The sequence below is a fragment of the Hibiscus syriacus genome, unplaced genomic scaffold, assembly GCF_006381635.1.
Source record: "Hibiscus syriacus cultivar Baekdansim isolate YM2019G1 unplaced genomic scaffold, ASM638163v2 tig00005856_pilon, whole genome shotgun sequence".
Classification (NCBI taxonomy): domain Eukaryota; kingdom Viridiplantae; phylum Streptophyta; class Magnoliopsida; order Malvales; family Malvaceae; genus Hibiscus; species Hibiscus syriacus.
This window is the reverse complement of record NW_024062067.1, coordinates 793,133-865,221: the sequence shown is the minus strand read 5'-3', so window position 1 is coordinate 865,221 and position 72,089 is coordinate 793,133. Positions and strand designations below refer to the sequence as shown.

At 34.6% G+C, this 72,089-nt stretch overlaps 2 protein-coding genes across 3 annotated transcripts; one reads left to right on the top strand and one right to left on the bottom strand.

Moving 5' to 3' along the window:
• Window positions 1–1,125: 1,125 nt before the first annotated feature.
• On the top strand, window positions 1,126–4,917 carry LOC120199981 (transcription initiation factor TFIID subunit 8-like). 2 transcript variants are annotated; one of them, XM_039200936.1, is made up of 2 exons: window positions 1,126–2,457; window positions 4,457–4,917. In XM_039200936.1, exons 1-2 carry the CDS (start codon window positions 1,305–1,307, stop codon window positions 4,468–4,470), a joined length of 1,167 nt encoding a protein of 388 aa, XP_039056867.1. In that variant the 5' UTR covers window positions 1,126–1,304; the 3' UTR covers window positions 4,471–4,917. The 2 variants fall into 2 exon arrangements, with proteins under 2 accessions (XP_039056867.1, XP_039056866.1); XM_039200935.1 differs by having other exon boundaries at window positions 4,452–4,917.
• A 35,681-nt stretch (window positions 4,918–40,598) lies between these two features.
• LOC120199948 (expansin-A25-like) lies at window positions 40,599–41,520 on the bottom strand. The gene is made up of 2 exons (XM_039200911.1): window positions 41,349–41,520; window positions 40,599–41,247 (listed from the first exon to the last, which is right to left on the bottom strand). Exons 1-2 carry the CDS (start codon window positions 41,512–41,514, stop codon window positions 40,625–40,627), a joined length of 789 nt encoding a protein of 262 aa, XP_039056842.1. The 5' UTR covers window positions 41,515–41,520; the 3' UTR covers window positions 40,599–40,624.
• Window positions 41,521–72,089: the final 30,569 nt, after the last annotated feature.

Sequence of the window (72,089 nt, the reverse complement as noted above, 5' to 3'; positions counted from 1 at the left end):
TGATATTTTTTAGATAAATTGATAACACATATAATCAAAATATAGCTTTTAAAAGTTGAGTAGTCAAAATCAGAAACAAAATGAAAAATAAAGCTACCACTAGTGTAATTGACCAAAAGTAAAAGTATTTCTACCTAGTTCGGGACGTCAGGAACTACTACGTGGCCAATAAATCTTTAGTCTGTCACATTTTAATTTCACTGTCAATTCAGCACGTGTCGCTGAAATAAAGGACAACTATGAAAAGGGTAAATTAAATGCTACTTCTCCTATTTCACTCTTTATACTTTCAATATTTTCAATTTGCTCACTATATTTTAGACATTGAACTTTTTTTATCACTCATTCAATGACATGGATTATTTTATTATTTTCTCATATGACATGTCATATTTTTATTAATATTTTAAGATTATAATTAAAAAATAAATTTAAAATATTAAAATATACATCCAAATCCTAAAATTAAAATTTTCACCCCATATTCAAGTTTCAACGGTAGCTTAGGTTAGCGCCGCCGGTGGCCACGATCGTGGTGGCTGCCACGGTGGTCTTTGGTGGATTTTTTTTGTGTTGAATCATTGATTAAGTCTAGTTAATTTCTTTTTCCCCTTTAATGTTGAATCAATGATTTCTTTGTTAGAATTTTTGGAATTTTTGTTGTGTTTGGAGTTTGGTTTTGAACTAAAATCAACAAAGGGCTAATTTCATGGTTGTATTGATTGATTTGGTTGAGGGCCATAAGAGATGTACAAGAGAGCGAGGGATAGAGGTGAGGTTGATCGTTCGTCGGTGTGAGGTTGATCGTCGGTGAAAGGGTGAACTTGTCAAGGGTTATGATAGGTGTGGTTGTAATTTGGGGTTAGGGTTTGGCATATAATTAATTTTAATTTTTAAATTTATTTTTATTTTAATTATATTTTGTATTAAAATATTAATAAAATATGACATGTCATGTGAGAAAGTAATAAAATAATCCATGTCATCAAATGAGTTATAAAAAAAGTTCAATATCTAAAGTTTGATGAGTAAATTGAAACAATTGAAAGTGCAATGAATAAATAAAAGAGAGTAAAATTTAATGAGTAAACGTGTAATTTACCCATAAAAAAGGCTATGGTCTCCGTTTCTATTGAAGGTTTAATGGAGAACATCTTAGAATCCTCAATTCTCAAATTTCTCCAAATCTTTGAACCCTAATTCTCTTATTTCTTCCCCAAATGCCTGTCTCCATCCTTCAACCGTAATAATAACCAGGTAAGGGCACTTTCATTTTCCTTTTCCGATTTGTTCCCTTATTGAACATGAAAGATGGTGGCTTGGAGAACAAAAAGGAGCTAGAAAATTCAAAAAAACAATCCAAGTCTTCAAAATTTCGTAGCAAAAATGATGATTTCTCCCTTGCAATTGCCAAGGTTGCCGTTGCACAAGTATGCGAAAGCGTAGGTTTTCAGAGTTTCCAAGACTCTGCTTTAGAAACATTGTCCGACGTTACTGCTCGATACATTTATACCCTAGGGAAAAGTGCGACTCTTAGTGCTAATTTGACCGGGAGGCTGGAATCGAATGTCTTCGATGTGATTCAAGGGCTGGAAGAGCTAGAATCAGGTTTAGGGTTTGCCGATGCATCCGATGTTAATCGATGTCTTGCTAATTCGGGGGTCATTAGGGATATTGTTCACTTTGTTGGCGATGCGGCGGATGTCCCGTTTGCTTATGATGTTCCACGGTTTCCGGTTGTTAAAGAGCGGGAGGGAATGGGGAGCTTTTGGGAAAAAGGAGAAGAGCCTCATGGGGAGCATCTACCTAGTTGGTTGCCGGCCTTTCCCGATCCCGAGAGTTGTGCTACTCAATCGACTGTAGGGAATGGAACGATGAGTGGCTCCAATGGAGTGAAGACTGGATTAGTGGGGGTTGAAAGGAAGATAGAGAGGCCGTTGCTGAACTGTCAGAAGCAGTTTGCTCGTAATGGGAATTTAAGAGATTCTTCTTGTGGTGCTGGAGATTCTGCTAAAGCCAGGGAAGCTTCTAATAGCAATCCTTATCTCGCTGCACCTCTACAGTTTAGGGAAAAAGAAGTGGATGTATCACCTGTTGTTCTTCCAACTAAGCTTTCAAATGAAGTGGTTTTGAGAGATTCGGTTCCAGAAAATCATTCCGGGGAAGATCAAGTCTCAGTTCTAGAGACATTTGCTCCTGCTATTGAAGCAATGAAGAGTGGGCTATGTGAATACGACGGCAGCAGACAGAAAAATGTCCTCTATAACCAGAGACCTACGGTTCATTTTAAGATTGGAATAGGGAAGAAGTCTTTAAACACTGCACCATATTTCGTTTCCAAGAACAAGGATATCCATAAGATTGCATACTGGTTTGAAAATAGCAATGAGAAAGACGACAGGAAAAGAAGAGCAGAGATTTTTTCGGAAGAATCTATGGAATGTTCTCACGAACCAGGTCAGTTGTAACATAGGGTTGTTACCATTTTTATGGATTTTTCTAAGGTGGTCCCTAGAAATGGACAATGAAAAGCACCGGATAGAAGTCTTCTACTTTGACATCTTTCTTAGGGCATGATTCTTTTTAATTGAAATTATTGTTTCTTCTTTGGTGGTCTTAAACTGATAATGGATTCATCAGCTCCTGTTTCAGCCTGAACTCTATTTGTACACTACGTGGAAGCTTTACACGATATTGTATTAGCATTTGTTATTAGTGAATGCAGTTCAATTTAACATCACTTGCATTCTAATTTTAAAGGTGGATAATAGGTTTGTATAACAGATTATTCAGATACCAAAAGCTAGTGGAACTCATCATATTAATGACCCAAAATTCTAATATTTGTGAACGGCTTTGCTGATTTGAATTTCCTCAACAATTTATCTTCCAGAGTTAGGGTATTGCTTCTTTTGTTCCAAAGATCTCTACTTTTATCTTGTAATTAATTTTGGTTCTTCTGAAACTAGAGTTTGTTATGTTCAACTTCATTGTTTAATTAGTAAATCCTCAAAGAAGAAAGGTATTTAATTTGAATTTTATACAATCAAAATAGAGTTTTAGAAATAGAGATGGGATTCCTTATAGAAATCATGGATAAAGCCAAGCGACTCTTTCTTAAAGTCGAGCAATCTTTTAGTAAGCGGTTGCCCTCGATCCAGATCGAGGGATCGAATTGATTACAGAAACATGAGTTTAATAGCGATTTATTAGTGAATAAGGAAAAAATATTATCTAGACGAGTAAAAAATACTTTAAAAAAATGATTAATTACTATTGCTATTAAACAAGTTCATATTTTATCTTTTTTAACCTTTCTTAATAATGAGAAACAATTTGAAAGAAATGAGTCTACCGTTGGAACTACTGCTCTTAGAACCAGATATAAATTGGCTTACCCCTTCAATATCATCAAACTTAGACTGATGCTTTATTCAACAAAATCTTATAATATATATATATAGGGTTAGGATCTAATTACACTGTGTAAAACTCTTTTAGTTTTACACCCTTTTATGACCATTGGATGAAAGAAATTAAAGGTTAAGATTAACAGTAAAAATGAAAAGATATTCACTGGGCGGCAAAAAACAATGAGTTAATCTCAGCGTTTGATTTCTCTCAATCCAATAGTCCAAAAAAGGTGTAAAACTACTTTTAGTTTTACACTGGGTGTAAGTGGATCCTAACCCATATATATATATGTATATATTCAAAGGATAAAGTTAGATAAATGACGTAAACTTCTCCAGGCTGAGGCTGACTGGTTCCCTGAATGTACTCAACACTCTTAAAAGCGTGAGGGACAATCTTGCGAATGAAATTGTTACCATCAACAATACAAGCCTTGAACATCCTGGCTGGTGGGATTGCAGTAATAGTCTCAGATTCATAAGTGAAAACTCCCATGATTATATTTGAGTCATTTTGAGAAGTGTTTAAAGAGGTTTTTCAGATCTGGACATGTAAATCGGAAGATGGTGTATTTATAGACTTTCAGAATAACGAAGAGAGCTTGCAACTTCGATCCTTGTTTGCGTAAGGACCTTGCGGCCTCCTCGAACTTAAGCTGATAAGCATACAATAATGGACAAAATCAAGGTTCTTGAATGCAGTCAATATCAGAAGAAAGATGATAAAGAAAGATCTCTAATATTTTAAATGCAAATGCAAGACCTTGAATTCAAATGCTTGGACTATTACTCTATTAGGAATGTGATAAATTCTAAATATAGGTTTGTATGTTAGATAAGTTACTGCTATCATTCTGGTTTCACCCTTGTATGTCAGTAGGCCCTCTCTCCTTGGTGGTGGTTCTTTTATTGATGATTAAACATGCAATGCAACAAAGAGTAACTTGCTAGATATTCTTGTTTTGTATGATTACCACCTTTATGCAATCCTTAAATTTGTATATGTTCTGCTTTTCACATGTATCTTGTGATTACTAGTAAAGAACGAATGAAGTGATAATGCCGAGTCCATCAATAACTTCGCAACAAAGTTTTGCCCTTCAAAGATTCAAAAGATTTGCCCACCATATCGTTGTTAGAACTGATCAAGGCTCTCTATGCACGAAAGTAGTAAAGACGAAGCAAAGAAGAAGAAATGACAGCAGGTGCTTTTCAAGCCAAGAACAAAGAATACTGGTTGCATACATCAAGTGGTTGAATCCGATATTGACCCTTACTCTTGTACATATTTGGGGTCCCCTAGTCCCTATAATGGTGATTACTAGATCAGACTGAGTGGGTGAGTATTATGTTGTACCAGAGTAGGAGGACAAGGATTTTTATTTAGGCTTTAAATGTTTGAATATTATGTTAAAATCAGCTAAATGCTTGGTGTTGGGTTTGTTTAGGCTTTGTATATATATATATATATATATATATATAAGATGATTTTTTTTAGGAACAAGATTAAATTTATAGAATTTGTAAATATTGAGGGTTAAATCTATTGAATTATTTAAATATTTAAAATTAGGATCAAATTGATAAAATATATAAATGTCAAAGACTAAATATGTTATTAAAAACACGATGTCAACAACTCCATTAACTAGTTAATTGGCGATGACCAAATTAATAAATTTTTGTAACGTTAGTGGTTAAATCAAAAACTTTTAGGTGACCAAAATAGAGACACCCTAATAGTTGGATAACTAATAGGATAGTGTAGACACTAATTTTCGTTCAACTTCATATATTATTTATATTTTTATTATTTTATTATTTTATAGTATAATACATATATTTATAGTATATTTATTTTATGTTTATTTTTTATTAGGCCAAAAAATAATTATAGCTATCCCAGCACTCCAGTTACAAGCAGACCAGACCCAGGCCAGGGGACCTGAACCGGCCCAAAGAGACGACTCAAATCGGCCCAACATAGGAAGCCCACCAGCGAGATTAGGTTTTCCTCCTCTTCTCACTTCAGCAACGCACAGTCCACTTGCCAAGGGGAACCGCCGATCAAACTTTGGATAATCTTTTCCTGATTTCCCGGTGCAACCAACTACCACAACTCAAGTTCATGTATTTTAGTCATAGTAAAACACTAAAACCTAACGAAAAATGGGGAATTCTCTAGGCCTATTAATTCATATGAAATGTAAAAGGAAAAGGACAGAAAATAGGATACAAGAAATCAAAGCTAAAAAAATCACGTGTAAAGTTTTGAAAAAGAAATAAAAAGGTAAAGTTTCTCACCTTCCTTTTTTCGTTTATTTTGTTTTTTTTTTTCTTTTTGTTTTTAACTAAAAAACCCAAAAAAAGTGAAGCCGATGAAAAGGGGGAGGTTTTCAAGATCTTGTTTCTCAAATCTAGCCCTCCCGAGGTTATTTTGCAAAAACTATTTGGATTTTTGGAAAGAGGAAAATGTGGGCTTTCAATTGATATAAAAAAATTAATGTTGCCGCCAATGAACGGCGATCAAGGGCGGCTGGGGAGGCTACGGTGGTCGGATTTTGGGTTCGCTATGAACCCAGGTGACCGTGTTCTTCGTTCATGAAGAACACTTGAGAGAAAAACGGGGGGATGGATTTGGTAACAAAAACACCGAACAAAAACGGAGAGGAAATCGAGGGATCCATAGGAGAAAATAGAGAGATTCGGTGGGGGTACTCGGACGAAAAAAATTACAGAGAAAATTCGGGTTTGATAAAAAATAGAAAGAAGAAGGAAAGAATCTCACCGAAGCCGGAGACAAAGAAAGTCGAAACTTTTGTTCGTAGATCTATGTTGATAGACACATTTTCAGGCGAAACTAACCTTGGATTTATAACTATAATAAGAAAGCGCTTCGAGTGGACTATTTTTCTCATTCCTCCGGCGCCGACGAACGGCGGTGGCCGCCGCTGATCGGTGGTCGACATGGCGGAGGTTTGCCGGTTTCTGAGAGCCTTTGAGCTTCGGTTGAGAGCTCTCTCTCTCTCTTTCTCTCTCCTTCACTCAAGTATATATGAAGCAAATGAGGTAATTTGTTATTTTAACCATGGGTTTCGACTTATATTCTCCACACGAAACGACGTAGTTTCGATGAGGATTGATCTGTAATTTTGTGAATAGGTTAATATCATATTAGATCCTTGCTTTTGAGTAATTTCGTGCATCATTAACTTTGTTTATTTATTTATGATATTTGAAGCTAGCTTAAATATTTGTGTTCATGTTTCGACTTAATCTAATTTTCCTAGATTTGTGTTTTGATGTTTAGTAAACATACTTTATATCAATTTCATCTTGACCCATAATTTTGTTTCCCTCATTATAATTTATTATTTCTTTAATTTAGGCATCAACTTGCTTGACTTTTTGGTGTAATTTGTTTGACATGATATGTTTGTCTCATGTGTATGTTCACTCTATAGCTTATATATATATATATATATATATATGCGCGCGTGCATGTATTATGCCATAAATCTAGCTAATAATTTTCAATTAGTTAGTTGCATATGGTTAATGTGTTTTATACCTTTATTTATTTCCTTTAAATTGTTTTAATTATTCTTTCTGTTAATATGATTTTATTTATTTATCTATTTTTAACCTTTTTTTGAAACTTTTTCCCCTTTTTTTATTTAATATTTATTTTTTTATTTTTCAATTTAACATTCTTTTTTACTTTTTCAATAGTAATTTCAATCGGTCAAAGGTGAGCAATTCGAATTGAATATTTAAATTTTAATCTAAATTTTAATTTTTGCGATTAAGACAACCGACAAATTAATTAGTACCGAATGAACAATAAAAGGGTTTTAATCCTTCATTGACTGTAACCGACTCCCGAACCTGACACGTTTCTGGTAAAACACAGATCAGGTAAGATGGTTTCCGATCCACCTAAATGTTTTTAAAATGATCGGTGGTGACTCTAACCATTCTATTCAAGTTGAAACCTAATTTTTGGCCCACCCGAAAGACGGTCACGATAGCTTGGCGACTTTGCTGGGGACAAGTAAGTGAGTCAGGACAGAATTAATTTCGATTGTCTTTTTTAGCGAAAATTATAAGTTTAAATTCTAATTTATTTATTCGATTCTTATTATTATCTTTGATTTTTTTTTTTCAAATAAATAGTTGTACTGATGCTTTCTTTCAATGATTTCAGATTTTTGAAAAAATTTCATCTCTGCTCTTTACCCGAGTTCCAAACCCTTTTAAGTGGGGGTAAAAGCGACGCCTTCGTGGGAATTTATTCTCCGTATGGGCCTAGCAAGTAACCTTCGGGATTCATATACCTTATGTCTTCGTGTGAATTTGTTCTCCGTATAGACATAAGGGAATGTATCCTCTCGAGTTTAACTTAGTCCACATAAGCTTGTAATGGGCTTAGGACTAAGGGTATGGCAAGCCCAAGGGGGCACCAGTAAGGAGAACTCGGGTACCTTTCTTTAGAACCTATACCAGGAGACTATAGGGAATTAGAGCCAACCCCAAAACCTCGTTTCAAACCCTAGGCTATTTTTAGATTATTTCATGCTTTATTTTCTATTCAATGCATGTGAACTATAAATTTATGCGGTTAGGACTGGTTCAAAATTAACATGTGGGATAGAGATCATGTTCGGGTAAGAATAATAAGCATATAGGGTAGATATCAAGTGGGGTTGGACTTTTTATTTTCATTATCATTTTGATTATTATCTTTATCTCACTAACTTTTTCCTTTCATTTTGTCCTTTTTTATTTTATTTTTTTCACTCACATCATTCAAAAGAGGTTTTGATCCACAAAAACATGTTCGCTAAACATAAATAATTTGCATTAATGGACAAAAGGGTTATAATACAAGAGATGAAAAACGCAAGTGGCAATCTGCAAGGCAACTATGTGTCACATTCAATTAAGAAGACGTGGTGTCCACCATCAAGTACATCAAAAGTCTACTTTTTAAAAAATGGGTTGGCAAAGGTTGCAGGGGCAAGACGAGAAAAAGGTTACTGACCTGGAGAGTCCATTCAAAGACAACAAGAACAAGATGGCAAATCATTAGCTGAAATTGGAGGCCATTGTGGATGAATTCAAGAAACAAGCAGATAAACTTCAGATAGTTCCTTTCGATAGAGGGCTCAAATGGTGTTTTCGTTAGGGAATAGACTCAGCAGAGAGTTAAAACCAGAGATGCAACCATTCTAGACTTCTTGGGACAAGTACAAAAAGTAGCTCAGAGAGGTCGGGATGGTTCGATAGGGTATTCAACCGGTGGCAGAAGAAGGCGGAAGATGAATCAACCTGTCAGAAGTTGTTCGGGGTCTAGAAGAATATACCTTTAAAATGTTTTTATCTTTTAAGAAATAATACTTTTTTCCCCAATAAGGATTATTTATAGTAACAAACAAATTTTTGGATCAATACCTCAAACATTTCATGCATCATGCATTTAGACATATTTTGTATTTTTTTATTTTCATTTATTTACATTCGCATTAACTAATAGAAGAATATATCATCAAACGAGGAAAAAAATACTGGATATACCACCTCAAGCATTGGATACACCCCATCCACATAACACCCGCTTAAAAAAGAAGAAGAAAAGAATAACCAGAGTAATCAAAGTACTCTGGATACAATCACGAAGAACCAAGAGTCATTGGTTGATCAGATTGTGGCCAAGTTATCTGGCCTACATCAAGCAAGTGCACCTAGGGCAGGTTCATCGGAAGGAGTAGCTATGCCACCTACCCCGCAGATGGTTATCTCACCTGGAATCTTACCTGAACTTTAAGGGGACTCATCTACTACAAAGGTGAAAACCCCATCTACTGCAAAGATACAGACTATTGTATTTAACCCTGAGAATAATATGGGTTATTACCATATATAGGATTTAGACGAAGAGAACGACATGGAAAAGAAGATGGAGGAGAAAATCAAACAATTAGAGCACTATATGAAGGTGGTTAAAGGAGACAATGACTACTACGGAGTCGATGCCGCAGAACTCAGTCTAGTCCTAGACTTGGTTCTTCCTCTGAAATTCAAGTCCTCAGAATATGATAAGTTCGATGGGAACAATTGCCCATCTGTCCACATCACCATTTTCTGCCGAAAGTTGATAGGATATGTAAGAAACGATCAACTCCTTCTCTATTGCTTCTAGGAGAGTCTGTCGGGCTAAGCCATTAGGTGGTACAATCAGCTAAGCCGGTCCCATATCAAGACTAGGAAGGATTTAGCCAAGTCATTTATGGAACAATACAAACACGTTAATGACATGAGGCCAGATCGAGTTATGCTACAAAGCATGGAAAAGAAGTATAACGAGAATTTCAGGCAATACACACAGAAATGGAGGGATTTAGCTGTGCAAGTTCATCCACCTTTGGATGAGAAAGAAACTCGAAAGCTCTTCATGCAAACATTGTAGGCTCCTTACTTCGTGCACCTGGTTGCAATCACATCCGATAATTTTTTAACTTAGTAATGGCCGGGGAAATGGTAGAAACGACCATAAAGCAAGGTAAGATTAAGGAAGGGGAGGCAGTAAGAAACCCCTATTATGAAGAGGGATGGAGAGATTAACAACGTCAACACCTACAACACTAATAAAGGTGTTATAATCTCTAACTCAAAATCAACTGCAGCTGTACCGTCAGGTACTTCTAGACAAGATTCCAGGGAACCCAGGAAGGAAAGGGAAAGGGAACATTTTAACCCTATTCCCATGTCTTACAAAGAACTTTACCAACAACTTTTTGACACCCACATAGTGTCACCATATCTGGTGAAACCCATAAAGCCCCCATACCTCAGGTGGTACGATGAGAATGCTCATTGCGAATATCATGGTGGTGTCCCAAGGCATACTATTGAAAATTGTTACGCATTCAAGAGAATTGTGTAGAAGATGAATAACAAGAACTGGATTGACTTCAACAACTCGGGGTCATCCAAGTGAGGAGGAATATCATTTCATCATTTGCAGCATTTTGTTTGATTTTTTTTCACCTTTTCTCAAGTTTTTTTTGTTAGGACATTTAAATAAATTTATGTTACTTTAAAGATAGTGAGCAATGAATTAAATTTGTAAACTTGAAATTATTTGAATCTCAACTAAATTAAAAAAACTCTGTAAATGATTCAGAGTTACAGATCTTTGACAATGTGACATAATTTAAATTTGGTAAAATAACAAAGACCCTGACCTTACCTCAGAAGATACACTCAAACACCGTACACTTCTTTTGCAAGAACTGATATAACCTTCTCCTCTCATAAGGGAATGAACAAGAGGCTTGTTATTTTAAGAATGGACAATATAGGGCATCTTTTGCATATGTCATTGCTATACTTTTGTTTAAGACGTTCAATAATGATGATGATCTTCACAGATGGAATAATCGAGTAGGCGAATCTAGTTTAGGTCTGTTGCTTAGAAATTGAACTGTAAAGATAAAAAATTTTACTTTCAACAAACACCTGCTCGAAAGCCCTGGTTATAGAGGAAACTCGAAAGCCCTGGTTTTATGAATATATTGCATTTAAACCATGACATTGCTCGAACACTTGGTAATTCGGTGTTTGTTCCACTGCAATTATCAGGTCGAAGACTTTGTGATGAGATAAACCCTTCAGTTAACTTGATAAAAGTGATTATATTATTGAGTTGTCCCTCTAGAGCAATTGGTTAAACGCCCCAACTTTATGGATTCAGCTAGCCAGATAATGGCAAATTAAATCAAATTCATTTAAATAAGGAGTTTCGGTAAAGATGGACTAAGGAAGTTAACGGACACCTATTATAGTCAATTTCACACAAATTTCATTTTTAGACCAATATTTATGTACTGTCTTTGTTAGAAGAGCCTACAAAGCTTGAACAAATTGAAGATTTCAAAATCACCTTCAGAAATTCATGATGGTTGCTTAACTCAGTAGCGAGGAGCTACACCTCAACCAATTTGACCTATTGAAAGATCGACAAATCTTGGAATCAAATTCAAACGGGTTCGAGAACCAATTCAGAATGAATCTAGTTTAGCTTAACTCAACGACGAGTGGCCAGTTTTCAGTTAACGTTTTCAAGCCATATTTCAACTCCACGAAGGATGATATCCGGCTAACAGAATTTACCACTTGGCTTTTCTGTGAAGGGGAGTCATCTGAAGAACTATGATCGGCTTAAACTCGCGAAGGGGGGCCATCCTTCATTTAGAGGAAATTTACAACACAACTTAAGTCGAGAAAAGTTGTCCGTCAACAAGGAACTTTCCAATTTCATTCAGAGTCAATTTCAACTTCACAGCGAAAGATATTGAACTCAAGGCAATTTTGGATTTCAACTTCACAATGAATGACATCCAATTCAAAGCTCAACTTCACAACGAATGAGCCATCCATGATTTCAACTTCACGACGAATGATATAGTGCCCAAGTGGATTGACTTAGTTGCACTGTAAATTTGTCATCTATAACAATATGGGGTTATCTCCCAGGCTATTACAGTATAGCTCAAGGCGATGAGGGTTATCTATCAAAAAAACCCTTTGAGTTCGATTTCATTCAACTTAAAGGCATAATTTACAGCATAACTCAAGGTGAGAAGGGTTATCTGTCAACAAAAATCTTCGAGTTCGATTCTATTCAGCTCGATGACATATCAACCGCATTGTAACAGTGATGAACTACTTTTCAGTTGAAGTTTAAATCGAGGTCTTTAAGTCAAGAAGAAGATATGTGTTAGCTATGTTTTAATAATAAGAAACTATCTTCCAACAGCATAACTTAAGTCGAGAAAAGCTATTTGTCAACGAAAACCTTCGATTTCGATTTCATTCAGCTTGAAGGCATATCAACCACATGGTAGCATCAAGGAACTACTGTCCAGTCAAATTTTCAAACCAAGGTCTTTAAAACAAGAAGAAGACCAAGGTTGACTACGATTTGGAAACAAAAAACCACATTCCGATTCAGATTCTGAACTATGGTTTCAATTTCAGGAAGAAGGACATCATTTCAAGACTAATTCGATTTTGCGACGAATGAGTTATCTTTAACATAACAAGAAAAAACTAGTTTCATGTTAAAGTCTTCATGTCAGATTTTAGCTTTACGACGAAGTATATTAGGCTATAAGATGATCCAGGGGAAACTTTCCAATGCTTTGGGCTCGGTTTCAACTTCACCACGAAAGATATTGTGCTCAGAAGTTTTCCAGTTCAACTCAACCTCAAAATGAGAGAGTCATTTCGTGATTCAGTCCAAATTAACAAATCTGTCATAACATCGGATTTCAACTCCACGACAGAGGACATTCGATAAGATGGAGGATGTTAAACTCAGTGATACATTCATAGACGAAAATTGTGTCTTGTAATCTTTGCCCTATTCCTGTTACACGACTATGGGCAAAGAGTAGCAGCTGTAGACACTAAATTTCATCCGACTTCATATATTATTTATATTTTCTATTATTTTATAGTATGATACATATATTTATATTATATTTATTTTATGTTTATTTTTTATCAGGCCAGAAAATAATTACAGCCATCCTAGCAGCCCAGTTACAAGCAGACCAGACCCAGGCCAAGGGACCCAAACCGGCCCAAAGAGACGACTCAAACCGGCCTAATATAGGAAGCCCATCAGCGAGATTAGGGTTTCCTCCTCTTCTCACTTCAGCGTCGCACAATCCACTTACCAGGAGGAATCCCCGATCAAACTTTGGATAATCTTTCCCTGATTTCTCGGTGCAACCAACTACCACAACTCAAGTTCATATATTTTAGTCCTAGTAAAACCCTAAAACCTAACGAAAAATAGGGAATTTTCTAGGTCTATTAATTCATGCGAAATGTAAAAGGAAAAGGACAGAAAATAGGATACAAGAAATCAAAGCAAAAAAAAAAATCAGTGTAAAAGTTTGGAAAAAGAAATAAAAAAGGTAAAGTTTCCCACCTTCCATTTTTGTCCACTTTCATGTGTGGGTATGGTTTATTTTGTTTTTTCTTTCTTTCTTTTTTGAATAAAAAACCCAAAAAAGAAGGCAAGTCGATGAAAAAGGGAGGTTTTCAAGATCTTGTTTCTCAGATCTAGCCCTCCCCGAGCCTATTTTGTAACAAATTATTTGGATTTTCAGAAAGAAGAAAACGTGGCCTTTAGATTGATGTAAAAAAAATTAATTTTACCGCCGATGAATGGTGGCTGGTGTAGATCAACGGTTGCTGGGGAGGCGACGATGGTTGGATTATGGGTACGCTAAAAACCCAGGCGGTCGTGTTCTTCGTTTATTAAGAACACTTGAGTGAAAAATGGGGGGGAAGGATTCGGGAACAAAAACACCAAACAAAAACGGAGAGGAAACCGAGGGATCCGGAGGAAAAAATAGAGAGAATAGGTGGGGGTACTCGGACGAAAAAATTACAGAAAAAATTAAAGTTTGATAAAAAAAATAGAAAGAAGAAGGAAAGAATCTCACCGAAGTCGGAGACAAAGAAAGTCGAAACTTTCTTCGTGGATCTACATTGATAGACACATTTTCAGGCGAAACTGATCGACGGTCGACACGACAGAGGCTTGCGAGTTTCTGGGAGCCTTTAAACTTCGGTTGAGAGCTCTCTCGAGCTCTCTCTCTTTCTTTCTCTCTCCTTCACTCAAGTGTATATGAAGAAAATGAGGTAATTAGTTATTTTGAGAATGGGTTTCGACTTATATACTCCCCACGAAACGACATAGTTTCGATGGGGACTAATCTATAATTTTGTGATGGGTTAATATTATATTAGATACTGTTTTTGTGTAATTTCGTGCATCAGTCACTTTGTTTAATTATTTATGATATTTTAAGCTAGCTTATATATTTGTGTTCATGTTTCAACTTAATCTAATTTTTCTAGATTTGTGTTTTCATGTTTATCAAACATACTTTATGTTAATTTCATCTTGACCCATAATTTTGTTTCCCTCATTATAATTTATTATTTGTTTAATTTAGGCATCAACTTGCTTCATTTTTTGGTGTAATTTATTTGACATGATATGTTTGTCTCATGTGTATGTTCACTTTATAGCTTTATATATATATATATATATATATATATATATATATATATATGCGTGGATGTATTATGCCATAAATCTAGCTGATAATTTTTAATTAGTTAGTTGCATATGGTTAATGTGTTTTATACCTTTATTTATTTCCTTTAATTTTTTTAATTATTCTTTCTATTAATATGATTTTATTTATTTTTTCTATTTTTAACCTTTTTTAAAATCCTTTTTTCCTCTTTTTATTTAATATTTATTTTTTTATTTTTCAATTTAACATTCTTTTTAACTTTTTTAGTAGTAATTTTAATCGGTCAAAGGTGAGCAATTTGAATTGAATATTTAAATTTTAATCTAAATTTTAATTTTAGCTATTAAGACAACTGACAAATTAATTGTTACCGAAAGGGCAGTACAAGGGTGGTAACCTTCCTTGACTGTAACCGACTCCCGAACCAGACACATTTATGATAAAACGCAAATCAGGTAAGATGATGTCAGATCTACCTAAATATTTTTAAAATGATTGATGAGGACTCTAACCATTCTATTCAAATAGAAGCCCAATTATGGGTCCACCCGAAAGATGGTTGCGACAGATAGTTTATTCATTTTTATTATTAATAAAAAAGAATTACTAATTTATCATGTAAGGTTTATAAACGACAAACACCATGCAAGTATGAACTGTGAAGAAGCATGAATAAAATGTGGTGAAGTTTCAATAAATTAATTATTCATTAAGGTGAAGGGCCTACACTATCTGATAATTTGCGTATTTTAACTATATCGCAATCATATTTATTGTAAAAAAACCTATAAATTGAAGAATATCTAAATTTAATAATAAAAATAGAAATTTGGATAATAAGAACCTGTAAGTTGAACTGAGCCAAAATAAATAAATTCGGGATTTTATTAATTAGTAAAATATAAATACATAAAAGTTTTAAACACGAATACCATATGTTTATTTATGGGTTAACTACATGAATAATCACTTATATTTATATTTTGTCAATTTTTGATCATTGATTTCAAAATATAAAAGGTATGGTCACATTCGTTTTTATTTCATTAAGATATGTTCACTTTTGTTTTTATTTATTTAAGATGTGGTCGTCACGGGTTAACTATGGTTAAAAGTTAACAGATTAAGTGACGTGATATTTTGGTATAATCACACATTTGGTCCATATTATTTACATATTCTCTTAATTGAGTTATACTTTCAATAAATTAAAATATATTTAATCCTCCAATCGAATGATGTCACGTTTCATTGGTGTCATGTGTCACCGTTTGGTTGAAGGACTAACTTTATTTTAATTTAATATATTTATTTTTCACAAATTTTTTTGCTTTGTTAAAATAAAATAAAATAAAGTTAGTCTTCTAACCGAACGGTAACACATGACACGACACGTGGTACCAATGACAATGACATCATTCAATTGGAGGATTAAATTTATTTTAATTTATTAAAAGTATGACTACATTGAGAGAATATGTAAATAACATAGACCAAATGTGTGATTATACCAAAATATTTAATGGCAATTAACTCGGGGTGACCACATCTTAATTAAATAAGAACGAAGGTGACTATATCTCATATATTTTGAAATCAGTGACTGAAAGTGGACAAAACAAAAAACATAAGTGATCATCCGTGTAGTTAACCCTTTATTTATTTATACAAATAAAAATATTGGGTTAAATTGAAAAAAAAAAAATTGTTAAGAGAATTGAGGTATTAAAATCGTGTGCTCTTTTTTTTTTTTTATGCTTTGTTCCTTTTGTTTTCTGGTCGGCCAAGTATAGCAACAATATGCATCAGCATGTATGCTTCACCCTTTTTGGTTCCGCAATATGCCATGACCCGCTTGTTGTTTGTCTACCATTCCTACAATTAAGATGTACCGATGGTAACGGATAACAATCATCGTTTTCATAAAATCATGCTTACGTGGTTACCTATAATTCTTGCTTCAACATTTTGTTGTTTTCTTTCCTTTCCTTTTTCTCATTTTCATTGATTCTTTTGTTATATTTTTGGATTTCAATGTACAAATATTAAATATGATATTTGACACCATTACAATATCATACTAAAAACTTAATGTTGTAAATTATTAATTCATCCAAAATGATATAAGTGTAAGGCTTAATTCATAATTTAGCCCCTGAAGTACAACTTTTTGTCCTAATTTACCCTTAAACATGACAAATAAATATAAGAGAAATTATCTTAGGAAGAACAACGACAAAAAGATATATGAGAATAAGAAGATAAATTTTGTCTTATTATCTCAATATGAATTGTGTATATATATTTTTCTTTTAAACTCCATATTTAAAAGTACATCAAAGTCTTATCTAATAAATACAATTTTAAGCATAACATATATATATGTAAATAGATATTCATAACATATAATAAATTTTTATTTTTAAGTGTAAATTATCGGAATGATCACTTACCTTTTATATTTTTACACTTTTACTCACAAAATTCAAAAAAATAAGTTTTGGTCACTTACTTTATCGTTTTATTGAGTTGTAGTCATTAAGATATTGAATGTCGTTAGTTTAATAATGTGACATGTTACTAAAATAGTTTAATTAATATTTTAACCCCTAAAATTTAGATAAAATATTAATTCTGGGATTTATTTGCAAATCTAAAATAGTTTAGGGACAAAATTTAATTTACCCATTTTTAATTTACTTTTCTTTTCGATTCCTAGCTTTCTAACTTGTACCGTGCTTGCCTTTCATTTTCTTCGTCGCCGATTAACTTTGTCTGATAGTTATGAAGGAACGTGGTCGACGATTTTAGTAAACACAAATGAATCAAAAAAAAAAAAAATTGAGTCTCAACCCATTAACATCAAACAAGGGCTCTTGAGGGTGGGCACATGTATATCAACAGCATAAACTTTTATATGGGATGTGTATAAATAAAATTTTAAGGTGAACACATTAGTAAAATAAATAATTAAACGAAAAAATTCAAATTTTAGAGCGGAAATGTGTCTACGTCGGTCAGTGAATAGGGGAGATCTAGGCCTTGCCAAGCTCTACTTTTGAGAGCAAAACACTTTATTTATTAGTTTGTTCATTTTCAAAACCTACATTTAATAATTTCTTATATAGTAGAAAATGCTGGAACGCGCAAGAATAGAGGACGTACAACGTTGAAGGAATTATACCAACTTCCTCCTGGACACCGTGTCAAAGTTTCAAGAAACGATGTCGATCAACCTATTGGCCCAGAAGCACGTCTTCTATCCAGTTACTTAGGCATAGTTGGACGTAATGCTAATCTGTTACCGATCAATTATGAGTCATTGCGCAAAATGCCTAATAGTAACAAAAATCAGGCGTTGGATTTTGTTAAGGTAATAATGTCATTATAATATATACTCTATAACAATTCAATACTAATTTATACTTACGTTGAACACTTATTTGTTGTATAGGAGAAATTTTCTTTAGAGATCTCTGACGATTATGTGAAGAAAGCGTTAGGGAAGAGATAGAGAGACCACAAGAGCTCATTAAAAAAGAAATACTTCAAGAATGATCTCAGCCTTGAAGAGAAGCTACAAACAGTCCCACCTGGAATGCTCAGGTACCAATGGGAAGATGCAGTCAGATTTTGGAGTTCACAAAAAGGACATGTATGATCTATTTTCAAATATAATTTTAACGAATTATAAATCATCATTAAAAGTGGTTGTTTGACATTGTAGGACCGAGAGCATGTTGGTGTTGCTAGCAGGAAACAACAAAAGTTTACGCACACGGCTGGATCGAAGAGCTTTGCTTGTATAGCTAATGAGGAGGTATTATAGATTATTCACATAGTTATTTGTATTCCATGTACATACTAACTCAAAATAATTTTATTATGGTACAATGTAGGAAAATACATCTGGTTCTAAAGTTGGTCGAATCAAACTCTTCGACATGACACATACGAAGAATAATGACACTCCTATGACTGTTGAAGCTGTAGAAATTATGGTACGTTTATTGGATAGAGGTTTTAAATTTACCTGACTTTATTTATATCTGTAGCATGACATTTTTATTTGAATTAATTATTCACTTTATTATTAGGAAAAATTGAGGGAGAAAAGGGAGGAGTATCATGCTACTGCTTCGAGTCAATGTCTTGTTAATGATGATGACATTGAAAACCAAGCTATTAATGATGTTTTGGGTCCTGAAAGATATGGCCGGGTGCGTTGTCAAGGATCATTCGTTACTCCCACCAAATATTTTGGATCAAGTTCATCTCAGTACATGTCATCACAGTCTCAGTCTTCCCAATTAGAAGTTAGTCGTTTAAAACAAAAGTTTGCTGAGATGGATCAAAAAATGGCTAACATGAAAGCCGAAAAATAAAGCAAGGGAAGCATAGAGAGAAGCAGCGACAGCACAGAGAGAAGTAGCGGCAACACAAAGAGAAGCAGCATATCAGCAAAGATGTCAAGAATTTGAAAAATGACTCGATGCTATGATGCATATGTTACAGAAAATGCAACATCAGAATCCACCATCATAGTCTCATTTATGTTATCAATAATCTGTTAATGTTACTGAACTGTGTTTAACTGAACTGATATTACGTTAATGAAAACTTTTATTTATTATATTGGATTTGATGTTGCTTGTTATGGATATAGAGTTTGATGTTATTGATGTCATGTTTGTTGGATAATGGAACAGGTTGAAAAAAACAAATTTGGGGTAATCGATTTTTTTTAAAATTATGTGTTCTTTAGCTGCATTTGTAACAAAAAAGCCGCTATATACCATACATTTTTTGGCGTTTGTATCCTAAAAACGCTACTATATACCAGACGTTTAGCGGCATTTGTATCTAAAAAATGATCCTATATACCAGATCTTTTGTGGCGTTTGTATTCGAAAAACGCCGCGAAATATCTTAACCTTTTGAGGCGTTTAAGAAAACGCCGCTATATACATACGCATTTTACGACGTTTGTGGGAAAAACGCCTTTAAATCTGAACACCTATTGCGGCATTTTTTAGAGAAACGCCGCTAAATCTCAACACCTATTGTGGCGTTTGTGGGAAAAACGCCGCTAAACATCAACACCTATTGTTCTCCCCTTTGGAAGGGGCTCCTGGGGGGCTAATAACGATATGTGACTCAAGTTTTTTCTGAATAGTCAACATTATTCAAAGTAGATTCATCCTAATGATCGGTTCACTGCGCGACAAGGATATCAGATGTGCTCTTCTAAATGTATATGCTCCCAGCGATGCCAGAGAAAGGAGAAACTTCTTAGGAATGCTATTCAATCTACTAGAGCCCTTAAACGTACCAATTATCGCGGGTGGAGATTTTAACCAGGTCATATCAATTGAAGAAACGATTGTGGGGCCAATAAACTCTCAAGCTACTCAAGTTCTAAAGGATTTCCATTCAACAAAATAACTTGGTCGACTTACCTATGTTAGGAAGCCCTTTCACGTGGTTTAGGGGGTGGAAACTCCACCGCCTGTAGATTGGATCGCTTTCTAATTTCACCGCTTCACCTCCGGTTCTTTCCAAATATCATTCTAAGCATTTTGCCATGGAATCTATCAGACCACAATCATGTAATGATAAAAGATGAATGCACTGTGAGGGTGCTCGACCATTCGAGTATTTTAATCACTGCACGGAGGTCCCTGAGTATGGAGTAGTTGTCAAAAATGCTATCGCTGATCATGAGGGTGCAGGTGCAAATAAACTTCTAAGTGCAATTAAATGAGCGTCAAAATCCTGGCACAATAGTTTCAGATCTTCAATCGATGCCTCATTAGTTGATTTGGAACAAAAGATCTCGAAACTAGAATCAGATCTCCTGCAGAGTGAGGATTAGATGCCCACCTTACAGGATTTATTCACCCTAAAAGCATATCTTTGGGCAAAATACAAAAAAGATGAGATCGATTGGTTGTAAAAATCTCGCTTAAAATGATTTAAAGATGAGTATAAAAATACGAAGTTCTTTCACGCGATCGCTATCATGAGGAACAAGGTCAATTACTTTTCTAAGATTCGGGTGGCCAATTAAATCTTCATTGACCCTAAACTTATTCCAGTCTGCTTTGAAAATCATTTCAGCAATCTCTGCAATAACCAAACCACGCTGCCACTAAGGGAGTTTGGGGAGATTTAAGTTCTTGAGTATTGAACGTCTAATGCTTTAGAGAGGTCATTCTCGATCGAGGAAGTGTGGGAAGCAATTAACACAACGGAGGGCCCTGGGGGAAGCAATTAACACAACGGAGGGATCCAGGGCCCTCGGTACCAATGGGTTTAATCTGGAATTCTTTAAGAAATTTTAGAATGAACTCAAAAGTGCAGTGATAGTGTTTTTTTTAGAACTTCTATCACGGAATAATCAATGATAGATTTTAATTATTCTTTCATAACACTCATCCCAAAGGTATCATCTCCGGTGGATATCGAATACTATATGTGGTTGCGCGCGTAGGTGTACTAAATTTGATGCACAAATTGTACAAGTGTACATGTCGAACAAGTAATAAAGTGATGAGTGAGTATCGTTCCCACATGGATTGGAGGAAATTACAAGTTAAGTTATAGCACTAGTATAAATTATCTAAGTATAATTAGTATGATTGCATGAACAAATGATTATGATGTAGCAAGATGAAATGTATGGAGGTAGAATCTCAGTGGTAGTGTGGATGAGTGACAAACAGAAATGTTATGGCAAATTGAGATGTTTGAAGTATAACCAATTAAAAATGTTAAGGCAAAATAGATTAAGAATTCGAGGATAAGTAAGATAATTTGACAATTCTCACACAAACAAGCTACAATGGGAATGATTGGTGGGGTCACTAAGAAATCCTAAGCTTTGTCCTCTAGAATGGTATAAACTTCTATAGCTTTTGCTCGACAGAGTTTACTAAGAGTGTCCTTATGTTATCCCTAGTCATGGAACCTGACAAATAAATATGTCACGGCAATACCTCTCAGCGTGAACAATAGCATAAAACCTATCGCTTAAGTATTATTCCTTTTAGTTGTTGAAATCTTATCTTTATCTCTAAGGTGGATTAGGTCTTAGTTAACAGCAAAAACCCATTGCTCACGTTGATCTTCCCTTAGTTTCTCTCGAACACTAAGGATATTCGCTTAGTTTCTCTTGAATATTAAGTATTGTACCTAAGAAATGGTTACTCTTATAGCTCTTACAATCCTAAGTAATTAAATACAATGAGCAAAACAAATAATAAACATAAAAACTTAAACTATTCATTAAAGCAACAACTTAATCATCCATAATAACCCACACCAAATAAGGTTTAGTTCATTGTAGAGTTCAAATCATCCAAGAAAATAATTTGTTCCAAAACAAACCATAAAATATAAAGGTAAAGAAAGCACAAAAGTGGAGGAAAGACTCCCAACGCGCACTGCCGTGAACTCCCTCGACCACCACGAAGCACCTTAGCGATACTAACTCCTCGTGGATGCTTAGCTCGCCATTCCCTTGAGCTTAAATAGGGAGGTTACCACCAAGAAGATGAAAGGGGAAGAAAAAGGAAGCTTTGTAACCTCCTTTCACTCTTGCTTATCTCCCTTTTTTCTCAAAAGAAATTTCCCCTTATTTTTGTGGCATCATTTTCTATTTATACTAGGAGAATGTCCTAGGACTTTGTGCCAAAATTCCATTTGTACCCTAGGATTCATGCTATTCACATGAAGGGGATGCCAGGTTGTCATGTGGTCCCAAAAAAAAATAGTTGGGTATGACATTCACGTGCAAACTTGGACAGTTGGAAGCTCCCATAAAAATATATTCATCATTTTTATCTTTTTCTGCCCAGAAATACAATCCAAAATGCTACGACATTTTTCTTTAGCTTCACCATTCCAAATTGTTGAGACAATCCTCCTTGCTCACCTTTGGCTCTGTGCACCTGCACAGCGTCAACTAACACAACCTGCCCCATAAAACAACACAAGTTGCAAAGCAAAATCCACGACAAATTGAATCCATCAAATGCAATAATATGCTCTTAAATGCATCTATATGAATCTACATGTGCCTTAGGATGATCAATAACTTAAGTGAAAAAGCTCTAAATATATATCTTTTACGGAGTTATCAATATGCCTATTAGCCTAGTGGGGAGTCTATACAAAATCTTGGATTGAGTTCTATTTAAAAGATTAGCGAGGTGCATTAACGAGGTCGTCAACGAAACTTAGTTCGCCTTTACAGTAGGTAAACAGATTTTTTATTGTGATTTAATTGTTAATGATATTATTGATTTTTTAAGGCGCAATAATAGTGAAGCTGTAATGTTTAGAGCGGATTTCAAAAAGGCTTACGACACGATTGATTGGTCATTCTTGGACTCTTTTCTCCAAAAGATGGGTTTTGGGTCAAAATAGAAAAATTAGATTCAGTTATGTGTTTCCACCACATCAGTTTCTGTTTTAATAAATGGAACACCATCGGGGTTATTTAAAACGATCAGGGGCTTTAGGCAAGGGTGCCCTCTATCTCCATCCCTTTTTAACATAGTTGGCGAAGCTCTATAAGCACTTATCCGTAAAGCAACAAATATGGGCCTATTAAAAAGAGTGAAGGCGGGGTCGATAGGTCTAAAGGTGACACATTTACAGTTCATGGATGATCTCGTTGTATTCCTCTAGGTTACGAAATCCCATTCCATAAACATTAAAAGATTGCTAAGAATTTTCGAGGTTGCTTCTGATCTGAAACTGAATGTAAAAAATACCAAAATGTATGGTATCAATCTGAGCAATGATCTTCTATCAGCATGGGCAGCAGCCATCAAATGTTGAATTGATTCTCTCCCAACCTATTACCTTGGATTGCCTCTAGGTTTTCGGTGAAATTCTAAGGCTATGTGGCAACCCATTGTCAATAAAGTGCAAGGGAGACTAGATGGATGGAAAAGGAATTTCCTGCGGCTATTGCGTCAAAATTGAATAAGTTGGAACTAAATTTTTATTTGGGGTGCATCGAATGGTAAGTCAATTCATTGGATATGTTGGGAGAAGGTTGCTAAGCGTAAAAAATTTGGCAGTCTTGGATTATGCGATGTAAATATTCAGAATCATTCCCTTCTCAGTAAGTGGCTTTAGAGATATGAAACTGAACCATCTAGTCTATGGAGGAGAGTGGTGGATGCTATATATGGTTAAGATTTGAGAAACATGATACCTTCCCCGCCTCTCCTAGGCATAGATCATGGCTGTGGAGAGACATCACAAGTCTATTACTTATCCCCAAAGATAGTTTCTCAAAAAACCTTAATCTTATTCTTGGCGATGAGAAAGCGAACGATTTTTTGTCGGACATATGGGCTGGTCCCCTCCCCCTTAAGATTTCTTTTTCGTGTATGTATGCTCTTCATTTAAAATGGAGGTAAAGTTTGCGAATTCGGAAGCCAACCGAATGGAGCTTGGGTTTGGAAAATCCAACTCTGCAGGCAACTCTTCGATTTGGGATATTGACTATTGGAATAGTTTCATGAATTGTATTACAATTGCAACTGGAAATACAACAGATAAGGATTGCATAAATTTGTTTGGTGCTTCAAATGGAATCTATAGTCCTAAGTCCTATTGCGAATCTATTTAATCTGCTAGAAACATCTCTGTTCATCTTTGAAAGCTGATTTGGTAGGGTCTTGTTCCACTAAAAATGGAATCGTTCTTGTAGAAAGCAGTCCAAAATCGGATTCCGGTCAAGTTTGAACTATCAAAGCGGGGTGTGTGATCCATCGAATGTACGAGTTGTGTCATGTTCATCAACAATGCGGAAACTGTAAGTCATTTATTATGCCATTATGAAGTATCATGGAAAGTTTGGCAAGCATGGAGTCGTATCCGGAATATTCAGTTTATAATCCCAGGGTCATTAAAAAAAATTCTCTTATCATGGGTGAATGTGTTGATTAAACCTTCTCTTAAACCTCTTTGGAGATTGGCGTTTTCGGGTATTATTTGGACCATATGGATAGCTTGTAATGAGGTTGACAAGCAGTTGAATGCATCGTAAATTCTTGACCTCGCTCTTTTAAGGATTGATTTCTGGTGAAAATGCCTATGGACAGAATCCATTCCATTCATCACGAATTTTATACGTTGTCCCCAAGAAGTATACATTCATATCACCCCAATAACAAGGCCGATTGCATGTTCGTGGGAAGCTCTACCCGTGGAGAAAGTGAAGGTCAACGTTGATGCCTCTGTTCAAGGGAGTTTCGGTCATGCAGGTATTGGTGGTTTGTTTCGTGATCATAACGGATACCGTCTAATGCACTTCTCAAAACCTATCGAATGCTCAATTCCTATAGAAGCCGAATTGGTAGCAATATGGGAAGCGTGTGATCTGTTTCCCAGTCGAGGTGGGCAAACCAATTTAAATTGATAATTGAATCAGACTGTTGGTCGGTGGTAGACTGGATTAAAAATGCAAAAACTTCCCTTCCCTATTTAACAGTACTGGCCCAGAAATGCAAAGAGATTTATTCGTCTTTCTCTTGGGATGTATGCTCCGGGTACATAGAAAGGAACCAGGAAGCCCATGTTCCAGCTTAAAAAGGTGCATGTAGAGAACATTTGTCAGTATGGTACGTGAAAAATGGTTATTTTGTTTTAAAGAGTGCATGCTTTGTCTAAATTATTAATTCGGAGGTAGCAAGTGCCGAATGAGATTAGTATACAAGAGTCCATTGGTTGTAGTTTGCGTGTTGGTCACGACTCATGTTTACTCTGCAATTGGTTTATAGCTTCATTGGAAAGTGTGGTGTGGTGTTGTGTCGCTCCCAGGAAGTGTTGTTGATAGTCTTTAGCTTCTGTATTGGTGATGTTGTAGCTGTTTTGGTATCTCGATATGTTTAGTTATGCACTCATTGCATTGGTTTTGTGTCTGCACATTGTTATTCTCACGAGACATGATCTTTGGGTCCAAGACATTGGTGCAAGTATCTGCTAGAGAGGTTCTATACAGAATGAGGGCTTGCCAAGGCCACCAGACTTGGCCCATCACTTAAAGAATGTTGTGGAGCCTGTTCACATTGGCCGTGCAGAAAAAGAAAGTGTCATCAAATCTGAAAATTATCACAGGAGCTTGGTAAATATGACAAGAGATAACAAATCAGGAAGATATTGTGGGGGAATCTTACCATATCCAGTGTGAACACCTATCCAAGGAAAGAATCCTACTAATGGATGTAATTATATAGGATTGGGTTGGAATTCCTTGATTTAGGGGATCTTGTATTAATTGGGTAAATCTTAGACGTTGATGTAAATTGATCTAGGTCATTTATTGAGAGGGAGCTCAACTATAAATAGAGAGTCTCTCCTCCTTATTTGGATTCATCCATTCATCTCATTCTCTTGAGAGAGTGATAAAGTTCTGAGCCATTTACTCTATCTCTTGTGTGCTTTGTTCCCAAGTCTCTTTGTGTTGTTGTCTTTCTCGGTGGCTAGGAGTAGTCACACTTGTGTTTTCACTTCCACACCATAGTCCAACCTTGGTGGCTTGGAGTAGCCACGTTGGTGTTAAAGCTTCCGCATCCTAGAAGCCTTGAGGGCTTGGTTCCAACTTTGGTGAGTTTGCATACTCACTAGGCTTGGGTAAGGCTTACTTAGTCGCAGACAAGACTTAGAAGTGTCAAGAAGCATCTAAGGCCGCACATCCCATCATACCTTAACTCTGATATTATAATAGTTTGGGCTTGAAGGTTTTGAGGGTGTGACAAGTGGTATCAGAGCGAGTCGTTGTGGGCAGACAACAATCGTTTCGTACGTGTTTGATGGAAGTGGTAAACCGGGTAAGTTTGATTTACTTACTGTATTGTCAATTTACTTTGGAAGTTAAGTTGACAAGGATTTGTGTTCAAGCTAGTCAAGGGTGATTTAGCTAGTTCGTGACAAAGAGTGAGGGACGGGGAACAAGAGAAAAAGAGTTTCCACAAAAAAATGCGATGAGAGCCATAGTGGAAAGCAAAAATGGTCAGGACCCATTGAGGATTACATCGAGGATTTGTACGGTCGAGGTAATGACGGTAAATCTTAGATAGATGATCTAAGGGATGTTGGTTCTTCCACAGAAAAAAGGGTCGCTAGTTTGGAAGATTCCATATACTCGATCAAGGACGATGTTCAAGACATTCTTGATCAGCTCAAAGAAAATACGACCAAAGTATGTAATTCTCTTAGGGCCAAGATGTTGGCTCTAAGAAAGGAGAAGGAGGATATCTCAACTTCGTTGGATAGGAGGGTAATGAGACTTGAAAAAGCCAAGGAAGAGGCCAAGGAGAACTAGGGTGTTGTGGAGTTTTACCTTGATAAATTAGAGTCCATGGAGGACAGGTTCAAACCGAGTTCTCAACGAGTTAGAGATGGTTCGAGGGAGTCATGCCCATGAAGCCGAGGTGATGGCTTTGAGAAACGAGTTGGATGAGCTCAAGGGTGAGCTGCTCATATTTAAGGGAGTAATGAGTGAATGGGGTGCACTCAAGACTTTCTTGGAGAGACTCAGACCAGGGGTGATGCTTGGGGGAGAGCAAGGTGATGCCCAGAGATTTTCGGAGGCCATAGCTGTAGCCGAAAAGCTTACTAAGCTTGCGGGATACAAGCCAACTAGCGTTGTGTCGTCCAAGCCCATGCCCAGGGATAGTGGAAATAGTGGGGGAGACCGGGAAGAGGTGCAACTGGGAGATGGTAAAAGAATCTCTTTGAATGGCTAAGGTGAGCCATCGACTGTTTGTAGCTAATGAAAACCATTAGGAAAGAATGGCAAGGCCATGTCCGGTGTAAAGAAGAAGGCGAGCAAGGAAAATTTGAAGTGTTACTTCTGTGATGATCCTAATTTGATTAGAGGATGTCCCAAGAAGAGTCGTCTTGATGCAATCATCAGGGGAATAAACGATTCAAAAGGAGGAGTAGCATGACTTGGCGCGATTGTGAGTGTCAATGCCGTCAAGAAAGGAAATGGTGCAATTTCAAGTGAGAAAACAGCCAAGGCAAGAAAGGGACTTGTATCGATTGTGAGTACCAATACGGCCAAACCCAAAAAGAGACCCGACGCGATTGCAGATATTAATGATGTTAGGCCAGAGAGTGGTTCGACTACAAGTTCCAAAGTAGTCAATCCAAGATCGAGACGTGATGAGACTGTAGGTGTTAAGGTAGTCGAGTACAGGAAATGACCTGGTACGATAGTGAAAGATAAAGCGGTCAAACCGAGGGTACAGGGTGAGCAAGTTCACTCACAATATTTTAGGATGGAGGCATGGTCCAAGTTGAGGCGTCTCAGGCATAAAGGGACAATTAAGGAGTATGTGAGCCATTTCAGAAAGATTATGCTTATAGTCACGAGTTTGACTGAAGAAGATGTGTTCTTTACCTTTATTTTCAGATTAAAACCAGGGGCAAAGAAAGTGTTGGAGCGGAGGGAAGTCAAGAAGTTGTCTAAAACCTTGACAATCGAGTCCATCAAAGAATTTGAAGTCAAGAAGAACAAGACTTCCAAGGCAAAGATAAAAGCTGAGGGTAGTGGAAAGGGAATCCATGATGAAGGCCAGTCAAAGGATAAGGAATGTAATTGCTCGAGTGGTTGAGAAAGTTCACTCAATGATGAACCAAATGGTGAGTCTAGGGAAGATGTGTGCAAACTTGGCATAAGTACAAGTGTCAAAGATGTTAAGCCGAGGGTAATAATTGAGAAAACAAAGGGTTAAATTAAGATGCCAAAGGTGTTACAAGATTACCCGAGGGGAGCCAAATCACCCAAGGTGATGGATGAGCCTAGGATCGAGTTGTCTAGAGAAGATGATGAACCCAGGACCGAAGAGGCGTTAAGACTTGGCTCAATAAGGTTTGTTTCTGCCAAGCCGAGTGGGAGCTAAGTGTAAAAAGGGTTGTCCATGTCCAAGGAGTTTTTCGAGCATGTTCGTGTAGAGAACATGACTTCGGAGACCATCATAAGAAAAAGGTCAAAGGAAGTGCTTCTCGAGGATATTTAAGTAAAGAATAGCCTTTCTGATACTATTATACAAAATTTGAAGAGGGCCAAGACATTGAGGGACAAGGAAACCATGGAGAAACTACTCATTTGCAAAGTGAGAAGTAAGCTCCAACCTTTGAGTTAGAAGGGAGGAGAAAGAAGAAGCATCAGACTTTGCCGTGAGAAAGTGGAGATGCATGGTGATGCAAAGAACTCTAATGAAGAGGGTTCGATACAAGGAGTTTCAGACTTCATGGAAAGGTTGGCGTATGTTTGAGTAAATTCCATGAAATCAGAGGGGAAGGTACATCTCAACATGATTCTAGTGTTCTTTTGAGTTTGATTTGTTGTCTTTAGTGAGCGTAGGCCGAGTAAGACCTAACATTTTTCACGGAGGAAATAAAGTTTGGAGGGGATCCAAGTCTTTGCCGTAAGGCCAGAAGGATCCAAGATGAGACAAATCAAGACTTGTAGGAAAGGGTTCCTATAGTATAGATGTACTTGGGGGAGTGTTAGCCCATTTCGTCACTTAGTGGCAAGAGCCGAAGCAAGCAAAGCCTTTATAGGAGGCTGAGTTTTTATAGGCGGACGTGAGCAAGTGGAGGCGTCGAAAGGCAACCAAGTTGATATGAAGTATGGCGTGAGGGATTGTAAAGTTATATGTAGTAGAAGCCAAAGCAAGCAGTTCGTATGAGAGGACTGCAATAACCCAATGCATTGAGAAGAGTCCAAATTGATGTTGCCCAAGATCGTCGAGTGGAGAGACGAGGGTGTCACTAGGTTCCGTGGGGGGAGAATGTCACGGGCCGTGATTTTTAGGTCTGTTACATTGGTGCAAGTGTCTGCTAGAGAGGTTCTATGCAGAATGTGGGCTTGCCAATGCTACAAGACTTGGCCCATCACTTGGAAAATGCTGTGGAGCCCGTTCACTTTGGTCGTGCAGAAAAGGAAAGTGACATAAAATCCGAAGATGATCACAAGAGCTCAATAAATATGACAAGAGACAACAAATCAGGATATATTGTGAGGGAATCTTACCATATCAAGTGTGAACACCTATCCAAGAAAAGAATACTACTAATGGATGTAATTAGATAGGATTGGGTTCGAATTCCTTGATTTAGAGGATCTTGTATTAATTAGACAGATCTTAGACGTTGATGTAAATCGATTTATGCCATTGATTGAGAGGGTGCTCAACTATATATAGAGATCCTCTCCTCCTCATTTGGATTCATTCATTCATCTCATTCCATTCATTCTCTTGAGAGAGTAATAAAGTTTTGAGGCATTTACTCTTTCTGCTGTGTGCTTCGTTTCTAATTCTCTTGTGTTTACACTTCCAAACCATAGTCCAACCTCGGTGGCTTGGAGTAAACACGTTGGTGTTAAAGCTTCAGGATCCTAGAAGCCTTGAGGGCTTGGTTCCAACCTTGGTGACTTTTCATGCTCACTAGGCTTGGGTAAGGCTTACTTAGTCACAGAGAACACTCAGAAGTGTCAAGAAGCGTCTAAGGCAGCACGTCCCGTCATACCTTAACTATGATATTACGACAGATTGGACTTTAAAGTTCTGAGGGCGTGACATTATGCTCATACAGGTCTCCTTTTGAAGAAGTTTCATCATATTCTTTAGCCCTTAGAATTGGTTTTGCAGATTTGTTTTGGATGTTGGTCTATTGTAGTATAGGAAGCAAGTGCTTATACAAGTGATGGCTTTTAAGTTTCTCATTTGGGGCCAGTGTTTATGGGTGTCTTGGTGCAGTGTTTGATTATTGTTTTTTCTTTGCTGGTTGAACTTAAATCTGCCATTGATATGAACACTCTTTTTCCTCCAAATAGGTCTAGGAAAGATTTTAATGAGGTTCATGTTAATGCTTTTTGTATGATTTTCTTTCTTTAATCGTACATCTACATTTCAAAAAAATGGAGAAAAAATTTACTCAAACATTAGTGACCATTTATGTAATTTATAGTTTTTAAGTTTATAAATTCACTATGCCATGTCAGCAATCTGTTAAAGGTCTAATGAGAGTTAACCTTTAGTGACCACATCTTAATTAAATAAAAACGATAGTGACTAAATCTTAATTAATTGAAAACGAAAGTGATCAAATATTATGTTTTTAAATTTATGAGAAAAATTGTAAAACTTAGATAAATTGACCGATCATGTAGTTTACCCATATTTTTTCATTATAATCAGCAAATATAATGTGTTCTTTTATTTTTACCCGTGCATATTCTATGGCTACCTCATTTGTCGCAACGGTCATTCAGGTGGTCTTGGATTCGCGTTTCGACTTAGAATCGTGTGATGGAGTCACCATCGATCATTCTGAATTAACTATACTGGATACCCTTAACGTACCCATTTACTGGATCTACATCATACCAGTGAATTATTGGATTCGGGAGTCAATTACAATCGGGGAAGGATGACCACCCCCAAATTGCCCTTTCAATACCAACACACGATTACTCGGTTATCTTAATTACGAGAGCTGAAATTTAAATAAAATTTCAAAATATCGATCCGAATTATTTACCTTTAACGATTGATTGTTGTAAAAAAAACCGAGGGTATGGAAAATAAAAGAAAGGTTGGGTCTAATATACAAACATAAAGTGAAAATATCACGGGTACCAATAAAAGAAGAATACATAAAAAAATTAAATTAATATCATAAGTAGATATGAATTCACACAATAAATATGGAGAAGAATATAAACATGATGATTTAGAAAAGTAAGTGAATGAAATTAGTTTAAAATAAAAGAGTATCATATCGAAATAAAAAAGGAAAGAAAATAAAAACAAAATAAAGTGGCGTGCTTCAAGCCAATAAAAGAAAAAAAAAGTAAATTACATAAACGAAATTAAAGGAAAAATATAGATTTTAATTAAAGAAAAAAATGATATGTTCTATAATAGTAGAAATGTAGAAAAAGAAAAGTATAATAAATTTAGAAGCAACTAACGGAAATAAATTAAAAAAGGAAAATACAAATTTAAAATAAAATTAAAATGTTAATTTAAAATGAATTTAAAATGAGATTATGGTGAAGGGAACAAATGAATTAAAAAAGCATGGACAACTATTGTAATTATCTCTTATCCTCTTGAAAACACATATTTTATTAGTATTTTAATCGGGTCATTTAATTGAATACAAAAAAATATTGATTCATTTTCTTTCTTTTGGATTTTTGATAAAAAAAAATCTTTTCCCATTCAAGATCTACCATCGGTTTTTATCGAGAAATCTCAAGGAATGTTAATTCTATGAAGATTCATTTTAAAGCTCTTTTCCTCCTTCGTCGAACTTTTCTCTTTTGGGTTTTCAAATAAAGAAAGGTCGAGATCGACCAAGATAAAAAAATGAGAATATAATAAATATAGATAGAAAAAGAATTACCTTTAAACAAAATTTTTCCTTTATTGCTCTTAATTTTTGAATTACAACGCTTTGGGTGACTCTTTCTTCTCTCATTTTTCTCTCATTTTCCCTCTTTTTCTTTGTTTTTCTCCGTGTTCTAAAATGATGGAAAAGACCTGTATTTATATTTAAGGCTCCTTACATCCAATGGTCTAAATTATTTACATCAACGACCTAGATTAAAAGCATATCTACCTAATCCCCCATTTAAGGAAATTAAATCAATCTTATCAATGCATTCCATAGATAGGAGATTACATTGGATATGGAAAGAAATCAAAGGGAATATTCTAATTAGAAATAAACCCATTATTTTCTTACCATTTAAATTAAATTGACTAGATAAAAATAGGTGTCTACAGCTACCCCTCTTTGTCCATTATCGTGTAACGAAAATATGAAAAATATAAAAAGACACAAAATTTTATTCGATATTCAAAATGGATGGACTCTAAAAGCAAGCTTACTTCCATGATGTCAAGACATTTTACTTTTCTTCAAGAATTAAATTAGATTTCTGTTGGATTGGGCTTTCTTCGAACTCGATGTTATTTGTCGTGAAGTTAAAATATGAGTCAAAGTTATAGATAATCTCTCTTTGAACGGATATCCTCCATCATGGAGTTGAAACCTAACTCCGAAGATGTTGACTAGAAAATGGCTCATCACCATTGAGTTAAGTCAAATTACAGTCCATTCTGGATGTGCTTCTGGGTCAATTATCCTTTGCCGTGAAGTTAAAACTTGGCTTGAAAACTTCAGTTGGAAACTAGCTCCTCACCTTAAGTTGAGCTAGAGTGCAGTCGATTCTGAATAGGATTTCGAACTCAATATCCTTCATTGCGGAGTTTAAATTGGCTTCGAATATCTTGATTGAAATATAGTTTCTCGCTGGTGAGTTAAACTAAAATGCGATCAATAAGCTCTCGATTTGAGTATCCTTCTTCGTGAAGTCAAAATTGAACTCGAAAGCTTTAATTGAAAGATAACTCCTCTATATTTAAGCTATGTTGTAGACGAATCCTCCATCTCAAGTTTATCTTATATGATTTGAGCTTGATATCTTTCACCACGAAGTTGAAATCTTGCTCGAAATCTGGACTATGAAATAGCTCATCGTCGTTGAGTTAAGCTAAATCGCATTTGATCTTGGGTGTCCTAAATTTGAAGACCTTAGATGGAAAATAGCTCCTCATTTTTTAGTTAAGCTATGTTGTAGACGACTCCTGCATTACGAGTTAAGTCAAATCTGGATGTTCTTCAAGTCTAATATCTTTAGTTGTGAAGTTGAAATTTGACTACAAATCATACACATGCATATAATGTCATGACTGTAATGCTCCTAGGAATCCCTAAAATATAAAAATTAGCTATCATTGCGAGTTGAGCTAAGTTATGGACGACTCATCCATTGTGAGTTAAGTCAAATTTTAGATGACTCCCTCTTGCGAATTAAGTCATGCCGGGAAATTATCTCGAGTGAAATGAAATTTTTTAAGAGAAAATCTATCAATTGAGATAAAATTTTGTTTCATGAGAAATTGTCTCAAGTGAGACAAAAAATTTCAAGGGAAAATATCTCAAGTGAGATGAAATTTTGTTTTGAGCAAAACTATCTCAAGTGAGACAAAAAATTTCAAGAGAAAATATTTGAAGTGAGATAAAAAAAATTTGAGTGAATTGTCTCGAGTAATACGAAAATTTTTAAGGGCAAATATCTCAGGTGAGATGCGATTTTGTTTCAAGAGAAATTGTCTTGAGTGAGACAAAACTTTTCAAGGGAAGATATCTCAAGTGAAATGAAATTTTGTATAGAGCGAAACTGTCTCAAGTGAGACAAAATATTTAAGGCAAAATATCTCAAGTGAGATTAATTTTTGTTTTGACTGAAACTGTCTTGAGTGAGACGAAAATTTTCAAGGGAAAATATCTTAAATAAGATGCGATTTTTATTTCAAGAGAAAATGTCTTGAGTGAGACAGGAATTTTCAAGAGAAAATATCTCAGCTGAGATGAAATTTTTATTTCATGATAAAATTGTCTTATGTAAGACAAAATTTATGTTTAAAGTGAAATGATCTTAAGGAAGACAAATTTTTTGAAAATTTTTAAAGATATCCTTAAGAGAAGGAAAATGATCTTAAGAAAGTTGAGTTTCTCTAAAAAAATTTAAAATATCTTAATAAAGTCGAAATGGTCTTGAGAAAGACGAGTTTGAAAATATTATCATGTGAGAAAAATAATCTTAAAACATCTGAGAATATCCTCATGAGAGGAAAATAATGAATGATGAATGTTTGGTGTGAATATGTCAATGATGCAAGTGCATGCTTTCGTGAATTATAATGATGTAGAGGTGTGTGAGAAGTCTTCATTCTTGAATTCTTTAATCTTCCTTACTATTTCACTTGAATCCATCGCCGTGATTCTTGGGTTGCAAAAATTTGTTCTTTATACTCCAATAAACTCTTGCTATAATGTTTTTCATGTTTGTCCCGAAATTAATCCCGCGTTTTTATGTCCGAAAGACATTATTCAATTTTCAAGATGCATTTCCTAAAGAAATTATCTTAAATTATCTTGTTCGAAAATGTTTTTCTTCTTCTTTTGTTTTTAAAGAAATTATGCCCCTTTTTTAGGCTCACAATTGAATCAATTTGTAAAACATGAGTTCATCATTTATAAAAAGAATCAAATTCTCTTTTAATCTTTCAAATTCATAGTTCTTTGACAAATGTCAAGACAAATGGTAAAGGTTGATTTGTGAAAGGTTTAGATCGATTTTGATTTTCAAATAATTCATTGGTTTGATTATCATGTACACCAGTTCACGTATACCTTTGAGAAGACTCTTGACCTTCAATGAGCCGTGCAAATTGTAAATGGTTGTTTAAAATTCCCCTGCTGGCACATTCAGTACTGTAGTGCTAGACATTTTAGAGAGTGTTCTTATTTCAGTTCTCTGAAATCTTCCATTTGTTCAAGTTTCGTAGATTCCTTTAGCATGGACGATGTGAAAATATCGATCTAAAAGCAGAGTTCCTGAGTACTTTTATGTAGTCGACTTAACAGGTGTTTTTTATTTCCCTTGGTCCATCTTTCATCAAATCTCATCATCAAATCACATTTACTTTAGGTCTTACCGTCTTTCCCTAATTATACTTCGTTAAGTTTGATGTTCTCGCTATTGATTTAGTTGGGAGATTCATCTCGACACATAGAGACTAGTGTCATGATCTGAATGTAATCCTATTCATAAAGTTAGAGCTATTGATATACCCCATTACTTTAGCGGAATACCCCTAATTAGAGGATTCTAGTGTCAGAAAGTCTTCGACTTGACAACTCGAACAAAACTCACTTCATAAGCTTGGATATTACCTACATAGCTGCTTCAAACATCACCTTTGAAGATTAACAGCTTACTACTTTCAGTGGAGTGCCCCCAACAATGTTAAAATTAGCTTTCATTAATATCACATTATTCTTTGAGTTTTTTATTTCACTATTTTCTAAGCTTATCAAGAAGAATTTGTTATAGTATAAATGTCATTAAAAGTCAAGAATTGTTAGCTTTAGAGCTCAATTTCCAAGCAACTGGCCTAAGCTAAATTCATCTATTCCACCCCTCCAACTGCGTAGATTATGAATCATCATTGAATATCCTAAATAGAACTACAATTTAAATGGTCTAGCAATGCCCCATCTTACCTATTTGTGCAAAGTCTCGTACTTCACTTACGATATGTATCGAACACTTCATTCTTGAGAAGGCTAGGGTGTTAATTTGGAGCCTTTTAAAGAAGAGTAATTGAATGATTTTGTTTTCGGTATAAAATCAAGGGATTTTATCTTGAGTAAAATATCAAAAGGAACTATTTTGAGGAGGAGTGTATTCCTATTACTTGTCAAAGTTATATAACCAAAATTCTTAAAAGAGCCTTTCATTCAGTTAATATTTAATGAACTCAAAGATTAAAATTTTACTCATTGCTCATAACCTCAAAAGGTAGCATTTCATTTCTATGTGTTTAAACATCAAACGACTTCAATATTTTGAGGTAAAAGAAAGAGAAGAAAAAGTTAGAATAAGATAGAATACAAGTGTGTCATGATGAATGCATCAGAATGTCTCAGTACTCCTCGTCGAAGTCCAAGATGGGATAATCCTTAGGATTTTTCAAAGAGGTCAGTGTTTTCGTGGTGAAAGAGTTTTCTCGGTAACCTTTGAAAATTATGGGTGCAATAACTAGCTTAGGAGTTGTTTTCTCCTCTACTTCTTAAAATGTCTATGCCTCATAGATGTTAGCAAGGTTTAACCATACAAGTCTAGCTACAATCTGATCGACTAGGCTACTCTGATTTTCAATGATGGTGTCCATAGTACTCTTATGGTTTTGTCTTATCCTATCTCCAGATCCTTCAACGACTTAGTGAATTTGTCTTCAATTTCTTTCAACCTGGCTTCCATTTTCCATGCTTTGAACTGAGTTTTATGAGGATGCGATATGTCCAGTGCCTTTTCCTTTTTTGATGAACAAAATGATCTTTATTAGTCATTTATGTTTTAATAATGAATGCATATTAAAGAATATAAAATGTATGATGAATGCATAGGGATTTTGAGGCATTTATGTTTTAATAGAATATCCTTCATTGAGAAAAAAGTGTTACTACAATGAGACCAAAAATATTTTGAGGTACACTTGGGCTAGTTCCTCCAAACTTCGGACAACTTCTAGTAAGTCCCATTACTTCGATAGTCACTGGTTGGATGCCATGTCTCACTGCAACAGCTTCTCTAGTCAAACCATATGGGTAATTAGTCATTTTGTGAACCTATCCCAGGAACTACCGGTTGACTACTTCACTTTCATTGGGTTTATTCCTTACTGAAGCTTGCTCATTTTTCTTGTGTTCTTCCATGATGTTTTGCACTTTTTCAAGACCCCACGTTCAATGTTTTCTTCGCATTTGGAGAGATTTCTTTAATTTCGTCACTTTTTGACTTGATCTACTCCTACAATCTTTGTTAGGTTTGAAATGGACTTGACATGTTTGGACTCTTTCGTAAAGTCATGCATCATGTATTTGGTTGTACCATGGATTTCAGAATTATGTTAGAGTTGTAGAACTGTGTTAACGCTTCCTCACATTTGCCCTACATGCTTCGCAGCTCCTGGACCTCATAGTTGTTTTACAGACTATTTCCTTTTTTTTTTACGAGTCTTCTCTAACCATTTTCGTACCTTCACGTTTTTAACCTCTCTCATTACATCCCCTTTGCCCATTAATAAAGATTATTTAGAGTTAAGGAACACTTACAGATCAATACATCTATGTAATGATGCAAATAAAAATAAACAAATAAATAAAAGCAAAAGGATAAACAAAAGAACCAAGTAAGGTAAATCAATAACAAAAGAAAAATCGTAGCAGTTCATACCCACATGATATATACCCCACATGTTTTTTTCTACCCGAACACGATTTCAAATCCATATGTTTTTCGTCGGAAATAAAATCTTAACCACATATATCTCTAATTCACATGCTTAGAACAATATCATTAAAGCAGAAATAAACAACCAACATCATAGGGTTTTACATGTGGTTTCTGGATGGGCTCTAATCCTCGTAGTGACACAGTTTGGGTTCTAAAAAAAGGGACCAGAATTCTCCTCGTTGGTGCCCCTGGGCCTGCAAGACCCTTGATTTTAAATCCGTCACAAGTTTATATGGACCGAGTTAAACTCGAGATGATATAATGCTCTATGTCTATGCTAAATTCAGACGAATACATAGAGTATATTAAACCCAAATGCTAATTGCTAGCCCATGTGAGGAATAAATTCCTACGAATGCGTCACTTTTACCGTCACTAAAAAGGTTGGAGCTCGGGTATAGAGGTTGAAATGATTTTTTTGAAAAATCTAAAAACACTAAAAGAGAACACATCAGTACAATTATTTATTTGGAAAAAATAAAAAATAATCAAAGGTAAATAAAAAAGGATCGAAAATAAATTAAAATCGCAACTTACAATTTTCGCTTAAGAAGACAACCAATAATCGATTTTTTGCATGACTCTCAAATATCCCCAGAGGAGTTGTCAAGCTGTAGCAACGGTCCTTCGGATGGTCCCGAGTTCGTTTTTCAACTTGGAATCATGTGATGGAGTCGCCACCGATCATTTTTTAATTAGGCAGACCAGATACCCTTAATGTACTCATTTATCGAATCTGCATCTAACCAGAGAATTGTTGGATTCGGGAATCGATTACAATTAGGGGGAAATGAGCACCCCAAATTACCCTTTCGGTACCAACACGATTACCCGATTATCTTAATTAAGATAGTTGATTTAAATAAAAATTTGAAAGTTTAATCCGAATTATTTACCTTTGACGATTGTTGTTGTAAAATAAAATAACTTAGGGTATATAAAAAAAGGTTGAGTCTAATATGCAAACATAAAGTGAAAATATCACAGGTACCAATAAAAGAAGAATACATAAAAAATAATCAATATCATAAGTAATATGAATGCACACAGTAAATATGGAAAAAAATATAAACATGATGATTAAAAATGTAAATGAATGAAATTAATTTAAAATAAAAAAGTGTCATATTGAAATAGAAAAAAATCAAATCAAAACAAAATAAAGTGTTGTATTTCAAGCCAATAAAAGAAAAAAAAATTACATAAATGAAATTAAAGGAAAAATATGGAATTAAATTAAAGAAAAAAAAAGATATGTTCTATCATAGTAAAAATGGAGAAAAATAACAAATTTAGAAGCAACTAACGGAAATAAATTTGAAAAGGAAAATATAAATTTAAAATAAAATTAAAATGTTAATTTAAAATGAGATTATGGTAAAAGGGAAAAATGAATAAAAAAAAGCATAGACAACAATTGTAATTATATCCTATCATGTGAATTTTATTAGGATTCTTATCGAGTCATTTAATTGAATACAAAAAAATTTGATTCATTTTCTTTCTTTCGGATTTTTGGTAAAAAAATATTTTCCCCATTCAAGATATACCATCATTTTTCATCAAAAAACCTTATGGAAGGATAATTCTATGAAGATTCATTTGAAAGATCTTTTCCTCCTTCATCGAATTTATCTCTTTTGGGGTTTTCAAATAAAACAAGGTTGAGATCGACCGAGATAAAAAACGAGAATATAATAAATAAAAATAGAAAGAGAATTACCTTTAAACAAAAGTTCTCTTTTATTACTCTTAATTTTTGAATTACAACGCTTTGGATGATTCTCTCCTTTTTCCTTTTTATTTTTATGTATTTTTCTCTATGTTTTAAAGTGATGGAAAAGATCTCTATATATAGTTGAGGCTCCTTACATCAATGGTCTAAGATTATTTAAAGCAACGACCTAGATTAAAAGCATATCTACCCAATTCCCTTATTTAAGGAAATTAAATTAATCCTATCAATACATTCCATAGATAGAAAATTACATAGGATATGGAAAGAAATCAAAGAAAATATTCTAATAAGAATTAAATCCGTTATATTCTATCCATTTAAACTAAATTGACCGAAGAAAAATAAGTGTATACATCATTATCTTTTCTATCAGCTTGTATTGTGAATCCAATTTGAACAATAATTGAGTATAGAGGATTGCCATCGTGGTAAAGTTTAGTATTAGTATATTTTTTTATTATTTTACTTAAAACTAAATATTAAACGTAATTAGATTATTTTATAAATATAAATTTTAAAATAGAATATAAGGTAAAATAATGTTCAAAATATTTTTTTAATAAATTATTTGTGGGTTTTTATTTACTTAAATTTTTCATACCGAAATTTTATAAGATAATTTTAATACTTAAACTATTAAATTAATGAAACTATTAGCTTTCAATGAATTATGTTTCTAATAAATTATCAAATAAACCCTTAATTCCTTATCATAATACACTGATAGGTTTTTGCTAACTCAAACTCGAAAATATGGTCAACATAACCAGTATTATTATTTTTTCAAATATCATTAAATAGTTAAAAGGATTATATTGCTTTGACTTTTAAAATTGGTTTTTAAAGAATTATTATTTTACCTTTGAATATATTGCTTTCTATTAATTAAAATATATATTTTTAAATTTCAATCACACAATATTGATTTATCAACTTATATTTTTATATAAATCCAATGATTATTAATTTTGTAGTTTAAACTTTCAAGTTGTTGGATCAAACAATATGTTTTAAGATTATAATTAGTTTATCTTTTTTTTAAATAATATAACTTAAATACTTATTTAAATGTTATTAATAATGAACCCATCAAACAACCTCAATAGTTAAGAGGGTTGTTTCTCTTATTAGAGGCTTGGATTCGAATAACGGAATTTACAGAGTGTATGTTCATTTAATTGAGAGATTTCGAACATATATTACCTTAATAAATATATCAATTAACAATGACCAAACGGATTAACTTTATCCCAAACTTTGCTTTGAGCATTATTTAATCTACCGACTATATTTTTAAAGAAAGCTTGCATAGAAAGCATGCAACAATCAAGACCCTAAACTGTAAAGAGATCACTTAAACATAATTTTTGTCCTAGAAGTTTATTTTCCCATCAAAATTTTGATAAAACTGCCAATTTTCCGGTGCAACGTTGTCGAATTCGATCATTTTCCCGTCACTGGTAGTTACCTGAAATGACAAGCTTTGCCCTATTAAATTTTCGCCGGTCTGCCAATTCACACCCCAGTTCCGTGTCATAGGCAACCACGATCCAATCTTCGAACCCTTGATCTTCACATCCATGATATCACCAGCACCACCAACATTGTACAACACCACCAGTGTCCACCAAGGGTTTCCCTTAATCTGGAACTGAACCCCACCTTTCTTGGAGCACAAGACATGTCGATACTTGACGGGGATGATCCCGGCTCTGTATTGCGCCAATTTCGTGAACATCGCCATCGATAGATCAAAGTGTTTTAATGGCGGGTTGCACCAATTCCCGTCCGGTTTCGAGTAATTCGGAGGGCAAAAATTTGTGGCAGTCACCTTGATGGTGCCGGCATTCGGATAACACCATTGAGGGTTATTGTAACACTTGATCTCGAAACATGCTCCGCATGTGAGGCCATTGTTGAATAATGCTGTGCTCAGGGCTGCCGTCTCAAGTCCGTACCCTTGCTGGAATAGATCGCCATATCCACAAGCTCCCTCTACAAAAATCGAAAAACGGTCTAGTGAAACCTTCGTAAACAAGGAAATAAAGTTCAGAATTCGAATCTCAAAATCTACGACGAATATCATATGTACTTACGCATGGTTTCACCACCATTCATATCACCATAAAATGTAGCATGTGCATCGTACCAGTTTGAGTCAACCATTCGAGTGCCTATAAACCATTGCCTTTTGGCCGCCATGGATGAAGCCAAATGAACTATGAACATGACAAATGAAAATAAAAGATTTAAGGTAGCCATTTGTGAAATAAAAAGATTGAAATTCTAAAGTTGAATTTAATCGGTTTTTTTTTTACGAAAGACTGAGTCGATGAACTGACATATAAATACATGCCAATTAGGGTTATAAAAGCCAAGGCAAGTTATTAATTATGGGACTTGTTTTACCCATTTAAGAGAAGCCATAATTAGGGAAGAAATCGGATGTTATTTTTTATACTTTTGGAAATAAAATACAGAAAAATGATTTTTTCCTTTTATTATATTTTGGTTACGTTATACTCTAATCATGTGGGGGAAGGTATTAACTCAATATAAAAATAACCGAAAAAAGCTATTAATGATTTAATTTAGGATTTTAACCTAGTGTTTATAATAATATTTAGAAAATCATCTCATCTAATATTCAAGTTGTGGAATTTTTATCCAATTATATCATATCAATTATATCATATTGACTAAATATTGATCTAACTCGATTCATGTCCATTCCTAATTGAATTCGACAGTGTAATCGCCATTTTTTTCCTTTCATTATATATATTCTATTTATAACTAAATCCTAAACCAAGCCCCAAATCAAAACCAAAACTAGGCCCCAAATTAATACTCGAACCAGGCCCCAAATTAATACCCAACCAAGCCCTAAACCAAGTCAAACCCAACCCGGAGCCTAACCTAAACCTAACCCTAGTCCTAGTGTAGCCACCTCAATTGCCACTCAGCTCCTACCATTCTCTGCCCATAAGAAAAAGGGGTTGTTGCTCCAGTATGCTACCACCTGTTGCTCCGACACACCACCACCAACCCCAACGTTCCACTCATCATCATTAGTTGTACCAAATCAGCAATTTGTTTTTGATGTCATGCATGTAAAATGGGTTATAAAAAACCACCCACAAAGATATGTAAACGACTCTTGCCTTTTTTTAAGCAATACGAACAGAGATATTTCCCTTCAATTTTCCTCTAGAATCCAAAGTAACATAAACCCCTTATTTCATTTTTAAGGTAATTTCTAGGTCAAGTTTGCAAGATAGAAAAAACATCTCTCCTTTATTTATTTTTTTCTCCCCTATGAAACCAAGGAAAGAGAGAAGGGGGTTTAGTGTGGGTTTACCTGAGTTGTAAGAACATTGGTGGGGTCTCATTGGCTCTGTCTTGTAGCCATTTAGGGTTTCTTTCATAAGAGATAAGAAGCCGGGGTTAGTCTAGGAAATCAATGGTGTTCGAACTAAACCAAAAAAAGTAGAGAAAGGAAAGAAAGAAGACGAGGTTGTACTTTCGTTCGTTGGTTCGCCGGGGAGAAGGATTATCAGAAATGGGGAGATTTGAAGTTCTTTTTATAGATCTAAGCCGATCTAGTTCTCTTTTGAAAAAACCAACGTCAGATCCATGTTCGGGGTGAGGAGTGGCTTGAGAGGCTTCGAATGGTGACTCTTTCTTCCTTCTCCGATGTCGGCGAGCGGCGGTTAGAGCTGATCGACAGTAACTAGCACACTAGCGAAGCGGTGGCCGATCGTTGGATTGTGAAGGGAGTGACGCCGGGAAGCTTGAGTCGATTTTATAAAAAAACAAAGTGAAGGCTTTTCATGTTTTGGGTTGAAAATGAACTGAAACAAAAAAAAATGTAGGTTAAATATCAAAAGTTTAGGGGAAAATTAGCCTAAGGTCCCTCTACTCTTGCCGCATATTTGCGTTTTAGTCACATGTTGTGACTCTTTCGCAATTATTTCAATATTTATGGCCTAATTTTGTTATTTTACCTACTATGATTGTTAGTATATTTTAGGTTAAAAACATTACACATAGGTTATCATAATTTAATACGTTTTTATGTCTTGGTCACTAATTTCAAGGTCAAATCACCATATAGGTCCTTTAAACCTTGCCGAGTTTTTACAGTTTAGTCACCAAGTACACTCTTTTTTTTTCTTGATTTTGGTACTCGACTTTTATTTTATTTTAATTTAATCATTGTTTTATTTTTCCATTTATTTGAAATTGATCACTAAATTTTATGTTATTACATTTTAGTCACTAATTAGTTCTGTTATTTTTATTTATTTATGAATTGGATGTGATACCTTCAATTTATGCATTTTGGTCACTGCCTATTTCTGATTTAGCTACTATTTTTATTTTATTACATTTTAGTCCTTTACTTAATATTTTAATTTCAACTTTTCATTTTTGATTCACTTCAATTTAATCCTTTTGTATTCTTTAATTGTTTCTTTTAATTTCTCCTTCAATTTTTAAATTCCTTTTAACTTAGTCCTTGTTAGATCATTTGTCTTTTTAAATTAAACCCGTTTTGATTTACATTTTTAATATTTTAGTCCCAATATAGATTACTTTTATTTTAGGTTTAGTCCTTAAATTAAGAGAATTCTTAATTTGGTCTCGCTTTTGCTTGAGGTTCTAATTTAATTATTCAAATTGCAATATTGATTAAAATTTATTTAAGTTAATGTTAGAACCTCTACTTTAGTTATATTTTAATCTAGTCCTTTTAATTTAGGGAATAATTCGAGTTGTCCTTTGCCTAAATGCTCAAGGGACCATCTCAATTATTCGTTTCGATAATTTATTAAAATCAAATAGGGTTAATATTAGAGTCTACATTTTTAGGTTTGAGCCTCTAGGTTCCTTAATTTTCATAATTTGACACTTTAAGCTAGAAAAAGCCTTAATCCATCCTTAGTTTAATTAGATTTAATAAAAACATTTTATTTGATTGAATCTTATTTTAAAACCTAAGGCAATGTTCACATATTAGGGAGTCAATAGTATACCTCGGCAATTATGCTCAAGGGGTGACTACTGGTGATTCCCGAAATAGGTCGACATCATTTTCAAGACCGCATCATGATTTGTAAAATACCGAGGCAACCTTCGGTTATTGGGCACAATAGTTGATCTCCCGAATTCATGCTAGGGGCTAATGCTACTGGCCTTAATAAACGAATATCCTTTTCAACTTTGCATCCGTAATGATTTTAAATTAGATAAAGTACAAACTCAAATTTTTTGATTCTAAATATAGGGTAATCAACTAGGTACCACTTCTTGGGCACTTGTGGGGGTGCTAACTTCCCCACGCGTAACTGACTCCCAAACCTAATTTATGGATTTTTGCAGTCCCTAAAACTTGGTATTTTGATAAAAATAAAATGTTTTATTAAAATCACCCGGTTTTTATTGTGTTCCAATCACACCTTAAAATGATTGGTGGCGACTCCTCACATTTCAAAACATTTTCAAAGAAAAACCCCCAAGTCGGTACTTGTTTTTCCCCGCCCGGGTGAAAAACAGTGTCGAGAGATAGTAATGCATTTATTCCTTGGATTTCCTTCCTTAAAGTATCACTTTGGTAATGGTATGATTTTCTAAACTAATTTTATGTGAAGCTCTTTTATGGTGAAAGTAACTATAAGGTCCCTCTATTATAAAAAAAATGAATCAGATTAATACCCCACTTTAAATGGATACTAGTAAAAAGAATCAAACAATTCCATTATATACAAATGCAATATTTATTGTTTCAAAACTGACACACAAATTATTAGTTTTCATTCTTAATTTAACTCCAAACCATATATATATATATATATATATATATATATATATATATATATATATATATATATATATATATATATATATATATATATATATATATTGGAACTATAAGTTGTAAAATTTAACTTTGTAATAAAACTTGATCTTATTAATTAGATTCTTCTTACTAGTATAAATATTAAATTGATACATTTTTTTATTAATCCCTTTTGATAATGAACGTCAAATATCCTTGTAGACAGTCATTTTCGTCATATTCTTATTATTTTTATTATTATGATTATTACTATTATCACTATTATTATTAATAAATATACTAAATAATTAAAATTTTGTTACAGGCCCAAATGCAAAACAAATCTGACCTGAGGCCCAATTACGACCAAGGCTCAATTACAACAAAACCCAGAGCCCATTTTACAACCAAACCCAATCCAGACCCGACCCGAAAGCCCAAGCAGTAAGCCCAGAAATAGATCCGACTCGTCTAGGGCTTTCTCATCTTCTCTAGCCACCGCAGATCACAACCGTTGGATCTGTAAAGATCCAACGGCCCCAGATAATTCCAGCAGAAACCCTAGGATTTCATTACAACCCTAGGGCTATTCCGGTCGTCGCCTTAGGTTGATGATGAGATCACTATCATCGCTGCCATGTATTCCACTCAGCCATGGCCACAATGACACTATCGTTGAAGACGTCAGCAAAGATCGAAGGAGATTTGGGTGCATTTAATGCATCCAGCTTACTCACCGTACAACTCACCGCCCCTTGGTGAGTCACCGTCATAGCCTTGGTGACTCACGAAGGTACCCTTCTTTAATCGGTCCGAACTGTGTAACAAAGAAAGCTATAAAAGCCCATCGAACCTGCAAGAGAAGATGACAACAAGTAACAAGGAATACCCAACAACCAATCCACGAAAAAAACTAGGAAAATATAGATAAGAGATCGGGAGAGCCTTATTGTCGTCAGAGCTTCCAAGCGTCGCCGGAGAAGTCGAAACACCGAAGGTAAATCATTAGATCTACTTCAATTGAGAGCTTTTTAGGGGAAAATGTCACCGGATTCAGCTTTAGGATAGGCAGAGGATTGATTAGGTGTATTTTTTAATTTTTAACCACCATCCATGGTGGCCGACAATGGTGGTCGGTGATGGCATACGGCTGCCAGCCGATAGACAGTTTCCCTTCGGTGAGGGAATCCTAGAGAGAGGGGAGAGCTTGTTTCTCTAAGATAGTCTCTCTAAGAAAGAGAAGAAAAGAGAGAAAATGATGGCCTTAGGCCTCTTTAGGTCGAATTCAACCTATTTATACCCCTCCCTAAATGACGTCGTTTTGGGGAGGGGCCTATGTGTAAGCATGGGTAAATTATACTCGGGGTCCCTATAACTTTGTAATCTTCCAATTTAGCACTGATAACATGTTTCTGTGTATCCTTATTCGGTTCTTAAATTTTATTTGTTTTTATTTTAGTTATTAATCGTATGTATATATAGTTAGGGTAAAATATTTATTTTAATCCCTTATATTTTAATAAGTTATATTTTAATCTGAATAATTTTTAAGGTTAACTAACATTGTTAATACCTACATATTTTGAATTATGACCATTAATTTAGTTACTTTGCAATTTAATCCTTGATCTTTAATATTTTATAATACTGAGTAAACATAGGATTATTTACACTTCTAGTGTTTAACATATTAGGTATTTGTAGTAATAATCTAGATATTTTATTTTCATAGTCTAATCAAATGCAAATTTATTAGTTTACTGCAAAGACAATTAATTAATAAACAAAGGTACTAATTTTGGGCGTTGTGGGGGTGTTAATCCTTCCCCACACGTAACCGACTCCCGAACTCATTTTTTGGTAAGCAGACCCTTGTTATGTTATTTTAATATTATTTTATTAAAATAACATATCATTTTGGTGACCAATCACACCTCAACAAATTATTGGTGGTGACTCTTCAAATTAGTGTTTTATCTTATGCCAGAAGATAAACATTTATTTTTTTCGAGACAAGGACATATGTGTACACTTTGTTTTTTTGCCTAGAAAATACGTCTCGACAGCTTGGCGACTCCGCTGAGGATATTTTTTTAGAGAGCCAAGCCACCAGTTTATTAATTAATTATCTTTGCAATAAAATTATAAAAAAAAATTAATTTTGTTTTAATCCCTTGATTATTTTAATAGTTGTACTAACTTGTTTTTTTCATATTTAATTATGGGTCATTAGAATAAATTAGTATGGTGTACATTTTTTTCTTTTTAATGTTTTTCCTCACACATTGTGCACTGCATTGTCATGACATGAGCTAAAGCCCCGTTCTATACCAGTTAGCTTGAATGAGAAACTACTCCCTCGTGTGGTTTTCACCTCCATATGGGATAGGGGACCATTCCTTGAGCTCACTCCTTATGTTCATCGTGTGGTTTTCACCTCTGTACAGACCTAAGGAAGTGTGTTCCTTCGAATTGAACTCGATCTGAAAGTCTATAATGGACTAGGATTGAGGGCTTAGCAGTCCAAGGGGGCACCAACAAAGAACAATTCGATGACCCTTTTTACCTTAGATCCAGAACTCAGCATATAATAAACCTAGAACTTTAATCTAGGCAGAGCCTAACCTGAATAAGTCTCGTAAGGTTAGCACACAAGGAAAAGCTTGTTGAGTCTTTTAATTTACGTATTATTACTTTGTTTTTTGAATAAATGTATGCAAACTAGAAATCATGTGGTTAGGTTTATTTTTCCGAACAAAGCATGGAATTAGATTGCATGAAGTTAGTATTTTCTAACTAATTATTCTTTTATTTTTTTTTTCATTTTGCATTGCATTTTTCATACCATGGTGTTGGTTCATGATTGATGTCCATATAGAAAGTTGGAAATATGGAACAAAGAGTCCAACATGAAGGAGAAGACAATGTAGTTGTTCTAAGATAGTCTGAGCAATCTCAAATTATCAAGGGAAATAGCTTATCATTGGGATACGTGTCAAATCTGATTGGCTATACTCATATCAATGTCCGTCAAAACTGTAGACATTAATTTTTTCATAATTATAATTATAATTAATATTAATATAATATATTAATATTAATATTATTTATTATTAAATAAATAAATATATTAAAAATTACATCAGAAGCCCAACAAAACCCTAAAACCCAACTAGGGTTTTCATCTAAGATTCACCAGCCGCCTTTCTTCTCATCCGTTGGATCTAACTTAGATCCAACGGTCCCGATGGTTCCAGAAAATGAAGCCCTAGGGTTATACAACCCTAGGTTTATATCCCAGCCGCCGCCTCCATGCTTCAAGAACAACCACGTGGCGCCACCTCTGCCTCCAGCCGCCTTGCCGATGCTTCAATGCCACGATGACGCCAACAGAATACTCCAGAAGCTCTGCTATAACGATAACAGCCGCCCACGTCAAGCTCTATGGTGAGCCACCACCATAGCTATAGTGACTCACCGAACTCGACCCTCTATTATCCAATCCGAGGAGTACACTGTGGTGGCTATAAAAACCACCACCGAACTTGTAAAGGAAGAGGACGGACACAGCAACCAACCGACCAGAGAGAGCAACGAAGAGATACCGAACAGATGGTAGACAAAACAGAAAGAAAGAAAGGAGAAATAACTTACCGAGGAAACCACGTGGAGACCGGAGACGCTACGTGCCGACGAAACATTCGAAATACCCGAAGGTATTTCTCTAGATCTGCTCCGATCAAGAGTTTTTTAGGGCAAACCAAGGACAGATTCGACCTTGGGAGGTTTTGGGCTTTATTTTAGGGTCTTTATGTAAAATCCGACCACCGTATATGGTGGCCGGCGGTGGTGGTTACCACCAGAGCACGGTGGCCAGCATCTCTGAATTTCCCTCAGGCGAGGGAAGCTGGAGAGAAGCGAGAGAGATGATGTATCTCTCTCCAGAAGAGAGAGAAGAAGAAAAGAGAGAATAAGAGGCTTGGAGCCTTTCTCAGCCGATTTAGGGGTATATAAATCCCTCCCCAAACGATGTCGTTTTGGGGAGAGACCCCTGCGTAATTTCTCACGTAGGTATACCATGCCCGCTAACCTCCAGGTTTTGTAAACTTTCATTTTGGTCATTAAATTTAATTTTTATACATTTTAATTATATCTTTGAATTTTAGTTTATTATAAATTAGTCACTGATATGTGTTTCTATATATATTAGGGTAAATACAACATTTAGTCCCTAAAATTTTAATTATTATTATTGTAATCCTGAATAGTTTATTATGGTTAATTTACACTCCTAATATCTATATTATATGATAATTCTAATTATGTCCATTAATTGTTTATATTTTATAATTTGATCATCAATTTTTATATAATTTTCATTTTAACGATAAGTTTTATTATTTTAAACTTATATATTTTAGTTTTATAATTTTAATTTCTTTTATTTTAATCATTATTTATTTGCAATATTATTTTATTATTACTTTTGATATATTTAAATTATTATTTCATTTTTATTATTATTTAGTTATATATATATACAATAAATAATATTTATTTGTTTTATTTGTTTTCCACTAAATAAAAATCCTATTTATAAACTATATATATTTTATTATTATTTTAATAAAATGTTTTAGTCATTTATTTATTTTTTAAATATCGAAGAAAAGAGCTGTCTTAAAGCACCTAGAAGTCATTTTTTGATATTCTTAAATAAATAAATGTCCTATTTACAAAACTCTCTTTTTATATATATTTTTTTAATATTCTTCCTTAAAATTATCCGATTAAAATACGAAATAACAGAATTATTAATTAAATATATCTTTGAATTTTTAAAATTCTAACAAATAGAGACAATTTATAATTAATAAAGCACCAATTTTGGGCGTTGTAACGGTGCTAATCCTTCCCTAAACGTAATCGACCACGAATCCCTTTTTATTTATAAAAAGAATGATTTTTTTGTTAAAACGCAGATCAGTTTATCTTTTAATTGATGTTTTCTTAAAAACTCTTTTAAATGATATTTTTTAGGTATTCGACCTACCTGACCCGAAAGGCCGATGGCGACTCCCAAAATATTTTTAAATCAAAAATCATTTTTTATCCACATTATTTTTCTCGCCAAGTAAAAAAGTCGTGCCTGGGCGAAAACTGGTTACGACAAAAACAATCTGATTGAGTTGAAAGAAATCTAGGGAAAATGGGAAATGACTGATAAGCACCTATTCTATCAGTTATATGGTGACATTACTTATCTCTTAGACATTCCTATTGACAGACAATTGTTCAGAGCCTTATCACAATTTTGGAATCCCGCCTACAATTACTTCACCTTTGGCAAAGTGGATTTAACGCCTACAATGGAGGAATATCGAGGTCTTATTCATTGTCCGAGATCCCAGAAAGATAGGGTATATATCAAGCCACCTAATATTGTTTCTTTTAAGAAGAAAGTACTCTTAATGACTGGAATGAGTGAAGAGTGGGTCACAAGAAATATCAAAAAAGAAGGGTGATAGTGAATGTATCACTTGGATTGCTCTAAGAGAAGTTATCTACCTCCATCCAGACAAAAGAAAGAAGATTGATATGTTGGCTTTAGGTATTTATGGGCTGATCATTTTTCCAATGATCCTGGGGCATGTGGATATATCAGATGTGGACTTGTTTGAAAGACATGATAAGAATATAGATCATGTTCCAGCTATTTTAGCTGAAATATTTCATTCTTTGAATTCCTGCAGACGTTAAGGAAAGTGACGTTTTATAGGTTGTGCACCTTTGTTGTTGGTATGGTTTCTTAATCATCTCAAGCATGAGAAAAGAGCACCTGGTAGAGTATTACTCAGAGTATTACTTAAAGATCTTTCACCCCGGCAAGATTTTCTATCCCGAGAATGTCCCAAAGGTTAAGATGAAGAAAAATGGATGAATACTTCTTTAAATATATTGTATAAATGTGGAGAGCATGATAAGGTTCATTTGCCTGGTATTTTGGGTTTTGTGGGATATGCACCTTTGATGATTTCCAGATGATATGGATCAAGGAAATTTATTCCTGTAACATAGGGTTTGTCTGAATCAGAATTTTCATTTAGAGGTGATCAGCACAAGAATAAAGTCAGAAGAATCGTTGAAGCTCAGAAATTTATTCATCAAGTAAATTTATTCACTTTCAGTCAAAAGCTTTCACAAGAATACGAGCAATGGAGAACAAGCCGAGTCAACGACAACATCCAATGGTTAATCTTGAGAATTTCAACCTATCAAAGAACATTTGAGAGTTATACCATCTCCATTAGAGTTGGCAAAATAGGACTTCGAGATTGAAAGGAAACAATGGAGGAGAACTCTGCAAAAATTGGAAGAGGAAGTATACCATAAAGGAATCGAAATAGACATCCATAAAGGCCGAGAAGATCAAGTTAGCAAGGTTAAAAAACAACTCATATTAGATTTTAATAATCTCCAGTCATCCTATCAGCAGATGGTAAAAACTCAGATTACAGAAAGTTCAAGCAAATTACCTGCTGAATGGAAACAAGAATCGACAGGTTTGAAAACAAAAGTTGAAGAAAACAAAGAGGAACTCAAACGAAGTAAACATCATGCCAAGATACATTCTAGAGAAAATGAGGCATTAGAGCAATGGTTGCTGGAAAATCAAGCCCAAAATCAGAAACTAAAAGGCAAGATCTTAAGGCTGGAGACAACATTGCAAAGCCAAGAAAATAACTCATAAGTTAGAAGCCTGAGAAAGCAAGTAAATGAACTTGAAGACATGGTCCAAGATCTTCAGAATATGGAAAATCAACTCCCTATTGTCCCTTATGAAGGAATTTTTCAATGGCGCTATCGCTGGGAACGTGCTCAATGGAAAGTCAAGCAAATGGATGATCTTATTAGAAAATATTTGGAGCAAGCTCAGGGAGTGGCACAATACTTGGTTGACTTGGAAAATGAAGCTACTACTTTAGGTGAATCATTAGAGCCAGAAATCGAAGAAGCTCATAGGGTATTTGAGTTACTTGAGCATATACAGCAATTAGGAGAAGTTGCTCAGATTAATTTGTGATGTTGTATCTATACTATGTTTAAAAGCTTTATAATAAAACTTTGTTTTAGTATAAAACTTGTTCTAAGGAATCATTCCAATATCAGCACCTTGTATCTTACATATCTTGCATAAGTATTTTTTCACGTAGCATTTTACATTGCATTTTAATCATATTTATCATATTTATTAATAAAACATCCATATTCATTAAAATGGGTTTTTTTTTTCCGAAGTATACAAGACACCTCTAAGCATCCATCAGTACCAAAAAAAGGTAATGGACGATAAAATCACCCAAATTGAAATGACTCAGCTTGAGATGCAAGAAAGTTTTAATAAAGCTCAGGAAGAAATGTATGAACAAATGATGAAATCCCATAATCATATTGTTGAAAACATTTTTGTGTTTCGATATAACAAATTAGTTTAAATGAATTTTAAGATTTTACAAATGATTTTCTAAGTATATTTGATTCAATTAATCGAATATCAAATTATTACTCCAAGTCTTTTAAGATCAATTTCAAACCTTACTAAATGTGTAAAATTGTGTTTTATACTTAATATATTTTTTTAAACAATTTTCACAAAGTATTTTGAACCAAAATCAAGCCTAAAATCATTTTTTTCAGAATGATACACTGATGCACCAATCCATGTATCGATGCACCATGAATTAAATTGAACATCGAATGTATTTCATGCATTGATGCACATACCATGCACCGATGCACTGAGGATTTTATGAAAATATCGAATGCATTTGATGCATCGATGCACCAGCCATGCATCGATGCACTCTGGCTATTTTGAAACATCGAATGCACTTGATGCATCGTTGCACTCTTAGTGCACCGATGCACTCAGAGTCCAACAGTCAAAATATTTGAATTTTACACTGATGCATCGATGCACCTAGGGTATGCATCGATGCACTAACGCTCCCAACTACTTTAATTAATTATTTTCACACTTAAACGACTCTATTGACTCCACTAATCATCCCCAACATTCAGAATCATTTGAAGGTGTATTTAAGCAAGCTTAGAAGCCATTGATCAATAACAAGAAACAACAAGCAACTAGAATCAAGAGAGAATCAAAGAGAAAGCATCAAACCTCAAGTTTGAGCATTTTCAAGCCTAATTCATTCAATATTCATTTTTCCTTTCAAGAACACTTATTGTTCTCAATTGTATTATTCTTGAGTGTTCTTTCTTTGTTCTAGAATTGTGCAAACATCTTGCCTTGTGAGGATTTTCTTGTAAGTTTGCAAAATTTGTATTGTTCTCTTTGGGAGAGAGTGTTCTCAAGAATTTGGGGTATAATTCTTGAGAAATTTGTAAGGTTACTCTTTGTCCTCAAAAGAAAGACAAATTAGTGAATTTGTGGAAAATCCTTAGTGTGGATAGCTAAGGTAGTGGACGTAGACTTTGGTTGAGAAAGTCGAACCACTCTAAATCGTTGTGCAAATCTTTTCAATTTTCTATAAAAGCTTCCACCAAAATTTTTAATTGCCAATTCACCCCCTCTTGGCCGATTCCATCGATCGATTAACTCAACAATTGGTATCAGAGCCTAACTCATTTGAAGGTTTAATCACCTCTTGAGTCGATTTGGGAAGAGTTACATCGATAATCGAGTCATCAATGGCCTCCACTTCAAACACCAACTCCAGTCTCGATTCGATGCCCGTCAATAAGCCTCCTTTCTTCAATTGGACTAACTATGCCTATTGGAAGAATAGGAGGATGTATTTCATTCAAGCTAGTGACATGGGAGAATGGAATGTTGTAGAAGACAGATATATCAAGTCTCTCATTCATCCAAGATTGTGGAGTGAAAGAGATACAAGAATGTTCCAGCTCAACTCCAAAGCCATCCATATCATATTTTGTGCTCTTGGACCAGATGAATATGGAAAAATTTTATCTTGTACAACCGCCAAAGAAATATGGGATAAACTACAAGTCACTCATGAAGGCACCGATGAGGTAAAAGAATCTAATATTAGTCTTCTAACATATAGCTATGAAAATTTCATGATGAAACCAAATGAAGATATCAAAGATATGACGGATAGATTCTCAACAATTTTAAATGGTCTCAAATCATATGGAGAGATCATACCAAACAAAAAACTTGTGAGGAAGTTAGTTTACTCACTTCCAAAATCATGGCAATCCAAGAAGTCTGCAATCATCGATGCTAAGAACCTAAAGTCCTTAAATCTTGAAGAGCTAATCGGTTCCCTCCTCACTCATGAAATGATGCTTGAAGATGAGGTGGACCTTGATAAGATTGACGAGACACCAAAGGAGAACGAGAAGAAGAAAAACATTGGAGTTGCTCTCAAATCCACAAAAGATGAGAGTGATTTGGATGAAGATGACGATGACGAGGAAATGGCATTGTTTGCCAAACGGTTCAGAAAAATGATGAGACCTTACCGAGGAAGAAAATTCAAACGAAATGAAGGCCTCAAAAATGAACCAAAAGAGAAGGACCCTATCATTTGCTATGAATGAAAAAATCCTGGGCATGTCAAATATGATTGCCCACAATTGAAAAGAAAGGGTCAATCAAAAAATAAGCACAAGGCTCACGTGGCTACATGGAGCGATGAAGAGGGTTCCAATGAAGAGGAACAATAAGTAGCAAACTTGTGCTTGATGGCATTCGGGGAAGATTCTAAGGTAACCTCTAACTCATCTGAATTTGATGATTTATTTTATGATGAGCTATTAGAGGAATATAATGGGTTGGCTTCGGATTATGAGAAATTGCTTTTAAAATATAAAAATAATGTTTCAAAATTGAAAAATGAAAATCAACTCATATCCAAAACCAACAACTATCTTGAAAGTAAAATCAAAGATTTAAAAATCAAACTAGAAGAGTTTGAAAAGAAAATTTTGGATTTGCAACATTTACTTTCAAAGGTCAATGATGATCATCAAAAGAAAATTGATGATCTTAAAACTTCTTTTGATAAAGTTGGAACAAAACGTTTTGAAAATGGAGAAAATTCAAAATCCAACTTTGTTAGAAAAAGTTTTAAAAACTACAATCATATAGGTCCCCGAAGAACCTCTAATGGAAAAATCGTTAGAAGTATATGGGTTCCTAAAGAGCTCATTACTACTAAAGATAAGGATATCCTACACAAATGGATAACTAAGGGGACTAGGATTTTGGAAACTAATGAATATGGACCCAAAAGAATTTGGGTACCAAAAATAAAAATTAATCTATGTTTGTAGGGAAAGGAGCATTTCTACAAGGTACGAGAAACAAATTCAAACTCATGGTACCTTGATAGTGGATGCTCAAGACACATGACCGGAGACAAAAACCGGTTCATAGAACTTAACGCCAAAAATGGAGGAGAAGTGACTTTTGGTGATAATTCAAAAGGTCACATCGAAGGTATAGGTACTATAGGTAATACCTCTTCCATACAAATTAAAATGTTTTATATGTGAATGGATTAAAGAATAATCTCTTAAGTATTAGTCAATTATGTGATAAAGGATTTAATGTCATATTTGAAACCAATGGTTGTAAAGTTATTGACATTGCATCTATTCGAATTATGCTTGTTGGTCATAGAATATGAAACATATACATGGTGCATTTAGACTCTATTGATATGACTAATTTATGCCTAGTTTCTAAGGATGAGCATGATAGCTGGTTATGGCATAGGAGACTAGGACATGCTAGTATGAGTGTTTTGCAACTGCTAATTCAAGGTGATTTAGTTCGAGGTTTGCCTAAACTAAAATTTGATAAAGATAAAATCTGTGATGCTTGTGCCAAAGGAAAACAAAAGCGAGTTTCTTTTAAATCCATTAATGATGTATCAACTAGTAGAGTATTACAATTGATCCATATAGATCTTTTTGGGCCAACTAGGACTACTAGCTTGGGTGGAAAACAATATGCATTTTTCTTGGTAGATGACTATTCTAGATATACTTGGGTTCTATTTTTAAGTACTAAAGATGAAGCATTAGAAAAATTCATCACGTTTTCAAAAGTAATCCAAAATGAAAAAGGTTACTCTATAACTAGTGTTAGGAGTGATCATGGAACTGAATTTGAAAATCTTGGATTTACTGAATTTTATGATTCTAACGGTATTAGCCATACTTTTTCAGCATCTAGAACCCCTCAACAAAATGGAGTTGTTGAGAGGAAAAATCGAACTTTAGAAGAAATGGCTAGAAGCATGCTTTGTGAAAATAATTTGCCAAAATATTTTTGGGCGGAAGCCACAAATACCGCTTGTTATGTTATTAATCGAGTAATGATTAGGCCTATTTTAAAGAAAACTCCATATGAAATTATCAAAAATAAAAAGCCTAACATTAGCTATTTTCATCCTTTTGGATGTAAATGTTTTGTTTTAAACAACGGTAAAGACAGTCTTGGCAAATTTGATGCTAAAAGTGATGAAGGAATTTTTCTAGGTTATTCCTTAAGTTCTAAAGCTTATTGAGTATTTAATAAAAGAACTTTAGTTGTAGAAGAATCTATACATGTTGTTTTCAATGGTAATCTCCTTCCGAGGAAGGATTCTTATTTTAATGATGATGTAGGTATTATAAATACAAATGACGTTAGACATGACATTGGAGAATCATCATCAAAGCAAGAAACGAAAGATGAGGAAACTCATGATCCTCTCGAGAATCCAACCATTGAAGAAAGGGAAGTATCTTACCCAAGAGAGTACAACTATGTCAAGGATGGTGAAATCATAGGTGTTCCATCCAAGGGGGTAACAACTCGATCTTCTCTTAGAAATATTTGTAATTATGCTGCATTTATCTCATGCATAGAGCCTAAGAATATTAAAGAAGCATTAAATGATGAACATTGGATTATGGCTATGCAAGAAGAGTTAAATCAATTTGAGAGAAGTAAAGTATGGACATTAGTTGAAAGTCCTAGTAATAAATCTACTGTGGGTACTAGATGGGTGTTTAGGAATAAGCTTGATGAGAGTGGTAATATAGAAACAAGGCTAGACTTGTTGCTCAAGGGTATACTCAAGAAGAGGGCATAGACTATGATGAAACATACGCTCCCATAGCTAGGATGGAAGCAATTAGAATGTTATTAGCATTTGCATGTTTTCATGAATTTAAATTATATCAAATGGATGTTAAAAGTGCATTTTTAAATGGTTTTATAAAAGAAGAAGTGTATGTGGAACAACCTCCAGGTTTTGAAGACTCAAAATTTTCGGATCATGTCCTTAAATTGACAAAAGCACTTTAAACTTTATGGTTTAAAACAAGCTCCTAGAGCTTGGTATGAAAGATTGTCAAATTTTTTAATTGAAAAAGGTTTTTCAAAATGGAAGGTCGACACTACATTGTTTTTAAAGTATAAAGGTAAAGATTTATTAGTCATTCAAATTTATGTTGATGATATAATATTTGGTTCTACTAATGATGTTCTTTGCCAAGAATTTTCTAAGCTAATAAAAATTGAATTCGAGATGAGGATGACGGGGGAGCTCTCATTTTTCTTGGGACTCCAAATCAAGCAAAGAAAAGATGGCATCTTCATCAATCAAGCTAAGTACGTCAAAGATATGCTCAAGAAGTTTGGACTGGAAAATAGGAAGCCACATAACACTCCAATGAGCTCATCGACAAAGCTTGACATAGATGAAGGAGGTAAATATGTGGATGTTAAATTATATAGGTCAATGATTGGTTCTTTGCTTTATCTAACTGCAAGTAGGCCGGACATTATGTTTAGTGTTTGCTCATGTGCTAGATTTCAATAATGCCCTAAGGAATCACATTTACTAACTGTTAAGAGGATCTTTAGATACCTTAAGGACACTCCTAGTTTAGGACTTTGGTATCCTAGAGACTCTAGCTTTAGCTTGCATGCCTTCTCTGATGCGTATTATGGAGGATGAAAATTAGATAGGAAAAGCACCTCTGGTACTTGCCAATTCCTTGGAAATATGATGATTTCTTGGTTTTCAAAGAAACAAAATTGTGTAGCATTATCTACCACTGAAGCGGAATACATTTCAGATGGTAGTTGTTGTGCACAAGTTTTATGGATGAAACAACAAATTTTCAACTATCGAATTGAAGTAGGTATCATTCCTATCAAGTGTGACAATACTAGTGCTATTTGTCTCACTAAAAATCCCATCCATCACTCTAGAACTAAGCATATTGAAATTAGACATCACTTCATTAGAGACCATGTCGCTAAAGAAGATGTAGTTCTTGAATTTGTTGATACTTTGCATCAATTAGTGGATATCTTTACAAAGCCATTCGACAAGAAACGTTTTTGGACACTTAGGAGAGAATTAGGCTTAACTGACCTATCTTCACTTAGTGTTTAAAATAATTTTAGCACTTTTAAGAATAAATAAAAAAATATGCTTATAATGGTAATTTTTATTGCATTCATTGCTATTAGTTAGGGGGAGTTTATGTTGCTCAATGAAAATTAATTTTATGTTCAAATGAAATTTAAGGATTAATTTGATTGATTGAACAAGATTAATTTTCATTATATGAGTTTTCAATACCACTAGAGCTAATTAATTTAGCATTTTGAGTGTTTAAAACAGATTTTTGACATTTTTGTGCTTCATGCATCGATACACCTAACAGTGCATCGATGCATCCTTGAATGTGCACTGATACACCATAAAGGTGCACTGATGCACGCGTTGAATGTGCATCGATGTACAAGGCCAAGCATCGATGCATCCATCGGTTTTTTGGATAAAAACACTATTTCTTCCTCATTTTCTCAAAACTCTCTTAAAACTCTCTCTTAGCCGCCGCTCCTCTTTCTCTCTTCACTATCAAAATTGCTCCAAATCCTTGGTTTTTTATCAGAATCTTCAAGATTTTCAATTCCTTATCCTGCTTCTATCATCAATTCGTGCAAAACAACATCTCATTCTTATCAATCCGAAATTTTCAAGGTAATATTTCAAAAACCTATATTTCATTGATTTTTGATCTTAGGACTAGTTTAGGTTAGTTCTAGGGTGAACATTATATTGGGCATTGATTGTTTGATGATTATAAAATAAATTTTACAACCAATTTCATCAAAAACTCACAAATTTTCAATAAATTTTTGAATTTTCGAAATTAAAAAAAAATCAAAAAACTAATTTTAGTTTTTAAATTTAATGTTTTTTATTTAATTATGTTGTCTTCATGAAAAACTATACATATTATAATTTTCAAATGTTGTTTTCTAAATAGTTTTTCAAAAACTATGCCCATTAGAATTTGGTTTAGAGAACCTTGAATTATTGCGGACTCAATTGAGTTTTGGGATTGATTAAATTGCATATATGTGTTTCAATTTGCTGGTTATATTTCTTATTTCGATTCCTAAACCATGTCTAAACCCAAACGCCCTAGAAATTCGTCGAGTCGTTCTCGTTCAAACCAACCTCCTAATCCCATTCCTCAACCTCCTAATAGCCTATTAGGATCTTGCTTTAACATGCCTGAGCATCGTAGAGACGAATTGTACTCTAGGTACAGAAATTCTTTCCAAACTTATAGAATCGGTGAAGAGCGTATTCCTTCGCTTCAAGCCATGATTGATATTGACTTCGAATACCTTCCGATTCTTAAAGCATGGAAGTTTGATAAATTGTTTCAGCTTAAACCTATCGTCTATCAACAATTGGTCCGCATTTTCTATTCCAATGTAGTGTGTATTCAAAATGAAACTTAATATGGAACTATAGCCATTAGATCCTATCTTTTAGGCCAATATATTAATATTGACCCCGAGACTATAGCTTTTCGATTTAGGTTAGATGATAGTGGTATATATAATGAGAGTGAAAATGTGGAATATCCCTATATTCCAAACTCCAGTGTTAGTACTCTACGATCTCATCACGATTGTTTTCTCCATTTGATGATCTCTTGGTGGTTTAGACCATCCGGAGGTAGGTACTCCACACTTCGTGCTAGGGATTTATAGTGGATGTATTGTATTAAAAATAAAATCAAAATAAATATGCCCCACATTATATTTAGTCAACTAGTGGACATCATAAACATTGTTCCTTCAAAACATGTTGAAACATTGATTTATGGATGTCTTCTTTGTAACCTCTTTATCAAACTTGGTCTAGACGTCTCTCTCGACAATCCTATCCCACTCCAAAATCAAATCAATCTTACTTCCTTGAAGAAAATGGATTGGAAGCAAGACGAGGAAACCGGTCTTTGGGTATTTCAACCTGGTAAGCAAACCCCGAGAGCTAGCTCTTCACGAGCTGCTCCTAGCTCTTCTCGTGCTCCTCCTCTTCCTACGGCACCGGCTGCTAATGATGATCCTGAGTTTCAACAACTTATGCAAGATATCGACGATCACATTCCATACGATGAGCCTGCACCGGAACCGGCACGACAAGAAGATAAAATGCCACCATATTTTTGATCCTTCTTGGAGTCGTTTGATATAAGGTTTGCCTCCATGGAGTCTCAGATTATTGAGTTTCAACGGGAGATGCATGAACGTATGGACGCGCTCACTCTTGAAGTTCGAGCTCATTATCCTCCTCCACCCGACCCTCCTATGGATTAGACCTTTTTCATGCTTTCTTATTTAAAAAAAAAAAAACTTGGATTGATTTTGATATTTCAGGATTGTTTGTTTTGGATTGTTTAATGTTTGAATTTGTTATGGTTTGGATGATTGGATTTTGAACTTAATATATATATATTTGGTTTGGTTGAATTTTCTTATTTTTGCATCATTAGATATATATGACCAATTATGCCATTTCACATTTACTTATGAATATTGTTTATGGAACTAATGGCTAATCTCTCTTTTCATTGTGATCTTAGCAGCTTAAGCTATATATATATATTTAATCAATTGGCTATGTTTTTCAAAACCTTTTTTAAATCGATTTTTAAGTCTTTTTGATTTAACAAAAAAGGGGAGAAATGTTAAGTGTTAAAATGTTTTAAAAGGGAGAAGTGTTATAGTAAGGGGAGTAATTTTTCAAAATTGATTTCAAATTTTTAGAAAATCTTAAAATTGCACAAATGTTTTGTTATATCAAAAAGGGGGAGATTGTTGAAAACATTTTTGTGTTTCGATATAACAAATTAGTTTAAATGAATTTTAAGATTTTACAAATGATTTTTCTAAGTATATTCGATTCAATTAATTAAATATCAAATTATTACTCCAAGTCTTTTAAGATCAATTTCAAACCTTACTAAATGTGTAAAATTGTGTTTTATACTTAATATATTTTTTAAACAATTTTCACAAAGTATTTTGAACCAAAATCAAGCCTAAAATCAATTTTTTAGAATGATGCACCGATGTACCAATCCATGCATCGATGCACCATGAATTAAATTGAACATCGAATGCATTTCATGCATCGATGCACGTACCATGCACCGATGCACTGAGGATTTTATGGAAAGATCGAATGCATTTGATGCATCGATGCACCAGCCATGCATCGATGCACTCTGGTTATTTTGAAACATCGAATGCACTTGATGCATCGATGCACTCTTAGTGCACTGATGCACTGAGATTCCAACGGTCAAAATATTTGAATTTTACACTGATGCACCGATGCACCTAGGGTATGCATCGATGCACTGACGCTCCCAACTGCTTTAATTAATTGTTTTCACACTTAAATGGCTCTATTGACTCCACTAATCATCTCCAACGTTCAGAATCATTTGAAGGTGTATTTAAACAAGCTTAGAAGCCATTGATCAATAACAAGAAACAACAAGCAACTAGAATCAAGAGAGAATCAAAGAGAAAGCATCAAACCTCAAGTTTGAGCATTTTCAAGCCTATTTCATTCAATATTCATTTTTGCTTTCAAGAACACTTATTGTGCTCAATTGTATTATTCTTGAGTGTTATTTCTTTGTTCTAGAATTGTGCAAACATCTTGCCTTGTGAGGATTTTCTTGTAAGTTTGCAAAATTTGTATTGTTCTCTTTGGGAGAGAGTGTTCTCAAGAATTTGGGGTATAATTCTTGAGAAATTTGTAAGGTTACTCTCTGTCCTCAAAATAAAGACAAATTAGTGAATTTGTGGAAAATCCTTAGTGTGGATAGCTAAGGTAGTGGAAGTAGACTTTGGTTGAGAAAGTCGAACCACTCTAAATCACTGTGCAAATCTTTTCAATTTTCTGCAAAAGCTTCCACCAAAATTTTCAATTGCCAATTCACCCCCCTCTTAGTCGATTCCATCGATCGATTAACTCAAAAGATATGATGGAAAATTTTGCAAGTATATTACAATGGGGAAGTATGGACCAAGAAAATACCCCAGCTGTTTGTACTATCACTGAAGAACCTTTGTACCCTCCATATTTTACACCACGAACAGATCGTCAAAAAACTTCAGTAATTGAGAAACCTCCATACCCCCAGGCTTTGCAATATCTCATGTTAAGGCCCAATCAGGAGAAATTACTCAGTCAGGAAGAGTAAACATAAACTTACCTAGTGCCTCTATAAGCCAACAACAAGTTGAAAATGTTCCGGATTTTGATCAAGAAAAAAAGAAAGAATCAAACAAACAATTGAAACAACTAGTAGAAGAAGTTAGGGTTATGAAAGAGGGCTCTAGTATATATGGAATTGAAGCAAAATAATTAAGTTTGGTGTCTGATTAGGTGTTACCACCTAAATTCAAGATTCCATATTTTGAAAAATTTGATGGCATGAAATGTCCTTCTGCTCATATCACAATGTTTTGCAAAAAAAATGGCGGGTCATATAGGGAATGATCAACTACTAATTCATTGTTTCCAAGAAAGCTTAACAGGTTCGGTCATTCGATGGTACAACCAATTAAGTAGAGCTCATATTAAATCTTGGAAAGATTTGGCTAATTTTTTTCTTGAACAATACAAGCATGTGAAGGATATAAGACCCAATCGAATGGTGTTGCAGAACATGGAAAAGAAATCCAATAAATGTTTTAGACACTATGCCCAGAGATGGAGGGACATAGTTGTACAGGTACATCCACCCATGGAAGAAGATGAGACAAATGTACTCTTTGTAAACACTTTAAAAGTTCTTTTCTTTACTCTCCCTATAGGAAGTTCTTTTAAGAGCTTCGCTGACATAGTCACAACAGGTGAGATGATTGAAATAGAAGTTAAGAGTGGGAAACTTGAGAGTGGTGAATCTAGCAAAAATCCATCAATGAAAAAGAAGGAAAGTGAGGTAAATAACATGAGGAAATATGAATCAAATAATATCACGGTATCTCAACCTCAAGACATTGGATCATCTACACAAAACCCTGCCAAGCAAGGGGCAAGAGAATCAAGGCAAGAAAGAGAGAAGCTCTAGTTTGACCCAAATCCTATGACGTACAAAGAATTATTCCATATATTGTATGACAAACATATAGTGTCACCTTAACATGTATCACCCATGCAACCTCCATATCCTAAGTGGTATGATGATAATTTGCAATGCGAATATCATGTAGGGGCTCGTGGACACTCTATTGAAAACTGCATCGCATTCAAAAGAATCGTTCAAAGCCTTAGAGAAAAGAATGTCATAAATTTTGGTGACAATGAGAATCCTAATGTGGCTCAAAACCCATTGCCAAACCACACAGGAACGGGAATCAATGCAGTTGTAAAGGAAAAAGGAAAGCAAGTTATAATGCAAGTCAGTGAGGTGGAATCACCTATGTTTTGGGTATGGGTTCAAAAGACCAAGGTTGGTCTATTAAAGCCTAATATGTTAGCAGAACGATTAAACATTGGAAATATATGCCATTACCATTGCTGCGAAGGACATGTTATACAACAATGTCCAGATTTTCAGGTTTTGGTACAAAAGATGATGGATGAAAAGAAAATGAAATTTTTCAAGGAAGTACCAGAAGAGGAAGAAATGGATATTTGTTCCTCTGAAGAATCATCTATAGAGGTCTACAATTCTAATTATCCTCTAATTATTACTCCAAGGACTCGTGTATCAGATAAAATAGCTCCAAAGGTGGTTATCATTCCTCCATCCCCGTTCTCGTACAAAGATGACAAGCAAGTGCCATGAAATTATGACTGTAAAATGGGTGAAACGGTGAGAGAAAATGAAGAAGTAGATGAGGTTGAACATTTTACCCAAAGTGGAAGATGTTATTTTAAAGAAACTGAGAAACAAGCTACTGTTGGTAAAGGAAATAATGTTGACTTGTAGATGAGAGAAGATGAAATTGTCATCAACAAACCAGTAACTGAAAGTGAAGTTGTAGAATTCTTAAAGTTTCTCAAACACAATGAATACAATATTGTTGAACAATTGCACAAATTGTCCGCTCGTATATCAGTCTTAGCACTTTTATTAAGCTCCGAAGCACACCAGAATGCTTTATTGAAAGTGTTAAATCAAACTTTTGTTCCAAAGGAATTGCATGTAAACAAATTGGATAAGCTGATTGCAAACATACAGGCTGACAATTTCCTTTCTTTTTCTCAAGATGAAATCCCTTCTAAAATGAACGGTAGCCCTAAAGCCCTACATATCACAGTTAAGTTCAAAGGACATATTTTATCTCGAGTGTTAGTTGATAATGGCTCAACTCTAACCGTAATGCTAATAGTGACTTTGAAGAAATTACTAGTCGACAGTTCACTCATGAGAAATAGTCAAAGTATTGTCCGAGCTTTTGATGGAACCAAGAAAGAGGTATTGGGAAAAATCGACATTCCTTTAACTATTGGTCCAGCTACATATGAGGTGGAATTCCTTGTAATGGATATTATACCCACTTACAATTTCTTACTAGGGAGGCCTTGGATTCACCAGGCAGGGGCAGTTCCATCCACACTACATCAAAAGTTAAAATTCGTAATAGATGGAAAGCTGATATGTCTTAATGCAGAAGAAGATATCATTGCTTCAGTCTCTACCACTGCTCCATATGTTGAGTTGGATGAAGAAGCTATTGAGTGCTCTTTTAGATCGTTCGAATTTGTTAATGCCATATTTGTGGACGAAGGCAAAAGGATGCCCAAACCCAAAATTTCGAATTGCACTAAAATGGGGCTCAAATTTAGTATAGGAAAAGGAGAAAAAGTTGGAAAAGGGTTAGGAAGTCACTTGCAAGGACCAGTTAATCCAGTTTTTCCTATCTCTAAGAAAGATCAATTTGGTTTGGGATATCAACCGACTTTAAGGGAGAAACAGAGGGGCATTAGAAAGAATCAAGAAATGAGGAAGGTAAAATTAGTTGGAGAATATCTCGTATGGGAACCAATAACTTTTCCACCATTAAGTAGTACTTTTGTGTTTGGAAGACATATATTCCGAGAGGATCAGCAAAACAAAGGGCTAATGGTTGAGAATGCTTTGAAAGAGATGAGTATCAATGTCATATCAAATGATAAATATATAGAAAAGAAAGCTATAAGGATCTTCCCCGCACCATCAAACTTTGAGTTAAATAATTGGACTACGAAAGAATTACCTGTAGTTTTCAAGTCTTTTTAGAGTAATACACAAGAACTTTCTCTATTGCTTATTCCCTGGGGCAATAGTTTGATTTTGTGTAAAGGGTTAAACTATGTGTTTTTCTTTTTCAATAAAAAATGCATTAATTCCAAATGGAAAACATTTGTAAATACATTTTTATGATTATATGTATATATCCTTGTTTATTTTCCTTTCAGGAACTCAATTATCAATAACATGAATGCTGATGATACTGACCTGGAAATTGATTTCGAGCAGCACATGTGTCCTAAGGAAGTTGGGGGTTATGATAATGGTGTGGGATTTGACTTACCTTCTGATTTGTTAAAAATGGTGGAAAAAGAGGACAAACAGATTTTGCCTCATGAGGAACATACCAAAATTTTAAATTTGATGTCAGATATAAATAAGAAATAGGTAAAAATTGGAACTACCTTATGTGATAAAGGAAGAAAAAGTTTGATTGAGTTGCTTCAAGAATACAAAGATGTATTTGCTTGGTCATATAAGGACATGCCAGGATTGGATACAGAGTTGGTAGTACACAAGTTACCAATAAAGCCAGAATGTAAACCTGTGCAGCAAAAGTTGAGAAGAATGAAACCTGAAATGCTACTCAAAGTCAAGGAAGAAGTAAAAAAACAATTCAATGTCGGGTTTCTTAAAGTGGCCAAGTACCCTAAATGGGTAGCAAATATTGTCCTTGTATCAAAGAAAGATGGTAAAGTTCGTATGTGTGTTGATTACTGAGATCTCAATAGAGCTAGTCCTAAGGATAATTTTCTCTTGCCACACATAGACATATTGATGGACAACATTGCTAAAAAATTCTTTATTCTCATTCATGGTTGGTTTCTCTTGCTATAATCAAATCAGAATGTACCCTGGTGATATGGAAAAAAATAACATTTGTCATCATATGGGGAACGTTTTGTTATAAAGTGATGCCATTCAGATTGAAGAATGTAGGGGCAACATATCAACAGGCTATGGTAATATTATTTCACGACATGATACATAAAGAAATAGAAGTTTATGTCGATGATATGATTTTCAAAGCCAAGTCAGAGGATGAACATGTCAAGAATTTGAGAAATCTTTTCCAAAGATTAAGGAAATGCCACTTAAAGCTTAACCCAAATAAATGTACATCTGGGGTGATATTTGGAAAGCTTTTAGGGTTTATTGTAAGCAAAAAATGAATTGAAATAGATCCAGATAAAGTCAAAGCTATTCAAGATTTACCATCCCCACAAACACAAAAGGAGGTTCAAGGATTTTTTGGGAGACTGAATTATATAGCTCGATTTATTTCTCAGCTAACTGAGAAATGTGATCCTATTTTTCACCTCCTTAGAAAGAGTAATTATGGGGTATGGAATAAAGATTGTCAAGACACTTTTGAGACAGTTAAGAAATATTTGTCAAGAACCCCAATCTTGGTACCACCCATCCCAAATAAACCCTTAATTCTTTATTTATCGATTTGGGAAAATTCAATGGGGTGTGTCTTACGAAAACATGATCAAACTGAGAAAAAAGAGAGAGCTATTGACTATCTCAGCAACAAGTTCACTTAATGTGAAACTAGATACTCTCCAATTGAAAATTTGTGTTGCACTTTGGTATGGACTACTCATAGGCTTAGGCAGTACATGTTATATCATACTACTTGGCTTATATCCAGATTTGATCCTTTGAAGTATCTAATAGATGTACTCGTATTATCTGGAAGGTTAGCTCGTTGGCAGATTCTGTTGTCAGAATTCGATATCCAATATGTAACTCAAAAAGTAGTAAAAGGGAGTGTGATAGCTGAATTTATTGCAATTAGGGCTTCTCAAGAATACGAGCCAATAAATTTTGATTTCCCTTATGAAGATTTAATGGCAATCTCAGTGGAAGAGTCAATTACATCCTCCAAGGAATATTGGAAGTTGACTTTTGATGGTGCTTCGAATACCTTGGGGCATGGAATTGGGGCAATCTTGGTCTCACCAAATAGAGAGCATTATCCGTTTACCAGCCAACTTAATTTTGACTGCACAAACATTATGGTTGAGTATGAGGCATGTGTTCTCGGTCTTAGAGCTGTCATCGAACGTAAAGTAAAAATGCTCAAGGTATATGGGGATTCATATATAGTAATTTACCAAATTATAGGAGAATGGGAAATAAAAGATTTCAATCTTATAGAATACCATAAATTGGTTATGGAACTCGTCAAATAATTTGAATAAGTAATTTTCAATTACCTCCCTAGAGAAGAAAACAAAATGGCAGATGCCTTGGCAACTTTGGCAGCTGCATTTAAGGTAAATGAGCATTCGAGCATGATGCCTATTGAAACGCAAGCTTATGAGTACCCAGCTCATTGTTTTAACATTGAAGAAGAAGATGTGAACCCTTGATACTATGATATCTTGCAATACATCAGATATCAGAGTTATCTCAAACATGCAACCGAGAATGATAAAAGAACTATCAGAAGAATGGCATGAGGATATATACTTGAGGGTGAAATTATGTACAAAAAGAGCCTGGATCAGGTCCTATTGAGATGCGTACCAAAGAAGCCAAAATAATTCTCGAAGAAGTGCATGAATTAGTATGTGGTACTCATGCTAATGAGCATATAATGGCTAGACAAATTATGAGATTTGGATACTATTGGTCAACTATGGAAATTGATTGTATCAATTATGCTCGAAAATGTCACAAGTGTCAAATTTATTGAGAAATAAAGTATATTTCTCTTCATCCGTTACGTGTAATGACATCTCTTTGGCCATTCTCTATGTTGGGCATGGATGTTATTAGACAAATTTTTCCCAAAGCTTCAAATGGTCATCGCTTCATTTTGGCAACAATAGATTATTTTACCAAATGGGTAGAAGTAGCTTCTTATGAGAACATCACTCAGTCCACAATTTGTAAGTTCTTAAAAAAGGAAATCATTTGTCGATATAGTCTGCCAGAAAGGAATATTATCGACAATGCTTTGAATTTAAACAACAAAATAATGAAATCAGTTTGTGAATAGTTTCGGATAAAGCATCATAATTTCACCACTTATTTCCCAAAGATGAATGGAGCGGTTGAGGTAGCTAATAAAAATATCAAGAAGCTTATAGAGAAGATGACTAAAACTTATAAAGATTAGCATGAAAAACTACCATTTTTACTGTTGGCTTATTGAACTTCAGTGCAAACATCGACTGGGGCAACTCCGTTCTCGTTAGCCTATGGGATGGAAGCAATCCTACCTATTGAGGTAGAAATTCCTTCACTACGAGTTTTATCAGAGGTAAAACTAGATGAGGCAAATTGAGTACAAGCCAAATATGACCAGTTGAATTTAATTAAAGAAAAGATACTGAAATCTATTTGTCATGGTCAAATGTACCAAAAGATGATGATATGAGCACATGATAAAAAAGTTTACCTCCGATAATTTTACGAATGAGATCTTGTACTTAGAAGGATTTTACATATTCAAAAGGATTTCCGAGGAAAATGGAAGTCAAATTGGGAAGGACCTTATATTGTAAAGAAAGCCTTTTTCTGGAGGAGCTTTAGTTCTCGCTGAAATGAATGGACCAGAGTTACCTTACCCAATGAATTCTGACGCGGTTAAAAGGTATTTTACCTAAAAGGAAAAGGAGTGTTCAAGATGAAAATCCAAAAAGGATATCTTGGAACCAAAGGAGATTGCAAGTTGAAAACCCACAAAGAGCGACTTAAGTGTTATAATTCATGATTCATGTTAGGAAAAGATCCTGGATTCATGGTATAGATTGAGAGATTCATGTAGGGGGTAGCAACATCAAGTGTTGTTCAACCTTATGATTGAAGATAAGTTTCAATATTTGAAATTTGGCAATATAAGAAGGAACTTTACACCTTTATCACAATCGCGACATTTTTTTGACAGAAGTTATATTTGAATCACTTTGTGGTGTGTCAATTCAAAAGCATTTGTGCTATTGATGTTTGAAGATGCCTATTTTTTTCTGTTACAATTTTCAGTAAAAGTTTGCCACGTAGTTACTTAAAAACTCTTTATATGAATAAAAAGAGATGTTTTCTTGATAACTTTTTTTAAGCAACTTGCTTTGAAAATTTAAAACATGTAGCTTAACTTAAAAGTACATGAAATCATGGTGTATTAGTGTACAAAAAGTTTTGAAGAGTGCATGTATTCTGAGGCTAACGATGATTTTAACATGTAATGACATGATACATGAAACATTGAAGTACATAAGAAGTTTTAGATATTTGAAGATGATCTGAAATATTTATCATTGATCGAGTGGTTTGTCATTTGTTCTGGTGGAGTGCAAGAAGAACGAAAACTAAGATCGTGTTCAACCTAGAAAGAGGGATCAAGATGTTCAGTAGGGATAAAATGGTCATGTTTGCTCTACCTAAAATGAGATTGAGTCAAAAATGGACAACAAAAGAGGCTCCTCATTCGAAAAAGAAAATACTCTAAAATTTTGTCGTTGTACACATTTTAGGCATAAATAAGATCATGACATACATTAATGCATGATAGCAAATATAATATCATAACTATAGGTTTCTCGAAAGAAAGTTGAAGGTTGAAGATATTGAAACTCTGAGATAGGAGTAATCAATTCAAAATCCCTAAAAAAGTGGGATATCCAAAGATTTTATGAGTCTAATATCCACGGAAGAGTAGTGGAACAAGTTCTTCTCAACATTGCAGATTTGGTCTCCACGAAAGAGTAGTGGAAGCAAATCAACCTCGAGTCTGGTCTTCATGAAAGAGTAGTGAAACAGATTCTTCTTGATTCCATCCTAGCCTTCACGGAAGAGTAGTGAAGAAAATCATTTTAACCATCACGGAAGAGTAGTGAAGCAATGCAATCCAGCCTTCACGAAAGAGTAATGAAGCAGGAATAGATCAAAGTTTGATCTCCACGGAAGAGTAGTGGAACGGATTTCCCATCAAAATATGAAGTCAATTGGACGAAAACTCCTTGTCTTTTTATCTTTGCTCTATTCTCGTTAACATAAAAATAAGTAAAGAGGGACAGCTGTAGACAGTCATTTTCGTCCTATTCTTATTATTTTTATTATTATGATTATTATTATTATCACTATTATTATTAATATATAGATACTAAATAATTAAAATTTTGTTACAAGCCCAAATGCAAAACAAATCTGACCCGAGGCCCAATTACAACCAAGTCTTATTCATCAATTTCTCCAACTGTCGCAGATCACAACCTTTGGATTTGGAAAGATTCAACGGTCTCAGATGAATCCAGCAGAACCATAAGGTTTCATTACAACCCTAGGGCAATTCCAGCCGCCGCCTTAGGTTGATGATGAGACTTTTGCCACCGCTGTCATGTGTTCCACTCAGCCATCACCACGAAGACACCGTCGTTGAAGACATCAGCCAAGATTGAAGGAGATCTGGGTGCATTTAATGCACCCAGCTTACTCACCGTACAACTCACCACCCCTGGGTGAGTCACCACCATAGCCTTGGTGACTCACGGGGGTACCCCTCTTTAACCGGTCCGAACGGTGTAACAAATGAGGCTATAAAATACCATCGAACCTGCAAGAGAATAAGACAACAAGCAAGAAGGAATACCAGTAACCAATCCATGAAAAAAAAACTAGAAAAATATAGATAAGAGATCGGGAGAGCCTTACCGTCGTCGGAGCTTCCAAGCGTCACCGGATAAGTCAAAACACCGAAGGTAAATCATTAGATCTACTTCAATTGAGAGCTTTTTAGGGAAAATATCACCGGATTCGGCTTTAGGACGGGCAGAGGATTGATTGGATGTATTTTTTTAATTTCCGACCACCGTGGACGGTGGCTGACGGTTGTAGTTGGTGATGACATACGGCTACGGCCGGTAGACGGTTTCCATCCGGTGAGGGAATCCTAGAGAGAGGGGAGAGCTTCTCTCTCTAAGAGAGCTCTCTAAGATAGAGAAGCAAAGAGAGAAAATGAAGGTCTTAGGACTCTTTAGGCCGAATTCGGCCTATATATACCCCTCCCTGAATGATGTCATTTTGGGGAGGGGCCTACATGTAAATTGAAGCATGGGTAAATTATACTCGGGGCCTGTAACTTTGTAATCTTCCAATTTAGTCACTGAAAGCATGTTTCTGTGTATCCTATTTCGGTTCTCAAATTTTATTTGTTTTTATTTTAGTAATTAATCGTATGTATATATAGTTAGGGTAAAATATTCATTTTAATCCCTTTTATTTTAATAAGTTATATTTTAATCCGAATAATTTTTAAGGTTAATGTTAATACCTACATATTTTGAATTATGACCATTAATTTAGTTACTTTGCAATTTAATCTTTGATCTTTAATATTTTATAATATTGAGTA

Bases quoted from the DNA above. Each gene is read 5' to 3' on its own strand.
- LOC120199981 (XM_039200936.1), top strand. From the start codon at position 1,305: ATGAAAGATGGTGGCTTGGAGAACAAAAAGGAGCTAGAAAATTCAAAA.
- LOC120199948 (XM_039200911.1), bottom strand. From the start codon at position 41,514: ATGGCTACCTTAAATCTTTTATTTTCATTTGTCATGTTCATAGTTCAT. The intron at 41,248-41,348 runs GTAAGTACATAT...CGATTTTTGTAG, and splicing joins GAATGGTGGTGAAACCATGC to AGGGAGCTTGTGGATATGGC.